This window comes from Nicotiana sylvestris, chromosome 12, assembly GCF_000393655.2.
Source record: "Nicotiana sylvestris chromosome 12, ASM39365v2, whole genome shotgun sequence".
Taxonomy (NCBI): domain Eukaryota; kingdom Viridiplantae; phylum Streptophyta; class Magnoliopsida; order Solanales; family Solanaceae; genus Nicotiana; species Nicotiana sylvestris.
In genome coordinates this window covers 12,242,148-12,314,236 of record NC_091068.1, presented here as the reverse complement: position 1 = coordinate 12,314,236, position 72,089 = coordinate 12,242,148, and the positions used below count along the sequence as shown (strand labels likewise).

The 72,089-nt window shown below is 37.4% G+C and overlaps 2 protein-coding genes and 1 pseudogene across 3 annotated transcripts; 1 reads left to right on the top strand and 2 right to left on the bottom strand.

The window, feature by feature from the left end:
- Nucleotides 1-37,566: 37,566 nt before the first annotated feature.
- LOC104240375 (probable carotenoid cleavage dioxygenase 4, chloroplastic) lies at nt 37,567-39,848 on the bottom strand (annotated as a pseudogene).
- On the bottom strand, nt 39,463-46,281 carry LOC104240372 (protein root UVB sensitive 1, chloroplastic). 2 transcript variants are annotated; one of them, XM_009795214.2, is made up of 7 exons: nt 45,492-46,281; nt 44,392-44,667; nt 44,020-44,076; nt 43,438-43,636; nt 42,311-42,423; nt 41,483-41,668; nt 39,463-40,306 (listed from the first exon to the last, which is right to left on the bottom strand). In XM_009795214.2, exons 1-7 carry the CDS (start codon nt 46,239-46,241, stop codon nt 40,016-40,018), a joined length of 1,872 nt encoding a protein of 623 aa, XP_009793516.1. In that variant the 5' UTR covers nt 46,242-46,281; the 3' UTR covers nt 39,463-40,015. The 2 variants fall into 2 exon arrangements, with proteins under 2 accessions (XP_009793516.1, XP_009793517.1); XM_009795215.2 differs by having other exon boundaries at nt 41,483-41,659.
- A 5,804-nt stretch (nt 46,282-52,085) lies between these two features.
- LOC138882683 (uncharacterized) lies at nt 52,086-67,336 on the top strand. Its single transcript, XM_070163297.1, has 12 exons — nt 52,086-52,403; nt 52,485-52,631; nt 52,721-52,819; nt 53,540-53,816; nt 53,908-53,936; nt 54,018-54,147; nt 54,350-54,460; nt 54,557-54,703; nt 58,119-58,188; nt 66,304-66,418; nt 66,537-67,045; nt 67,111-67,336. The coding sequence occupies exons 1-12, from the start codon at nt 52,086-52,088 to the stop codon at nt 67,334-67,336; spliced, it is 2,178 nt and encodes a 725-aa protein (XP_070019398.1).
- The last annotated feature ends 4,753 nt before the right edge of the window (nt 67,337-72,089 follow it).

Below are 72,089 nucleotides of genomic sequence, written 5' to 3'. Positions count from 1 at the left end.
AGGGAGTATTATCTTATAAATAACTTAACTGTATAAATATCTTTCACGTCGCGTCATGCATAGTACATATGTCATAGGTCAATCGTAATATATCCATATCCAATATATGCACTCTTATTCCCTCCCCACGAGATAAATCATGTTCTAATTGCTAAACCAAAACAAGACATCATAGCTAGAACGAAACTAAGATGATGGGAGATGATCATAATACTTTAGGAGTTAGAATTTAATTATAATGATTGATGATGAGAAGAAAGAAAGGGGAGATATATGGTGTGTTTGGTACGAAGGAAAAGAATTCGAGAAATATTTTATAATTTTGCTATGTTTCTAATCTGACTTCCCTAGAGCTCTCAGTGGCACAGCCGAGACAAAGACAAGTTCTCTGCCCTTGCGGGTGTGGAGCGGTAGAAGTTTTATTGAGAGTTCAAGAGAAGGTCACGGTGAGATGAGATGTTCATCATTAAGATATATGTCAAGTATAAGTGCAGTGATATATGTAACTAAGCAGAGGCGGACCTACCTTGCATGTAGAGAGGTCACGGGACCCGTTAGCCTCGGAAAAAACCTTGTATATATACGTTATATATATTCCTACATATATGTAGGACCCGTTAAATATTTTACTTGTGTCCCTAGAAACTAAAAGGTTGATAGAAGAAGTGGTTATGATGGGTGCTTCAATTCCCTTGTTTGTTGGATACTCTGGGTTCGAATCCCATCATTAGTTTTTTTTAGTTAATTGAATACAACGTACTTTCATACTTACTAAGAAATTGTTTTTGTTTCTTTATTCTTTTTCTTTTGAATTCAATTATAGTTTAGTTCTAACTTCTAATACATAATAGTCAACTTAATTTAAAAAAAAAATCAAATTCATCCTTTAATATTAAAAGTTTCAAATTGCAACTTATCACTCCATAGAAAAATACAAATCCTTACGCCACAACCTTTTTCATCAATCACTTTGACTCCGACTCGGCAGTGAAAACTAAGAGTTTAGGACTCTTCTTTAGCTTTTTTTACTATTAACATACCCTTAATCTTGATTTCTTAAAAGTTTGAACGCCCTTTTGATCACTAACTCTTTATTTTATTAAAAAAAAACTAGAAATTTTAAAGTGCGAAACATGCTTAATCAAACATTTTCCATTCCCATAACACCTATTTTGCGGAAAAAAAAATCTCTTTGTTTGGTGCTTTATTTTCTTTAGAACTTTTTTGTTTATACGTGGATGATAAGTCATTATAATCATTAAGTTTTCAAAGAGTTGCATGCCGAATTTTATCGCTAGTGATTAGCACACAGTGGTGCCTCCGTCGTGCTCAAATCCTGGGTCTGCCTCTGTAACTAATGCATCCTAATAGACCGGTACTTGAACCTCGTTCCTACATGACCTGATCAGTTCGATCATGCACACAATCCGTTTTCATTGTTTAAATCTTTAACACGAGAAAACCATTATTCAACTCTTTAACAATATGAAAAAACCAAAAGCTTTGCGCTCCCTCTCTATCTATCCAAGGGAGGGAAGGACAGTGGCGTTCAGTGTCCCTCCAGTCAAGAATTGAGGCCTCAATGATCATAAAAAAATATTTTCTCTAGGAATACGAGTTCCTTAAAAAATAAGAAAAATGACTTTCCTCGTGGGAAAATATGTTTAAGATGTAGTATTCCACTCCCCTTCTCCTCCTTACTCTATCAATTCGCAACACCTTGTTCTATATATCTCTACTTTCATCCCATAGTATTTGCCTAGATTACATATAAATGCTACCGGAATAATTATTTTACTTACGAAAAATTAGTCAAGAGACATTTTACTTCGTGCCAAACAAAGCCATAGAGAAAAAGGGCATGCAAAAATATTCAAGCTAAGGGTAGTTGTTGCAAGTGGAAGAAAATATGATATTTGATATCATTATACTTTAGTGCCTTACAAAATCTGTACCAGTTGTAATATGCTTGCATATAAGCACGCCTACAAAATTTTATTCTCCCTTAAGCATGATCCTCCACTACCAAAAAACTAAAGTGATGGATCCAAACTGAGAAGTGGAGATCCTCTTCCCATCTTATCATGCTTCCTCCAATCATTTGCTCTAGATTTTCTGCATCTTTTCTAGTTCTCTCTCCCTCTGGAGTAAAATTTTATGAGTAAAAATCTATTAAAATTATAACAAATAGCTGATATAAATTCATAATTTATAAAAAATAATGGGTTCAATACTAGGAACAATAAAAGTTGAACCCATAAAATTTAAATTTTGAATCCGCCTTTGTGGGGAAGAGAGGTGTAAAATAATCGTTAACTTCTCGGACAATCCTTTAGCTAGTGAAGACCTAACAAAATGTTGAACTCAAACACAATACCCGAAGTTTATAAGAATCGTATGAGCATTTATGTCGAGTAGGGCGGCTAACGGGCAGGTCAGATTGGATATGGGCGGGGTAAAAAATGGGTAATGCAAAAAAAGAAAAAGAAAAAAACAGATAAATTATCCAACCTGACCCATATTTAGTATGACAAAAAAATACGTTAACTGACAGATAATATGTATTTTCATATTGTCCATGGTTTTTTGAATATGACCACTTTTGTGAGAATTCTTAGTCTCACAAACTAGAGAAATCTCCAATTTGATGTTTTACAAATGTAAAAATTAAACCTATTAGTTATCTATTTTCTAAGTGGATAATATGGTTCTTATCCATAGTTAATCCGCTTTTAATAGTTTATTATCCAACCCATTTTTTAATGGATAATATGAGTGGATAATTATTTTCTTTAACCATTTTGTCACCACTAATGTCGAGCATAGCAAGGGCCTTGACTTCAACTTTTGTCACTTATCCTACAACAGAAACTCATCTGTCCAATTCTTTTTCTCTTCAACTTGGTCTAATAAGGGACTACAAATTGTTTCTATTAATGAAAACTGTACCTGGCATTAAAATTTGTTTGGCGGACTAGCTAATGTGTCTGAGAATATATATAAATAGAAATATATTCTTGATTAAGATTCTTAAACTATTAGTTTGTGTCAAGTAACTTTTTTTGAAAGTTGTTAAAGTGTGGGATAAATGAAACGGAAATAATATTTTATTACACTCCAAAATATAAAGTGGGGATAAATGAGCGGATCCCACGTTAGCCCCAAGACATTGAACTATGTAATGTACTTTATTTGCTGGATTAGGGGCGTTCCCTTTTTTGAAAGAAATGTGCGATCCGGACAAAATCGATGAAACGAAAGAAATCTAAGTGAATGGAAAGGGAGTTCATTCTCCGGATAACTCCATTTAAATTATTCTGATGGATTCTTTCCATCCTACTTCCTTTATGGCAATTCGGAAATCGACCTTGATGTGGGGCTATAAGTCTATAGTTTAGCACATTATGTGCCTTGCATTTTACATGTTCTAATGATAAATTACACTTTATTTGCGCGTTATGGAGTCTATTTTATGTGTAGGTGAATTGGAGATGAAAGTAGAGCAAAAGGAATACTTAAACGTTGAAAGTGTACTCGAGAACAGTGAAAAGGCGAGGCCAGGCAAAGGCCAGGCTGAGGCTGACGTTAGGCTGGCTGCAAGGATAAGGCCAGGCTGAAGCTGGCATTAGGCTGGCGACGCCAGGCCTAGGGCGAGGTCCAGTCCGAGATTTGAAGACTTAATTCATTTTCCGGCTTGACTAGGATTTGACCTACACATTTAGGTATTGTCCTAAACATATAAATAGACCTAAAAACGCCACTTTGAAGGAGTTTTGCGACCGAAGGCAAGGAAATCACGTGGACAACTTTTGGAGGAGAAAATCATAGAGTTCTTCAACCTTTTTTCTTTTCTTTGTAATTTGTTTATGCAAAATACTTGGAAAATTATTACTACGAACATGAGTGGCTAAGCACTCTACGTTCTATGGTTGTGGTTGATATGATTATTAACGTTTATTAATTACATCTTCGTTAATTCGGATTATCATCTTGTGGTTGTTTTTCTAATTCTGTGCATAATTGCTTAATTGTCTGGCCAACAGTTGAGTTCTATTTACTATTGATGATAGGCTATAATTACGTATATTAGTCGCTTATTAAACTCAAATTTACTGCACTTTAATTGAGTTTGAGCTTTAATCGCTAGTGTCTTGCACTAATTGTGTGTTTTATGCCTTGTAGGGGTGATTCCGAGCTATGTAGATATTATGGAATGAATTCAAGTGTTTTGGAGCTTTGAAGTCTGAGTAAAAGTCAAGGAATTAAGACGGGATCGTATTCGGGGATTAGCGGATCATAGAGCAATAAAACGAAGAATCGAGTAGGCATATTGCGCACTGTCTAGTACAATGCACATAACGTTTCACTCAGAATGTCATTTGGACTCCACAATATATGGTTGGAAAGCTAACTCAAAGGGCTACAACTTTCATTTTACGTTTTCCTAAATTTCAAACTGAATAGGGGAAAAAATGCGGTCGAAACCATGACCGCGAACCTGACGCGGACTGAGGCAGTACACTAGGAAAGTACCGCGCTCGTACCGCGCCTGGACCGCGGCCGCAGACGTTCAGTCCTGGAAACTTGTCCTTTTTTGCGTAGGAGAAGGTATAATTGTTTGAGCCTGACCCTACTTGGTATATATACATGGGAAAACGGTATTTTAAGGAGAGGAGACCAATTTTTGACACAAATTCGACCTAAGGAGGCAGAGACACAATAGGAGCAAGGCGGAGAATTCTTCTACAAGTTTTTCCTTCCTCTTCCTATTTTTCATTGTTGGTTATGACTTTTAGTATTGTAGTTTTACATACTATTATGAATAGCTAATTTGTTATCTAGGGTTTTGATGGAACCTTTTGTAGGATAAATTCTTGTTATGTTTTTATATAATTGAGCCATAGTATTTTCTCTATTTGTTCAACTACATTATTCTTGTGGTTGATTGAAGGGCCCTCAATTATCTTTGCCTATTTAGTATGTATTACTCGGGAGAGAGTGCATATTTAGGTAGTTGTTGAACAACATCAATCCCGACGTATGTGAGGAATCAATAACCAAGGGTTTAAATGTGAGATTAGGGATAACGAAACCTTGTGTGCGATCTAAGTGAGATGTAATTAAAGTCACCTAGCGTAACTAGGGAGAGTATGTCTAGTAAATTATCGTAATTACTTGGAAGAGAATTACAACACGCAGAGCGCTCATGATCGGTAGAGAATACTTAGGCGAAATTATAGAAGACATAGCGGGAAGGATTTTGATAATTGGGGAAATCATAACGCTGGACCTCCTTAATCTTTTCTCCAACCTGTAGTATCTTTAGTGTTAATTTATTATTTTAATTTGTTAGTTAGTTAGTTAAACACAAGAATCTTAATATCTATAAGTTAGGAATTGTTCAAGCTTGTATTCTTGGTGACAGTGAACAATTGTAGCTAAGCCTTAGTTCTCTGTGGGATTCGACTCCAGACTTGTAAACCGGATTATATTTGCAGCGACCGCTTATCTTTTTAGGACTAGAGTTGGGCGTGATCAAATTTTAGCGTCGTTGCCGGGGAACTAACGGTGTAGTTGTAGGTGTACATATTTCTAGGTTGCAAGTTTGAACTATTATTTTTGTTTTTCGTGTATTTGACTATTTATTTATCTTTAGTTTTTTTTAATTTTTGATCTGAGAGACATGGCATCATGGAATTATGAGAATTTTGATGTTGGTAATTCTGCTTTTAATCCTCCTTATGCATATTGTGAAGGAAACCACCCAGGGCAAAATTATCAAAATATTCCCGAGAGCGAGTTTTGTGCACCAACTCAATCTTATATGTGGAATGTGTGTGATATGTGTTGTGGTTAAGATGGTCACTTTCATGGTTATGGTTATAGTTCTTATCTTCCCCCAACCCCTTACTTTGATGGTTCTTCTTTTTCTTGTGAAGTTAATAGGAACAAAGAACCCAGGGATGATGAACGGAAATAGATCAAAGATATGTTAAAGTATTGCATGGAACTATATGATAAGAGACCACGACAGATACAAAGGTAAGAGGCAACTATTCACAACTTGGAGGCTCAAGCGAATAAATTAATTGAACCTTGTAAATCGCAACAAGTTGATATTGTGGATAGTGGCCAATATGAGCATGAATTGGCTGCAGAAATTGCCATTATACTGGAGGATTTAAAAAAATAGAAGGATGAGCTAGAGGAGAAGGCCAGAGTAGAACACCAACAATCAAGCGAACTGGATTTTGAGGATGCCGATGTCGTAGAAAAGATACTAGAGTCAACAAAGGATATTGATGCTACATATTTAGTTAACTCTATTGTCATTAGTGTTGATAATGTAGACAGTCCTAATGTTCATTGCGTGCACAGTCCGGGCGCGTAGCCGGAAAGCTATTATGTGAAAATCTGTGAAAATGTTGAAATTTTGACTTAAAATGCATTTGAGTTGACTTCGGTCAACATTTTGAGTAAACGGACCCGGACCCGTGATGTGATGATCCCGGAGGGTCCAGAAAAATATGGGACTTGGGCGTATGCCCGGAATAGAATTCCGAGGTCCCAAGCTCGAGAAATGGATTTTTAAAGAAAATTGTTTTCTGAAAATTTCTATGAATTTTGGAAATGAAATGCATTCAGAATTTGATGGTATCGGACCCATATTCTGGGTCCGGAGCCCGGTAAAGGTCTTATATGTGAAATAAGATAAGTCTGTGAAATTTGGTAAGAAACAGATATCATTTGACGTGATTCGGACCTTAAATGCAAAATTTGATGTTTTAAGTAGTTTTGAAATATTTCATTGATTTTGAGGTTTAAGTCATTGTTTAAGGGGTTATTTTGGCGATTCGATCGCAAGATAAGTTCATATGATCTTTTTGAGTTAATGCACCTGTTTGGGTTGGAGCCCCGAGGGATCTGGTGAGTTTCGGATGGGTTTCGAAAGGTTTACAACTCATAAAAAGTTGGAGGTTGTTCAGTTTCTGATGTTCTGGTATGTCCTTCTTCGCATTCGCGGGAGGACCCTCGCGAACGCGATGAGATTCAGGCTGAAGGAGATTTCCTTCTATGCGAATGCGAGACCCAGGTCACGAGTGCGAAGCTTTGGAAGTTTTCCCTTCGCGAACACGGGCCTGGTAACGCGAATGCAAAGGCTTATGGGCCTGGGCAGGGGGAGGGGTATTTTACCCTACGCGAACGCATCCACACGAACATGAACGCGAAGGCTCTGGGGCTGAATCCGCAAAGGCAAGCCTTGTGTCGCAAATGCGATGCTTTATTTGGCCTGACCCATCGTGAACGCAACAGGCCTGTCGCGAACACGATGAAGACCTGTCCAGTGATTTTAAACCAGAACCAAAACGAGATTTAGCCAAAATTTCATAACTTCTTCTTCCAAACTCCAAATTGGGTGATTTTCGAAAGGGGATTTCACCACCAATTCATAGGTATGTAATCTTAGACTCATTTTCTTCAATTTCCATAAACACCCATTAGATTTCTAGGCTTAAATCATGCTCTTAAGGGTAGAAAATTAGGGATTTGGGTAGAGTTAGGGCTTTTTGTATAATTGTGATTTCGACCTCGTTTTGGGGTTGAATTTTGAACTAATTATATATTTGGGCTCGTGGGTGAATGGGTGATCGGGTTTTTGTCCGAACTCATGTTTTGACCAAGCAGGCCCGGGGTTCAATTTTTGACTTTTTGGAAGAATGATGGGAAAGCTATAATTAAGCATTGGAATTGGAGTGTTTAGCGTTTATTGATGTTATTAAGGCAATTATGTCTAGATACAATTGATTTGGAGCCGAATTCAAAGAAAAAAAATGGTGTTTGAGGCTTGAGGTGACCGTGGAAGTTCGAGGTAAGTGTTTCGTTTAACCTTAGCTTGAAGGATTAGGAGTTGTGTCCTATTTGCTACTTGTTTCTTGTTGAGTACGACGTATAGGCATGGTGATGAATATCTATACGTTGGTGTCAAGCATGACCGTGACTCGTGAATTGTAATTTATTGTGTTCTTAAATAATACTACGGATGCTTAAGTTGATGACTCTCTGTATTGAGCAAGAATTGTGATTATTCTCGTAGAAATTACTTATGACTAAGTATTGGTGTTAGCTGAGGTAGTTAGATGTTGGATCAAGTTTGGTTATAGTTGTTTCTCCCTTACCGGGATGTTTTTACTTATACTGTCAATTCCTTTGCCGGGATAGTGTAGTCCTTTATTGATCCCTTGCCGTGACTCTTGATATGATTGTTGTTGATTGTATATGTGGATTGGGTTGCACGCCGCAACAATGATATATCTGGATCGGGTTGCACACCGCAACAATGATATATTTGGATCGGGTTGCACTCTGTAATAATATTATATTTGGATCGGGTTGCACGCCGCAACAATATTATATGTGGATCGGGTTGCACGCCGCAATAGTGATAAATGATATGGATCAGGTTGTGCACCGCAACAGTGTTGATATATATATTGGGATCGGTTTGCGCGCTGCAACAATTGCTGATACAAAGTGTTTATAGATTAGATACGAATTTCTTATTATTTTGCTGTGAAATCTAAGTTGTTATTATGCTATTACTCTTGATTTACTGTTGATTTTGGTATACCACGCAGCATGTACCCCCCTCCCATATTTTCTTATTTATTTCTGCTTTATTTTCCATTATATATTATATAACTGCACAGGTTATTTGGTAGTCTAGTCCTAGTCTCGTCACTACTTCGCCGAGGTTAGGCTAGGCACTTACCAGCACATGGGGTCGGATTGTGTTGATACTACACTCTGCACTATGTGCAGATCCCGGAGCAGCTCTTGGACTATAGCATTTGGATGGCTACCTTCAGTCCAGCTAGAGATCCCGAGGTAGTCCTACAGGAGTCCGCAGGCCCGGCGTTCTCTTCTATCTTATTATGTGCTCTGTTTTCACTTGTATCCGAGACAGACTGTATTTCCTTTTTCAGACATTTGTATATAGTACTCATATACAGTCTGTTATATTCTGACACTGGATTCCGGGTAGAGACGTATGTTGGCATTGTAGTATTGGCTTTGGTTATTTTATCAGTTTAAGTCTTCCGCTTGTTTATTTATCATTAATATTCAATGTTGATTACCTATTAATCTCAATTGTTAAAAAGGGGTAAAATGAAAGGGTTAATGATTCTTCATTTGCGCGGCTTGCCTAGCTTCTACGAGTAGGCGCCATCACGACTCCCGAGGGTGAGAAATCTGGGTCGTGACAAGTTAGTATCAGTGCTCTAGGTTACATAGGTCTCACAATTCACGGACAAGCTTAGTAAAGTCTGACGGATCGGTACGGAGACTTCTGTATTTATCCCCTAGAGGCTACAGAGTTAGGAAAAACTTCACATTTGTTCTTTCTTGTCGTGCGGTTTGGTTTCTCAATGCTAATTGAATTTCTACTCTATTCTTTCGCAGATGGCGAGAACACGCCCTTCCTCATCCACCGATCAGCAGCCCGAGCCCCCAGCAGCAGCTCCCACGAGGGGCAGAGGGCGAGGCCGAGGCCATGCTAGAGGCCGAGGCAGGGGCACTCAGCCCAAAACAGCAGCACCAGCGGCGGAGCCTCAGGTTGATTTTGATGATGAGGTTCCAGCCCAGCAGTTCCGGTGGGCCCAGCTCAGGTCCCATAGGGGTTTATTGCTACCCCGGTACTCTAGGATGCTCTGGTCCGTCTAGTGGGCCTTATGGAGAGTATCACCCAGGCAGGCTTGCTTCCTATGGCACCAGCCGTCTCTCAGGCTGGAGGAGGAGCCGAGACTCCTGCTACTCACACTCCGGAGAAGATGGCTCCCTAGTTTCAGACTCTAGCAGCTCAACCAATTGGAGCGGTTCAGCCGGGTGTGATAGCTCAGACTGGTGATAGAGCAGCTATGTTTGTCGATGCTTTGTGGAGATTGGATAGGTTCACCAAGCTCTTCACCACTACTTTTAGCGGCGCATCTTCTAAGGATCCCCAGGATAATCTAGATAGTTGTCACGAAGTTCTCAGGAACATGGGGATAGTTGAGACCAATGGGGTCGATTTTGCTACTTTTCGTTTGTCTAGATCTGCCAAGACTTGGTGGAGAGATTATTGCTTGGCTAGACCATCCGGATCACCAGCTTTGACTTGGGAGCAGTTTACTCAGCTATTTCTGGAGAAGTTTCTCCCCATCACTCAGAGAGAGGCCTATCGGAGGCAGTTTGAGCGTCTCCATCAGGGTTCTATGACTGTTACCCAGTATGAGACCAGATTCATTGACTTGGCTCGTCATGTTCTTATCATACTTCCCACCGAGATAGAGAGAGAGGGTGAGGAGGTTCATTGATGGAGTTATTCAACCGATTCATCTTCAGATGGATAGGGAGGCAGGGATTGAGATCTCTTTCCAGGAGGCGGCCAATGTGGCCAAGAGAGTTGAGATGGTTCTATCATAGGGAGGTGGTCATGGGTCGGACAAGAGGCCTCGTCATTCAGGCAGATTCAATGGTGCCTCGTCCGGAGGCAGGGATTCGTATGGTAGAGGCCATCCTCCTAGGACCTTTCAGTCAGCACTTCAGGTTTCTCACGGCACTTCAGGTGGTCATGGTTCTCACGTGCAGTATTCTGATCAAAAGTCCTACAGTGCACCACCAACTCCTATCAGTGCACCACCGCTCCAGAGTTTTCGGGGTGGTCATTCAGGTCATCACGGTCAGTCTCAGTTTCCTCAGTCATATCACTCAGGTGGATGTTTCGAGTGTGGTGAGTATGGTCATATCAGGAGGGCTTGTCCGAGATTGGTGGGTACTCAGTCGTAGCAACAGGGTTCCTGTGCTATGGTTCAGGCACCAGATGTTCCACAGTCCGCCCAACCAACTAGAGGTGGGGGTAGAGGTTCTAGAGGTGGAGGTATAGGTACTAGAGGTGGAGTTCAGACCGCTAGAGGTGGAGGCTAGCCAGATGTAGGCCATCCCAGAGATGTAGTCCAGGGTGGTGGGGCCCAGCCCCGATGTTATGCTTTTCCAGCGAGGCCTGAGGCTGAAGCTTCCGACGCAGTTATCACATGTATTGTTTTAGTTTGTGGCCAAGATGCTTCAGTTTTATTTGATCCAGGGTCTACATACTCCTATGTGTCATCTTATTTTGCACTGTATCTAGTCATGCCCAGTGATTCCTTGAGTGCCCATGTATATGTGTCCACACCGGTGGGTGATTCTATTGTGGTAGATTGAGTCCATCGCTCTTGTATAGTTGTGATTGGGGGTCTTGAGACTCGTGTAGATTTGTTGCTTCTGGACATGGTTGATTTCGATGTCATATTGGGGATGGACTGGTTATCACCTTACCATGCTATCTTGGACTGTCATGCCAAGACTGTAACCTTAGCCTTGCTGAGTTTACCTCGTTTAGAGTGGAGAGGCACTCCTGGTAATTCTACCCGTAGTGTCATCTCTTATGTGAAGGCTCAGCGTATGGTCGAGAAGGGGTGTTTGGCCTATTTGGCATATGTTCCTGATTCTAGTGCCGAGGTTCCTTCTATTAATTCTGTGACTGTTGTTCGTAAGTTCCCTGAGGTATTTCTTTAAGACCGGCCGGGTATGCCACCCGACATGGATATTGACTTCTGCATAGATTTGGCTTCGGTCACTCAGCCCATTTCCATTCAGCCATATCATATGGCCCCGCCTGAGTTGAAAGAGTTGAAGAAGCAGTTGCAAGACTTGCTTGAGAAGGGTTTATTAAACCCAGTGTTTCGCCTTGGGGTGCGTCGGTGTTGTTTGTTATGAAGAAGGATGGATCGATGCGAATGTGCATAGATTACCGGCAACTGAACAAGGTTACAATCAAGAATAAGTATCCATTGCCGAGGATTGATGATTTGTTTGATCAGCTTCAGGGTGCCAAGGTATTTTCGAAGATTGACTTGAGATCTGGCTACCATCAGTTGAGGATTAGGGCATCCAATGTCCCTAAGACAGCTTTCCACACTCGGTACGAGCATTATGAGTTTTTGGTGATGTCATTCGGGTTGACAAATGCCCTAGAAGCTTTTATGGATTTGATGAATCGGGTGTTCAGGCCTTACTTGGATTCGTTCGTGATAGTCTTTATTGATGATATCTTGATATACTCCCGTAACCGGGAGGAGTACGGGCAGCACCTTAGGGTGGTTCTTCAGACTGAGGTATAGTCAGTTGTATACTAAGTTTTTGAAGTGTGAGTTCTGGTTGAGTTCAGTTGCATTCCTGGGTCATATTGTATCAGTAGAGGGTATTCAGGCTAATCCGAAGAAGATTTAGGCAGTCAAGAACTGGCCTAGACCAGCATCAGCTACAGAGATTCGGAGTTTGTTGGATTGGCAGGTTACGATCGTCGGTTCGTGGAGGGGTTTTTATCTATCGCAACCCCGATGACCAGGTTGACCCAGAAGGGTGCCCAATTTAGATGGTCGGACGAGTGTGAGATGAGCTTTCAGAAGCTCATGACTGCTCTGACTACGGCAACGGTATTGGTTTTGCCTACAGGTTCAGGGCCTTATACAGTTTATTATGATGCATCTCGTATTGGGCTTGGTGCAGTGTTGATGCAGGATGGCAAGGCCATTGGCTATGCTTCGCGGCAGTTGAAGATTCATTAGAAGAACTATCCGGTTCATAACTTAGAGTTGGCAGCCATTTTTCACGCATTGAAGATTTGGAGGCATTATCTGTATGGTGTGGCATGTGAGGTGTTCAAGGATCACAAGAGTCTGCAGTATTTGTTCAAGAAAAGGATTTGAATTTGAGGCAGAGAAGGTGGTTGGAGCTGTTAAAAGATTATGATATCACCATCTTATATCATCCGGTAATGGGGTGGCCGATGCTTTTAGTAGGAAGTCAGCCAGTATGGGCAGTCTTGCTTATATTCCGGTCGTCAAGAGACCACTTGCTTTGGATGTTTAGGCTTTGGCCAATCAGTTCGTGAGGTTAGATGTTTCTGAGCCTAGTTGGGTGTTAGCTTGAACGGTCTCTCGTTTTTCTTTATTGGAGCGTATCCGTGATCGGCAGTATGATGATCCCCATTTGTGTGTCCTTAGAGACATGGTGCAGCACGGAGGTGCCAAGCAGGTTACCTTAGGTGATGATGGAGTTTTGAGATGGCAGGGTCAAGTTTGTGTACCTAATGTGGATGGTATTCGAGATTTGATTTTAGAGGAGGCCCATAGATCCCAGTACTCTATTCATCCGGGCGCCGCGAAGATGTATCAGGATTTGCGGCAGCATTATTGGTAGCGGAGAATGAAGAAGGATATCATTCCATATGTGGCTTTGTGTTTGAATTGTCAGCAGGTTAAGCATGAGCATCAGAGGCCTGGTGGTTTGTTCTAGAAGATTGAGATTCGTGAGTGGAAGTGGGAGTGGATCACTATGTACTTCATTGTTGGACTCCCACGTATTCAGAGGAAGTTCGACGCAGTATGGGTTATTGTTGATAGGCTGACCAAGTCAGCGCATTTTATTCCTGTGGCAGTCTCTTATTCTTCCGAGAGGTTAGCTGAGATCTATATCCGGAAGATTGTTTGTCTTCATGGTGTGCCCGAGTCTATTATTTCTGATCGAGTTACGCAGCAGTTTACCTTGCATTTCTGGAGAGCAGTTCAGCAAGAGTTGGGCACACGGGTTGAGTTGAGCACAATATTTCATCCTCAGACGGACGGGCAGTCCGAGCGGACTATTCAGATTTTGGAGGAGGATATGCTCTAAGCTTGTGTCATTGACTTTGGAGGCCCGTGGGATCAGTTTTTGCCTTTAGTAGAGTTTGCCTACAATAACAGCAACCAGTCGAGTATTCAGATGGCTCCTTATGAAGCTTTATATGGTAGGCGGTGTCGGTCTCCGGTTGGATGGTTTGAGCCGGGAGAGGCCCGACTGTTGGGTACAGATCTGGTTCAGGATGCCTTGGACAAGGTCAGGATTATTCAGTATAGGCTTCGTACAGCTCAGTCCAGGCAAAAGAGTTATGTCGACCACAAGGTTCAAGATTTGGCTTTCATGGTCGGTGAGCGGGTATTGCTTCGAGTGTCGCCTATGAAAGGCGTGATGAGATTTGGGAAGTAGGGCAAGCTTAGCCCTAGGTTCATTGGCCCGTTTGAGATTCTTGATCGAGTGGGAGAGGTGGCTTATAGACTTGCATTGTCGTCGAGCTTGTCAATCATGCATCCAGTGTTTCATGTGTCCATGCTTCGGAAGTATCACGGCGATCCATCCCACGTGTTGGATTTCAGCACAATCCAGTTGGACAAGGACTTGTCTTATGAGGAGGAGCCGGTAGCTATTCTACACCAGCAGGTTCGTCATTCAGATCGAAGAGTTTTCCTTCTGTTCGTGTTTAGTGGAGAGGTCAGCCTGCTGAAGCATCGACCTGGGAGTCCGAGTCTGATATGCGGAGCCATTATCCCCATTTTTTTCCCGACTCAGGTACTTCCTTCTTATGTCCGTTCGAGGAAAAACGGTTATTTTAGAGGTGGAGAATGTGATGAACCAAAAGATCATCACTTCTTTTTATAATGAATTTTTCATTCCAAGGCCTTAAAGACATCTTTCAGCATTACTTCGATTTGCGTGCATAGTACGGGCACGTAGCCGGAAAGCTATTATGTGAAAATCTATGAAAATGTTGAAATTTTGACTTAAAATGCATTTGAGTTGACTTTGGTCAATATTTTGGGTAAACAGACCCGAGCCCATGATTTGACGGTCTCGGAGGGTCCGTGGAAAAATATGGGACTTGGGCGTATGCCTGGAATCGAATTCCGTGGTCCCAAGCCCAAGAAATGAATTTTTAAAGAAAATTGTTTACTGAAAATTTCTACGAGTTTTGGAAATGAAATGCATTTAGAATTTGATGGTATCGGGCCCGTATTCTGGTTCCGGAGCCTGGTAAAGGTATTATATGTCAAAATAAGATAAGTCTGTGAAATTTGGTAAGAAACAAATGTCATTTGACGTGATTCAAACCTTAAATGCAAAATTTGATGTTTCAAGAAGTTTTGAAATATGTCATTGATTTTTAGGTTTAATTCATTGTTTAAGGGGTTATTTTGGCGATTTGATCATAAGAATAAGTTCATATGATGTTTTGAGTTAGTGTACCTGTTTGGGTTGGAGCCCCGAGGGCTCGGGTGAGTTTCGGATGGGTTTCGGAAGGTTTTGAACTCATAAAAAGTTGCAGGTTGTTTAGTTTCTGATGTTCTGTTATGTCCTTCTTCGCGTTCGCGGGAGGACCCTCGCGAACGCGATGAGTTAGTCAGGCTGAAGGATATTTCCTTCTATGCGAACACGAGACCCAGGTCGCGAACGCGAAGCTTTGGGGGTTTTCCCTTCGCGAATGCGGGCCTGGTAACGCGAACGCGAAGGCTTATGGGCCTGGGTAGGGGGAGGGGTATTTTACCCTATGCGAACGCATCTACACGAACGTGAACGCGAAGGCTCTAGGGGCTGAAGCTCCGCGAATGTGAGCCTTGTGTCGCGAACACGATGGTTTATTTGGCCTGACCCATCGCGAACGCGACAGGCCTGTCACGAATGCGATGAAGGCCTGTCTAGTGATTTTAAAATACGAGATTTAGCCAAAATTTCATAACTTCTTCTTCCAAACTCCAAATTGGGCAATTTTTGGAAGGGGATTTTACCACCAATTCATAGGTATGTATCTTAGACTCATTTTCTTCAATTTCCATTAACACCCATTAGATTTCTAGGCTTAAATCATGTTTCTTAAGGGTAGAAAATTAGGGATTTGGGTAGAGTCAGAGATTTTTGTATAATTGTGATTTAGACCTCGTTTTGGGGTCGACTTTTGGAACTAATTATATATTCGGGCTCGTGGGTGAATGGGTGATCGGATTTTGGTCCGAACTCGTGTTTTGACTAAGCGGGCCTGGGGTCAATTTTTGACTTTTTGGGAAGAATGATGGGAAAGCTATAATTAAGCATTGTAATTGGAGTGTTTAGCGTTTATTGATGTTACTAAGTCAATTATGTCTAGATACAATTGATTTGGAGAAGAATTCAAAAGGAAAAGCGGAGTTTGAGGCTTGAGTTGGCCGTGGAAGTTCGAGGTAAGTGTTTGGTCTAACCTTAGCTTGAGGGATTAGGAGTTGTGTCCTATTTGCTACTTGTTTCTTGTTGAGTACAACGTATAGGCATGGTGACGAGTATCTATACGTTGGTGTCGAGCATGACCGTGAGTCTTGAATTGTAATTTATTGTGTTCTTAAATAATACTACAGATGCTTAAGTTGATGACTCTCTGTATTGAGCAAGAATCGTGATTAGTCTCGTGGAAATTACTTATGACTGAGTATTGGTGTTAGCTGAGGTAGTTAGATGTGGTTATTGTTGTTTCTCCCTTGCCGGGATGTTGTTACTTATACTATCGATTCCCTTGTCGGGATAGTGTAGTCCTTTATTGATCCCTTGCTGGGACTCTTTCTATGATTGTTGTTGATTGTATATGTGGATTGGGTTGCACACCGCAACAATGATATATTTGGATCGGGTTGCATGCCGCAACAATGATATATTTAGATCGGGTTGCATGCCGCAACAATATTATATTTAGATCGGGTTGCACACCGCAACAATATTATATGTGGATCGGGTTGCACACTGCAATAGTGATAAATGATATGTATCGGGTTGCGCGCCGCTATAGTGTTGATATATATATATATATATATTGGGATCGGGTTACGCGCCGCAACAATTGCTGATACAAAGTGTTTATAGATTGGATACAAATTTCTTATTGTTTTCCGTTGAAATCTAAGTTGTTCTTATGTTGTTACTCTTAATTTACTATTGATTTTAGGATACCCCGTAGCATGTACCTCCCCTCCCATATTTACTTGTTTAATTTTGTTTTATTTTCCGTTGTATATTATATAACTGCACAGGTTATTTGGTAGTTTGGTCCTAGCCCCGTCACTACTTCACCGAGGTTAGGCTAGGCACTTACCAGCACATGGGGTCGGATTGTGCTGATACTACACTCTGCACTATGTGCAGATCTCGGAGCAGCTCTTGGACCATAGCATTTGGGTGGCTGCCTTCAGTCTAGCTAGAGATCCCGAGGTAGTCCTGCAGGCGTCCGTAGGCCCGGCGTTCTCTTCTATCTTATTATGTGCTTTGTTTTCACTTGTATCCGAGACAGACTGTATTTCCTTTTTCAGACACTTGTATGTAGTACTCATATACTGTCCGTGATATTCTGACATCGGATTTTGGGTAGATACGTATGTTGGCATTGTAGTACTGACTTTGGTTATTTTATCAGTTTAAGTCTTCCGCTTGTTTTATTTATCATTAATACTCAATGTTGATTAGCTGTTTATCTCAATTGTTAAAAAGGGTTAAAATGAAAGGGTTAGTGATTCTTCATTTGCGCGGCTTGCCTAGCTTCTACAAGTAGGCGCCATCACGACTCTCGAGGGTGGAAAATCCGGGTCGTGACAACTTTTCCCGACGATGGATATTCTAGAAAATTTTATTGAGGGATTTAAGTCTAAAGAAAAAAAAGATTTTGTTTGTAGGTAGTGTAATAATTCCCCCTTGGTTTTTCTTTGTGCCTCGGTTCTTTTTCAAGGGTTTTATTTGAACCGAGTGTAGTTACTTTTTTTTGGGAGTAGGAGCCATTGTGTTGTGTTTTGAATTGAAGCAATATCTCTTGACTTGGTTATGCCTTGAGAATAGTGAGTACTTTGGTTGTGATGCTTAGGCTCCGTTTTTGACTTTTGTAGAAGTACCTTAAATTGTATGATCTTAAATTTGCTTAACTGCTTTAACTAGAGTGTCTATGACTCCAATCCTGAGTGAGTTATGTACCATGTGTGTGTAAGATTTTGTGTTATTTAGTGCATTGCATTTGATGTCTAGAACTTGCTCCGTGTGTTTGCAAAGCGAAATAGTAGTTTTATTTAGTCTTGGAAGTGATATAGGCGTTTCTTTGTTGAGACAGATATGTATATTTTACCCGCCTAATTATTATGTATCGTAGTTAACCCCTTTGAGCCTGTAATCCTGTTTCTTTGGCAACCACATTACAAGCCTTACCCATTTGTTTGAATTAACTATCTATTTGAACCATTGTAACCTCTCATGAACACTTGAATTGTTTATGAACTTTGTAAAAGTTAAAGTGTGGGGTGGTTGATTTGTCTTTTGAGTGGAACTAATTAAATAAGGAGAAATGTTCCTATTTTGAAAACGTAAGAGCAACTTTAATTGAGAAAAAAAAATAGTTGGATTGTTGTGAAGAAGAAAAAAATATTCCTTGATAAGTGGTGACTTTTGATGTAAGTGTGCTTAAAGAAGAATGGGGTAATATACATTGATGTGAAGGTGGAGTTTTGGTTTGACATAAGTATGGGGTTTGAATGTTAGAGTATATGTATTAAAGTGCTTAGGGGGGTGTAGTCACTCTTATATCTAAATGTATCCTACCCGTCCCGCAGCCTACATTACAACCAAATAAAGTCCTACTTGATCCTAGACTGAATAAGCTCGAGTAGTAGAGTAGTACACTATGGGCAAGCCTATGGTGCATCTTTTGCGGCATATGAATGTTATTTTTGAGACTGAGTGAATTCTTTCTATCTTGAGTTCCTAAGTGTTCTTAAATTTTATTGTGTGGAACTCCTCTCTTTTGTTGTGTGAGGGCACTTAAGTTATGAAGGAAAGGTAATGTCAGTGACCTCTATGTTAGAGTAAGTGGGTGAGTTGTGAATAATGTGTGGTACTTGTGAGTCAAATCTTGAGGTGAAGATGTTACGCTTTTGTGCTTAGTCTATTTTAAATACTCTTGGTGTGATGAGTTTGGAGAACTGTTTAAAAGGTCGTGTCTATAAAAAAAGTGTAGTTTGATTGCTTGAGGACGAGCAATGATTTAAGTGTGGGGTGTTGATGATAGGCTATAATTACGTATTTTAGTCGCTTATTACACTCAAATTTACTGCACTTTAATTGAGTTTGAGCTTTAATCGCTAGTGTCTTGCACTAATTGTGTGTTTTATGCCTTGTAGGGGTGATTCCGAGCTATGTAGATGTTATGGAATAAATTCAAGTGTTTTGGAGCTTTGAAGTCTGAGTAAAAGTCCAAGGAATTAAGACGGGATCTTATTCGGGGATTAACGGAATATCTTCCTCTTCCTATTTTTCATTGTTGGTTATGACTTTTAGTATTGTAGTTTTACATACTATTATGAATAGCTAATTTTTTATCTAGGATTTTGATGGAACCTTTTGTAGGATAAATTCTTGTTATGTTTTTATATAATTGAGCCATAGTATTTTCTCTATTTGTTCAACTACATTATTCTTGTGGTTGATTGAAGGGCCCTCAATTAGCTTTGCCTATTTAGTATGTATTACTCGGGAGAGAGTGCATATTTAGGTAGTTGTTGAACAACATCACTCCCGACGTATGTGAGGAATCAATAACCAAGGGTTTAAATGTCACTCTTAAATATCTTGGACAAGTAATTGATTTTAGTTTGCTTAATTAATGATCAATCTAAGTCTCTGTGGGTTCGACATCTGACTTTCGAGTCACTTATTACTTGACAACTACGTATACTTGCGTGTGTCTTTGGTCCCAACAAATTTTTGGCGTCGTTGCCGGGGACTTAGTTATTGATTGTTTATCTAAGTTTAGCTTTTAGTTGATTTTTGTTCAAGTTTTTAATGTTCTTATTTAGTTAGTATTTTATTTTCTTATTTTGACATGACATTTTTGAATGAAAATTATTTGAATGATGATTATTCTTACTTTGATGATCCTTGTCCATATTGTGGAGGACCCACTGGTGGAAAAATTGTCATAATATTCCCGGGAGCGAGTCGTGTGCACAATCTCAATCCTTTGAGTGGAATATATATAATTTGTCTGGTGGTCAGGATGAATATTGGGATGGTTGTCCTAATTCTTTTCATCCTTCTCTGAGCCCTTATTATTATCTTGCTAACAGTGTTTGTGAGTTTGATAGGGGCAATAAAATGCAGGATATGGAACGTGATGCATATGTTAGGGGTATTCTGAGTAAAGTAGCAGAGCAACAGGATGACCTCAGAAAGGATATGAAAAGAATGAGGGCAACAATCACAAGAATGAAGGCCAATATAGAAGAATTGAATGAAGAGAGTGAATACCAGCAAGAGAAAAATTTCGAAAAACAGGAGATTATGAGTCAAACTTGGCTGGTGGAACAAGCTGAAAGATTGGAAATATATGAGACTCAACATGAGAAAACTACAAATGAGATAAAAGACTTAATAGAAGGAAGAGCTAAAGTGGGACAAGAGATCAAAAATTTGGCACTGCTATTCACGACTTGGGAACTCAATGAATGCAAAGGTTGATGCGTCTAACACCCAACAAAATAGTAATGAGTTGTGTGAAGTTGAAAGGGAGCTTATACGCAAAATTGAGGAGCTAAAAGTAGAGAGTCAATCATTCGAGCATATGTTTGTTGATGATGCCCATGTTGAGAAAAGTACACAAGATCCATGCGATGAAGTAGATAATGTTATATTTGAAGATTCTAGTGCATGTAAATATGGGGATATAAAAGAGTAATACAATTCTAGAGTTACAGTGTATTGGTCCTTATTCCATACATTTTTCAATTTTTTGTTTGGATGATGACATAAAAATCGAGTCATCTGAGCCTTTGGAGGAGCCAATGGATGAGGAACGGGGTGCTTACATTCTTGAATTCGTTGTGCCAAAAAGTAAAAATTACATTCTTCATCTAAAGGCTAAGAAGTGTAGAGAGAAAAATTTATTGCTTGGCCTAGTTTTCTTTGTAGGCCCACCGAAGGAGCATAGCCACAAACTGGATGCCCTATTGGGGGCTCAATTCATAAGTTCGAGATGGAGGCAAAACAGTGGTTCAAGTCATGCCACGACGTCAAATCAGGTGCTTGTTGGGAGGCAACCCATCTTTACTATTTTCTTCCATTTTTATTTTTTTTCTTATTATTTTTGTAGTATTGTTTTTGTTTTGTAGGATTATAAACATAGAAGGCAGGGTCATTGGAAGAGTGCAAAAGCGAGTTAGATGGTGAGAACTAAGCGTGGGGTGCCACACAAAGGACTATGCCTGAGGGAAGTCTGAGTACCCTATGAGCCGCTATTGCTTCGATCTTTGGCTTTTCAGGGAGTTTCTTGTCCACCCTCGTTATTGTTTTTCTTTAATTGTGCGTTGGGGGCATTGCACTCTTTTAAGTGTGGGGTGGGAGAATTCTCTAAATGATTAGTAGTACGATGTAGAAAAATGTTAACTTCTTATTTGTGATTTCGTAGTTGTGTAGTATCGAAGTATTTATGAAAAAAAACAAATCAAAAAAAAATCGGAAAAAAATAGAAAAATTGGACTCTTCTCGATGATGGATCTCCTAGACAGTTTTCTAAGGGATTTAAGTCTAAAGAAAAAGGACAAAAAGATTTTCTTTGTAGGTAGTGTAGTAATTCTCTCTTGGTTTTTCTTTGTGTCGTGGTTCTTTTCCAAGGATTTTGTTTGAACAGGGTGTAGATAGTTTTTTTTTAGGAGAGGAACCATGATGATGTGAATTGAATTGAAGCAATATCTTTTGACTTTGTTTTGCCCTGAGAATAGTGAATACTTTGGCTGTGATGTTTAGGCTCAATTTTTATTTTGACTCTTGTATAAGTACCTTAAATTGTATAATCTGAAATTTGCTTAACTGTTTTGACTAGAGTATCTTGATGAGTCCAATCCTGAGTGAGTTAGGTGCCATGTGTGCGTGAGGTTTGTATGTTATTCTGTGCATTGCATTTGATATCTAGAACTTGCCCCGTGTGTTTGCAAATTGAAATAGTAGTTTTGTTCAGTCTTGGAAGTGATATAGGTGTTTCTTTGTTGAGCCAAATATATATATATTTTACCCCCTAATTATTATGTATTGTAGTTAACCCCGTTGAGCCTGTAATCTTGTTTCTTTGGCAACCACATTATAAGCCTTACTTATTTGTTTGAATTAATCATCTATTTGAACATTTTTACCTCTCATGAGCACTTGAATTGTTATGAACTTTGTAAAAGTTAAAGTGTAGGGTAGTTGGTTTGCCTTTTGAGTGGAACTAATGAAATAAGGAGAAAGGTGCACTATTTTGGAAAAAGTAAGAGCCATTTGAACTGAAAAAGAAGAAAAGAAAAAAAATAGTTGTATTGTTGTGAAAGTATTTCGTGATAGTTGTAAGCACGTGATTTTTGCCCTATATGAGAATTACTCCCAAAAAATTCAAAAATAAAATGGTTTTTCTTTGGTGTGCAATTTTGTGATATTTTGTGATATTTTGAATAATTATTTGTATTTGTCTATGCATGTTTATTTGTTAAATTAATAAAAAAATACAAAAATATGTCGCATTTGCATGTAGGATTTAATTCTATAATTGTTACTAATTAAATTTGTTTACAAAAAAACGAAAATTACAAAAAATAGGCATCATTTGCATTTTTAGCATTTAATGTCCAAATATACAATTTTATGCTTAATTATTACTTAATTGTGCGTTAATTGTTATTGGGAGTTAATTTGCTCTTTTATAACTTAATTTAATTCTTAATAATAGTTTAAGTATTTTTATAATTTAGTTTTAGAAAAAATAAAAGAAGAAAAGAGAGCAAAAATATAAAGAAAGTCGGAATTGGGCCTCTTCTTTGATTTCAAGCCACAGGCCCAAAAAATGGCCCAATCTTCCCTACGACCCAGTCCATTTCGAACTGGGTCGACCCAGTCCATAACCCAAAAGACCCAAAACCCTTTTGTCTTATATTTTACAAAAAAAACAAAACAAAACAAAATGAAGAAAACCCTAAAAATTTGCTAAACCATCCGCCCCCCCTCCGATCTTCTTCTTCTTCCTCAAGCTTCCTCAAGCACCCATCAATGGTTGCCCCTCTATACTCCTCACCCTCACTGCACACACACAGTGCACGTAGCAGCCATTCATGGCTGCTACGACCCCGTTGCCTCCGTCTCCTTCAAACCAAGCGATGACCCCTTCGCCGAACACCTTCGTTATTTCTTCTTCTTCGTCCAACATTCATGGACGCCTCCTCCACCTCCCCAGCTGCTCAAGCTTTAATTTCTCCATGGAAGCATCATCACCAACGAGCTTCTGCCTCAGTCAAAAGCTCCGACGTCCAGCAGTAGCTGATGCTACTGCTTCATTGATGCAAGGTTGAGCATCCCCCTCCGTTCTCGTTGCTATTGCCCATGCAGCTGTTGCTGCTTTCTTCTCCAACAACTTCGCGGCGTCTACTGTACGATCGCTGCTGCTGCCCGCCATGGACGTTGCTTTCCGCTGCTGCGTCCGGCTACTATTATCACCGAACAAACCCCGTTTATTCAAGCTTTGTTCAAGTTGTCCGTGTTCGTTCGAGCTTTGGTCGAGGCTTGGACAGATTTATTTACAATCGAAGTTCTTCGTTGATTCATCTCCGGTTAGTTATTTTTGAGTTTTATTTTTGTCCATATTTTGTTTGATATTTTCCGGATCCAAAATCGTTAAATGATTTAATCCTTGTTTTGTTCGTTGTTCATCTTTGAAATAATTTTCTAGTGTGTTCATGTTGTTTGTTAAATTAATTTTCAGATTTCAAAATAGAAGTTTAATTAGTTGTTTTCATGTTTATTTCATGTTTGTATTATTGTTTAAGTAAGTATTTGTTAGTTTGATGTTTTGTTAGATTCAAATTGAAATTTAATTAACTATTTCTTCAATTTGTTTCATGTGTTTATGTATTGTTAGAAGTTGTTAATATTGTTAAGTTTAAGCTTAAGTTCATAATTGTTTATTCGTCGATCTTGTTATTTGTCTAAAAGAATTTAGTTGTGTTTAGAGAAATATGTTGGTTTAATCGTTTAAATCCATCATGTTTGTTGTTTAAAATAGATTTAATTCATGTTCATACTTTGTTTGATTGTTCTTGAATCCGAAATTTGTATAGCTTGATTTCTTGTTTACCATTTGTGATTATTTCTTGAATTTGTCTCATAAAGTTTAATATAGGAATTGTTGTTGTAATGTTGTTAGAGTAGTTGATTTTAAGTTCAATATGATTGAAGTTAGAAATCTAAATATACTTGTTTGTTGTAGTTGTTGAATCCGAAAATAGGATTGTTTGTTGCTAAAAATTTGTTCAATCAAATTTATGGATTTTAATTAATTGAAAGGTTTATGGGATGGGTTATAAGAAGAAGTCTTGAACACAAGACAATACAGAGAACAGAAATAGAGAGAGATACGAAAAAAATACACACACAGATAGAGAGAAAAAACGGACAGAGAATAGAAGAGAGAAAAATTCCGAAAAATATTTAAGCTTTCAAAATAAAAATAAAACTAAAAAAATCTACTGCTTTCTTTCTTTGTTTGAAATTAGTATTAATGGTTGTTGTTTCATTTAAAGCTTAAAGCTTTTGTTTTTGGGATTACTACTCCACCGGTCTGTTACTGGGTTGTTACTGTTGCTGGGCAGTTGTTGCTATTGTACTGTTATTATTGCTGCTGATTCTCATCATCATTTTCTTTTGCTTCCAATATCAGGTACATATCTGTAAATTCATGTCATGAAAAGCTTCAACATGGCAAGTAAATGAAGTTTGGAATTATAAGGATGTCTTCTACTCATTTAAATTTTATTAGTTTAAGTTTCAGTTTTGTTTTAATTGGTTAGTATAGTATTATACTTGACATGATAAACTGTTAACTAATTAACCTTCTGGAGTAGTAAATTCCACGATAATCTTATATGTTTTGAGGACTAGTGATGACATTTACTGTTTGAATTGATAGGGAACATTGCAGAAAATTGGCCATTAATTAAATCTTGTGATATTGTTAGCTAAGTAAAGAATAGTACGGAAATACCCAGAAATTACATTACTAGCTTATTTTGTCAAATATCCAATTTTGTTTAAGGCTAGATGATGTCGTCTTATTAAATCAATTGGTAGATTAATTCTCTTTATTAATAACAAATGGCGTAGTTAAATCAACTCATTTCTTTTAATGTATGAAATAATGTCGATGATTTTTTTTACAAAATATAGAGTTAGTGTTTGCAAATATTCGCATAGGCAGAGAATAAGAATTGGTTTATTTATCTCAAACTCAATCTTCGTAATCAAAAATCAACTAAATAATTATAACTTTGGACTAAAACAAATACATGAGAAGGACATGGGATTTATAAACAAATCGTGGCATTTTATGTAAAAGATATATAGAAGAAGAGTTCGCCTTAAATGAAACAATGAAGATTCTGCAGAAACTATTAATTTGTTTATCATTTTAAGTTCTTTCCCAATTTTATACACCATTCGATTTATGGACATCCAAATGTTGTATCCACAAAAAATGTTAGTTTTAGATACATATTGTCTGTTTTCTTCTTCACGCCATTAATTCTTTAAAATTTGAGATATATGATTCATATGTGTAAAATAAGGCTCGCGGTCAACACGTAATAACAATTTGTAGAGAACCTTATCAAGAATATTTTTGTGATTAGGGATACGTTCGCGTAACCTGATTATATTTCTAAAAGCAATTCGGATTATGCGTTCGCGCAACTTCGATCGAATATTTAATAAAAGGGATTCCTCGGAGAATATCATTATTAATTTCATAAAACCCCGAGATGTGAGGTTCACTACTTAATTATACAAAAAGGGCGAATGTTTTTTTATTTTATTTAAGCACAATTTCGAAAATAATTGTTTTAATAAATATATTATCTATATTATCGTGTACACGTGCGCGTGACACAACTCCGCATGTTTTTTTAAAATATAATTTATAACACGAATATACGTACGCGTGATTCGATTCAAAGAAGGGTCTTTAAATATAAATAGAAGCGGTAACAATAAAATCATGCAATAAAAATGTATTTTACAAATCAAAATAATCAAGCCGAATATAACAGTTGAGCGACCGTGCTAGAACCACGGAACTCGGGAATGCCTAACACCTTCTCCCGGGTTAACAGAATTCCTTATCCGGATTTCTGGTGCGCAGACTGTTAAATAGACAGAGTCATATTCTCCTCGATTCAGGGATTAAAACCGGTGACTTGGGACGCCTTAAAATTCCCAGGTGGCGACTCTGAAACAAACAAACAAATCCCGTTTTGACTGTCCTTTAATTGGAGAAAACTCCATTGCACCCTCGCGGGGGCGGAAAAAGGAGGTGCGACAATAGTGGTGACACTTGATGTAATTGTGCTCAAAGAAATATGGATTTAATATACATTGATATGAAGGTGGAGCTATGGTTTGACATAAGTATGGGGTTTGAATGTTAAAGTATATGCATTAAAGTGCTTAGGAAGGTGTAGCCACTCTTATATCCAAATGTATCCTACCCGACCCGCAGCCTACATTACAACCAATGAAAGTCCTACTTTATCATAGACTGAATGAGCTCGATTAGTCGAGTATTACACTATGGGCAAGCCTATGGTGCATCTTTTGTAGCATATGAATGTTATTTCTGAGAGTGAGTGAATTCTTTCTATCTTGAGTTCCTAATTGTTCTTAAATTTTATTGTGTGGAATACTCCCTTTTATTGTGTGAGGGCACGTGATTCATGAAGGAAAGATAATATCATTGACTTCTATGTTAGAGTAAGTGAGTGAATTGTGAAATAATGCATGGTACTTGTGAGTCAAATTTTGAGGTGAAGATGTTACACCCTTGTGCTTAGTCTATTTTAAAGATTCTTGGTATAATAAGTTAAGGGAATTGCTTAATAGGTTGTATCTATAAGTATAGTTTGATTGCTCGAGGACGAGCAATGTTTAAGTGTGGGGTATTGATGTGGGGCTATAAGTTCAAGTTTAGCACATTATGTGCCTCAATACCATAGGAATATAGGATTGATATATTATGGGGAGACGAGTAGTATTGTGGGAACATGCTATTCATATAAATGATCCGGTTAATTAGCAACCATAGATAATCTGGACTAATGAGTGTAGTTATTAAACTTAATAGGATTGATAAACAACCACAACCCTGGAATTTCCATCGCCTTTGAAGTAAAATCTTGTCATACAAAATCGCATTCTTGATAATTTAGTTGTCTTTTTGTTTAATTTCTGCAATAGTAGATTAATAGAAAAATATCATTCTTAAATATCTTGGACAAGTCATTGATTTTAGTTTGCTTAGTTAACGATCAATCTAAGTCTATGTGGGTTCGACATCTGACTTTCGAGTCACTTTATTATTTGATGACCACGTATACTTGCGTGTGTGTTTTGTCCCAACGGGCCTGATTCTATCTATTTTCGTTCCGTTTGAAGAAAGGAAGGATCCCAAAATTCCATAATCCCTTCCCGAACCAAACATATTTTTTTGGAACCGCCATTGAAAAATTAAAAAATTACTCTATTATAGCTGGATGTGAAAGCCTTCCATTTTCTATTTTTATTTGTAGAAAACTCGTGTGCTTGGGAGTAGGCATTTCGGATGTTGCTAGTGAAATAGCCCTTCTGGCTAGTTGTTAAGAGATATTGTAATATGAAACTAGAAAATAGGTAAAATATGTAGAGGGAACGAGAGAACTTTCTTATTTCATCAAGTGTTTCACAAGTATTTTTCCAGTATATACAATATCAGTTTTCATCATTTATTTATAGTATTACATAGATGATAAGCAACCTTCACTTCCAACCAAGAGGTTGTGAGTTCGAGTCTCCCCAAGAGCAAGGAGGGAGGTTTCTTGGAGGGAAGGATGTCGAGGGTCTATTGGAAACAGCCTCTCTACCCCAGGGTAGAGGTAAGGTCTGCGTACACACTACCCTCCCTATACCCCACTAAGTGGGATTATACTGGGTTGTTGTTATTATTGTTGTTGTTGTAGTAGTATTACATATAGGTATACAAAAGAATGCCTTAAACACGACATTATGCATTTGAGATCATGAAGGAAGATCATGGGGGAGGTTATAGAAGTATGGGCAGAGGCGGATCTAGGATTTAAACTCTATGAGTTCAATCTTTAAGGTTCTTACTACTGAACTCATTATATCCTTAAAGTTATGGGTTCATAGCTATGACTTATTGAGAATTTAGTAACTTTTTGCATATAAATTTGTACTCTACGTCGAAAGTTATGGCTGCAATTGAACCCAGTGTTATAGGGCTACATACGCTCTTGAGTATGGGAGTTAATTACAACCATAAGTATTGGAGTAGTGCGAGTTATAGACATAATGAAAAAGAATAGTGGTATTATTCATTTGGTGGTTATGGACATCCACCATAATTTAATATTTTATAACAAGAGTAACATACGAAATTAAATTGGGCATTTGCATCTATACCCGCTTTTCGGGTCACGTTTAACTTGTGCCCGCTTTGCAAAAATAAAAATTGCAAGTGTACCCACTTTTTCACGTAACTTCAGCATACGGGGCTGAAGTAGCAAAGGCAATCACGCAAAACTTCAGCATTCTAGTAGACGGGACTGAAGCAACAAGTGTGCTGAAGTTTTTGTTTGTAATTGTTGAACTTAAGCATAGTAGCTGAAGTTTTGTTCTCTATTTGCTGAAGTTTTTATTTGTAATTGCTGAAGTTTTTGTTTTTGTAATTGGCGAACTTCAGGTCTAGAGCTAAAGTTTTTGTTTTGTAATTGGCGAACTTCAGCTCTAGAGCTAAAGTTTTTGTTATTGTAACTGGCGTTCAGCTCTAGAGCTAAAGTTTTTGTTTTTGTAACTGGCGAACTTCAGCTCTAGAGCTGAAGTTTTTGTTTTGTAACTGGCGAACTTCAGCTCTAGAGCTGAAGTTTTTGTTTCTAACTGGCGAACTTCAGCTCTAGAGCTGAACTAAAAGGTTTCCAAATTTGGTATTTTGTCAAAATTTCCAAGAAATCTGCCTTATTTTTGGTTCTTTGATCATGCTCAGCATCGGCAAACAAATCTCTCACATTCTTTTTAGTTTCACCAATACATTTACTCATGTCAGTTGACGATCTAGAATTTGAATATCAGTCATTGTTTGAAATTGAATATCGTTTATGACTCAACGTGTCGTTTCTTCTCTTTCTGATAAAAGCTAGTATGACTCCGAGGAAATACCAAATTGATGAACTAAAAGGTTTCTATCTCCACATCCCATGTCAATTACTAGAACATTTTCACAATCAGCGACTTCAGAAAGGAGTGGCCTATCGGATTGAGTGCAGATATAACTTTGAGGAGTAGAAGGATGAGGAGAATGGGGGCTAAAGTTGTTTAAAAAGTGGGTAAAAGTTAAAACTTTTTAAAAAAAATAGGTACAGATTAAATGGGGATGACCAAATAGGGCACCCCGTATAATTTTTACAATTAAATTAAAGGATTATATTTTATGACTGCAATGCAGACATGAAGTTACTAGCTATTCTATAGGCCCTAGGGTTGGCCCAAAATAGCAAACATTATTTCGGTCTATGTTAGTCCAAATGAATTTTTACACAATTATTCTGTCAGATTTATTGTTATGTATTGGAAAACTACCAGTTATGTCCGTCTATAAATAGCTTATTATAAAAATTATTCAATTCATAAAATATCACTAATATTAGCCAAATGCAATCAATATTGGTCAATTAGCTATTTATAACAATAAAAAAGATCAAATATTTACTTTTTTTTGAGTTGATATTTTTAGAATAGATTGGGTACATCTTAAGCAGTTTGAATCTTAGTTTTGGAATGATTAGGTGGAGTTTTGAGGTGGTTTGCATTGAAAATTCGAAGTAGAAGATGAACATGGAAAAAGATGATATGTGTACGAGACTTTGTATCATTTATGCATCACATATGTATTATATGCGTATCAAATATGTATCACATGTATATCTATGTATACCTCATGTGAGATACATACGTAATACATGTTTGATACATGTGTCGCAGAAGAATGTTTTAAACTCGATTTTAACTACGAATTTTGATATCAAATCAGTTCAAATCACCTCCAATCTTGTTCAAATTTTGTATATTGCCTCATATATTTGTTTTCATCGAATTCCAACGATACTCATTGAAACAAAAACCTTTTTTGCCCTATTTTTTAATATTTTATATCTGTGTTGTTGTTGTTGTTTTTAATATTTTATATCATTAGTAATTAATTTTGACTCCAAACTAGTCTAACTCATCGTAAAACTTCGTTAAATTTTGTATATTGCCTCTTCTATATATTTTCAATAAATTGCAACAATACCCATTGAAAAAAAAATTGCTTATATTTTTTAATGGGAAAATGCATAAGTACCCCTCTGACCTATACCCGTATTTCCAACTACACACTTTTTTTTGCGAAAATCTTATTACCCCCTAAACTTATTTTAAATAGAATTATTTGCACCCTTAACGCTGACGTGGAAGAGTGTGTGTGTTTCACTCTCCCAAAGGAGAGTGGGAAGCAAGAAAAAATGATTTTCAGACTATTTTTTCTTACTTTCTTTTTCGTTTTCCTTTTCCTTTTCCTTTTTCTTATTCTTTTTTCTTTTACCTTTTTTCGTTTCTTCTCTAATTCCGGCGGATATTCATTCACCGGCGACTTTGTCTAACCATTTTTCTTCCATTTTTTCTTTCACACACAAATTAAACTCTCAAAAGATCTATTCATAAGCAAAGCAAAATACACTAAGATTTTTTTTTTGGGGGGGGGGAGGGGAATTCATCATCGAAAAACCTTCCCACACCGGGAAAAAAAATGTATTGAAATTTTAACTGGAAAAAGTTTTCTCAGCTTATATTCGTTTTTATTTCTTTTGCTCTTTCTCCCACACATAAATTACACTTTCAAGAAAAATTATATATATAAAAAACAAAACACACTTAGATCGGGGTAAAATTTTGTTGCGGAAAAAAAAATTCACCGGAAAAAATGGTATTTGTGAAATTCCGATGACCACCATTTTATGCCACCGGTGACCAAAACAAAAAGAAAGAGAATGAAATAACCAAAAAAATGAGAATAATAAGAAATAAGAAAAAAGAATAAGAAAAAGAAGAAAGAATAAAAAAAGTACTAAAAATACATGTGGGGGCGCGTGTAGCTTACCACTTGCCAAGAGTTTGGTTGTCAGTGTTAAGGATGCAAATAATTTCATTTAAAATAAGTTTAGGGGGGTAAGAGGATTCCCCCAAAGAAAAAGTGTGTAGTTAGAAATCCGGGTATAGCTCAGGGGGGGTACTTATGCATTTTTTCCTTTTTAATATTGTATATCATTGGTAATTCTTTTGACTATTTTTGGTAGTATAACTAAAATGGCTAGTTGTTTGTAAGTAGTATCTTTCTTTGGTCCATTACCATAAGATTCCATCATTTTTTCTAACCGATATATGTAATTATACGTCGATTATACATAATTATACACACACATCGATAATTATTAGTCCAAGAGGGTGGGCGGCTATTTAAATGAATTCTTCTAGTTAAAACTTGAGACGCGATTAAAAATTTAAACAATGGAATTTGTACAAAGTTATACTTAATTACCACTTTTATATAGTTTCTTCTTAATTATATGTCATATCTATATTTACGATTTGTATACAAATCTATAATAACAGAGGACCCCTTTCCCCTTGTCTGCCATCCAATTACTTTCCAACCCACATTTTTCTTCCACTTTTCAACTCAATTTCCTTTATCTTTTTAAGAATCGCCTCTTTTTCCTCCTAAATTAAACAGAATTTCTAGACAAGTTCTGAATAATAAAGCAATAATAGTCATTAAAAATCTTTAAAACATTAAATTTGATAATTGAATTTCATAAAATTATTATATATTTGAATTGAATATTGTTAAAAATGATTAGAAATATTAATTTTGAGTGGATTTGATGAAGATTAACCTCCAAAAAATATTTCCAATAATTAAAGTAGAAAATAAAATATGAGAAGAGGTTCGATGCAATAAAATAAGTACACATTCATAGAGAGAAAGAAAACAAAGACCGCTTGAAAATCATAAAAGGCAAACTTAGGTGGTATTCTCTCATATTTTACACACTTTAGAGTGATATTTGATTCATACTATAATTAGAACTGAAGCAACTTAATTTGTAGGAGTTTAGGGCAAAATTCGTGTCATATTATAATTAGTTTGAATATTACAATTATATCCACCTCTACCTTGCTCTTGATTAATATATTAGTAATATTTTTATCCTTCAATATTTATCAAATACCCTATTTTTTACCCCAAGTTGGAGTGCTTTCTCTCTCGGTAATATATTAGCAGCATATAAATATCTGCTGGTTAACACGAGATGCATGTCGGCCAATCCGAAATTAGTTTTTATGTTTTATTTGCGATAATATTTTCCTTTTCCCTATTGTTAGTAGGAGTAATTTTGCACCTGCTTACATTTGGAGGAATTGCTCATTGGCTGAATTATCACGGATTTTTGGGTAAAAGACCGAAAAGTAAAGTGAAAAAGAAAGCCCTAGTAGAGGTATGTGTAAAATCTGATTTTAATGGTGTTTTATAAAAACAAACTGGCAATACAGTCAAACATCTTCATAACAATCTCGTTTGTGTTGAAGTTTGGCAAAATGCCAAAGTCCCACATCGGTTGGGAGTTAAGTTTGGGGGGGATTTTCCCTCTATAAAAGAAAACAATTGGTATCAGAGCCAAGGTACTGTCTAAGTATGCTCTGTGGTTGCAGCATAGTCTGATCTTCCACATCAGAAAAGATTTATCTTGGTAACTGAGTCAAGGTTCTGTCTGAGTATGCTCTGTGGTTGCAGCTTAGTCTGATCTTCTACATCAGAAAGGAAATAATCTTGATTTGTGTCGTCAGCTATTAAATAATATTTGTGTCAAATATGGGAGACAATAAACAAGAAGAATCTACATCAAGTGTCAACATTTGTATCTTCTCTCTTTAGTATTATTTCACTTGTATTTTTAGAGTGGAATAAAATATTGGTTGTGTCCGAGGAGTAGGCAAAATTAGCCGAACCTCGTAAATTCTGGTGTTCCCTTTATTGTTGTTTTATTGTCTTATTTATTATTTGGTGGTTGTCATAATTTTTGGTATAGTAGTTGTGACTTATTCACACTATATACATTTGGCTTCCGCAACAGTTTGTTCCGAAATTTTTTGGTTGTTGTAGTGAAGTGCTTATAAAAGACATATTATAACATAATATAATATTCGGTTTCGAGAATAACGTGACTTTTACATTGAATGGCTATTATATAAGAATGTTGTTATTGAGAGGTCGTATTATAAAAAAGGCATCCTTTTTCTATAGTTTTTAGTAGTAACTGCTATCTTCATGAGCGAGGGAAGATCATCCTTTAATTTTGCTATTTTTTTAGGTTGCGATACATGAATTTTATAAAATTTCTCCTTAAATTTTTTTGCTGGCACTTTTATGTAATTAGGTTTATGATGCAAAGGAGGATTATTTCAGACAGCTACCAGATGATGTTTTGTCTACCATTCTCGCACATTTGACAATAACAGATGCTGTTAGGACGAGCATTTTATCTAGAAGGTGGAAATATCTCTTTGCCTCTATGCCTACATTAAGACTCTTGCAATCACAATCGTTGTCCTTACTATCAGCAAAAGTTCTTGACAGGAGTAAATAAGTTATTACAACTTTATTCAGGTCGTAAGGTGTCTGGTGTTACTATAACCTTTTGCTTTTGGAACAAGTTTTCTAGTGAATTTGACAAATGCATGCATTCTATTTCAAGATTAAGTGTTGAAATACTTCGTCTTTCTTCTGATCGAGGCGTTATTTACCCCTGCCACTACCCTTACCCCATCCGCGACCCCAACAAGGTGTTTAAATTTTCTCTTGAGCTCCTCTCTGAGTCTCAGGCATCCTCATTGAAACACTTGATTTTATGTTATTGCATTGTCCAGCCAAGTTTCAGAGTCCGTCTTACCTCTCTCAAGACCCTTACTTTGCATGATGTTATATTAGCAAGCGGACAACTTGAGGGTGTTTTGTCCTCTTGTTTAAATCTTAACCATTTAAAGCTACAATTGCAAACTTCTTTATAAGTTAGTCATATCTGGTACACTAACATCCATTGTTTTCTTTGATTGTGGTGAATTGGAAGAGATTGATCTTCGAGCTAAAAATCTTCGTTTGTTTGAGTGTATCTTCTGTAGCAAAGTAAGATTTTATTTTTCATCTGTTCCCATGTTGGAAAATGTAATGATTAGTGTTCATGGAGCTGATGTAATGCCATTCATATTTGGTGATTTTGCAAGAGATTTACTTGCTCAGGTCAAATCTTTAACCGTTAAAGCGATTTATGATCAGGTATTTGACGACATCTTCTCAAATTACTTTGGTCTTAGTCTTTTTAAAGACCCTAATAACTTGATGTGTTCTATATTTCAGATAAAATACTTCCCAACAGAGATACTAATATTCAGAAACCTTAGGAAACTAAACATGGTACTTGTGCTCACGGACGACTTTGACATAGTCAAAATTTCCCCTCTTAGGCGCCTGTCCTCTTCTCTGATATTTGAATGTTGTGGTGAGTTATCCATATTCTTCTTTCTTCTTTTTTTTTCCCTTCCCTTTTTTGGATATTGTTTGCTTTTCTATAATATGTTGGTATGTCCACATGAATTAATGAAGAAAGATAATATGATAATTATATGACCGTTCCGCTCTAGTCATGTTTACACCGATAAAAAATATTACCCTCTACCGATTATTTTTAGTTTAAGTGGTTGAGTGGGCGGCTATTTCGGTTAATTCTTCTAAAAAATATTACCCGATGAGGTTGGAGTTGTTGTAACTGAATGAAACACCTCCTATAGTTGATTTCCAAGAAACTTTTTTTGTGATCTATGACATAATGAACTACTTAGTATATTCCTCGGGGGTCATTTGATAGAGGGTAAAAGAATAGCACTGAATAGGGTGTAGTAGTAATGTTGAGATTAGTTATGTTCAGATTATTTCTTGGTTTGGTGTATTAAAGGTTTTGAAATGACAGTTCTATCTTTGTACATGCTTATCCATGTATTAAAACCAATGATATTGTTAATGCCATGATTTGTTATGTATAAGAATAATACTGAATTCCAGTTTGCTTAACTACATAAGTCATAGTTGTATTCAAATAGCAATATATTGATATTATTCTTGTTATGATCTCAGCAATCGAGGACAACAAGGGAAGCAAGAGGAAGTGGCATAATTAGGCCTCATTTATCTCCTACATATCACACTGAGCTAAAAGAAGTGAAATTTGGAGGATTTGTTGGAACAGAAGAAGAGATTGAATTTGTTGTTTATATTCTGAGAAGTGCAATGGTACTTGAACAAATGTTACTCGGCCCATGTTTTAAATGGTATTGTGGTAGTGGTATATGGGAGGAATTGTCGGGTTTTTCGCTTGATGAAAGAAAACGCAACTCAATCCAACAAGAACTACATGGGCAAGCTATCTCTAGTAATGCCGTGGTGATCATTCAATAGGTTCTAGTAATGGGTGGTATTCTAGTAATGTTTTGAAGGAAAACATTCTTGCACTGCAAATGCACATTTTCTCTCATTTTTTATTCTTCGTTTGAATAATATTAGTTTCTCCATTCTTCGTTCGTCGTTTGGCATGTCAAATATTATCTTGGTGCATTATAGTGTTGGTATATGTGGCTTTCTGTTGATATTAAGAACGAACAGTTCTGTATCTCCTCTTTCTTTCGTTAGCATTAACTGGGATCAGTGGCGGAGCCAGGATCTCCACGAAGGAAGTTCAAAAAAAAAATTGTAGCTAGTGGGAATTGAACCCATGACCTTATGTAAAGGTTAAACTCCCGTGACCACTAAACTACACTTTTGGATTGTGTTAATGGTGTTCAAAACTTAATATATAGAGATAAAAAAACAGATTTTGTCTTATATATACAGTGTAATTTTTCGGCGAAGGGTGTTCGGGTGAACACCTTGCGCCCCCCTAAATCCGCCCCTGACTGGGATTGATAGAATTGATGTTCTTGTCGCAATACAACAACAACAACATACACAGTATTATCTCACCCCATAGGGTCTAGGGAGGGTAGTCTGTACACAGACCTTACTCCTACCTTGTGAAAATAGAGAGGCTATTCTTGTCGCCATGTGCTAGTTTAATGAGTGACGTTAAGACGTTAACTGGTTGCAATGTGCTATTGTTATTGTTCTAGCTGTTATTAGAGTGACAGTAAGACTTGACGTTAAGAGTTGATAGAATTGTTGTTCTGGTTGCAATGTGCTAGTGTTAATATCTTGCTACTTCACAAGGTAACAACTCTCAATTCAGAACTTTAACAACTGAAAGATTTAACATGTTTTTCTTATATGGCCTTGGGCAATCCTGTGTTGAGCTAGCTTTTGGGATTGTATTAGGCCCAAGGTCCATTTATCTATTACCTCCCATTCAGTCCCAAATTTAGCTTTCTCTGCTTTCAACTGATATGTCTCCTTTTTGTTAGGATTTTGCCCTGAATTTTTAATCTATTAGCACTCTTTTTCTGGGAAAAAGACTCCTAAAAGGAGTAAATCTCTTTTATCTGTCTTACCCTTTTCTTGGAAGAGAAGTTTTGTACTTCTATATTGACATTTTCTTATCATAACAAGAACAACAATGATAACCTAGCTCCACAATGTAGTCTTTATAAGAATCTTTCTTTTTATAGTAGTGATAGATCATATGTAGGTCGATTGATCAATTCATAATAAATTATTATGCCTAATTTAGTATATTTTTCTTTTATATTCTGATTTATCGTTCATCGAGCTTTGCATTTTTAGCTTTCGCATGAACCATGTTATTTCAATCCCATCACTTTTCACTTTCTTCCTTTTCCGCTCTAATTTTATCAATCTCTGCTGTTGCTTTAGCTTTGTTTCCGGAATGAGCAACTCTTGAGCTTTGTTTTTCATAGCCTCCATTGTTTCTTCCTCAAGATTGATGCATTTTCAAGATCATCTTTCATTTTGCTGATTCCTTCCCTTCCTTGCTACAAAATTGTTCTCTTCAATTTTACCTTTTTTTTAGCAGCTTAGGGATCTCTCTTTTTCCTCAATATGTAGCGTATTGTATTGTATCGTATTGTTACTTTAAATATAATGTTTATTTTGATTATTATTTGAATTATTGTATCATATAGTTAAATCTGTTGTTATGTAATGACAAAGGACCCTTAATATATAACGACCGATTTGGTATGATTACGATATTATCTTGCTCCCCCCCCCCCTTTTTTTATAGTAATTTGGCACTTACTAGAACTCTATTTTACTGCAATATTGTAGTCTTATTTTTCAAATTGTTGTTGTGTGGCTTTATAAAACGACGAAAAATGATACTATATATTCAAACGTTATATTCATTCAAATAATACAATACAGTACAATACGAGATAATATATTAAGTAACAATATATAATAACCGTCCCAACAAGTTATTAATATCCATGTCTTACACTTCAAGATCATTTTTCTTCACAATTATCTACGAAAACTTGTAACACGTATACTTTCTATAGCATGTTAAGATCATTTTCCTTAACGAATATCCCATGAAAACCATAAGGAACGCGACGAGGCAATTTCACAACAGCGACAATTTCAAGATCAGGAGATTTGGCATCCATAACTAAGAAACTTGATTCTCCTGTGCTCTCATTATGCATATAACAAACCACATAGCCATCATCTTCATCAGCTGTTAAATTGTTGGTGTCCTTTGCTACAAAGAATGGCTCACTACAAAAACAATTTTGTCCAAATATTCTTGTGGCTACTATGCAATCACGACGATCAGTTTCTGGTATGGACACATCCAATTTTACCACACCTATTGCTTTTGGCAAAGGGTTTCCAGTAGCTGCATATATATACCTTAAACATAAGGGAAAATTTACAACTGTTATATATCATCCACACAAAAAAAGGTTAGTTTCTCATTTTTTAACGACATATAAATTACCTATGCATGAAGACCAGGTGCGCGAAGCTAAGTGAGCGGAAGGGGGTTCAGAACCCCTTCGTCAAAAAACACTATATTTATATAAGGTCAATTTTTTTCTTATATATATATATATATATATATATATATATATATATGATGTTTGAATCCTCTTAGCTTTGTTTTTTAAATCCCCTAAGTGAAAATCCTGCTCTGCTAGTGACGAAGACAACAAGGTTCAAATAGTTTAGTACTAACTTTCATACAGAGGTGAAACCACCTCAGAAAAACATAAATTACTGTGGTACGTACTTGTTCTTCTTGCCAACGTAAGCCGAGTTGATAACTCCTAGGTCAAGATTCCTCGTTGACACGGGATGTCTAGTTACCATCCCGGTGTTAAAGTTTATCTTTACTTTCTCAAATGAAGAATGTGTCATGTCCAATCTTTTCAAGAAGTGCTCTACCGATATTACATTTGGCGCAATCATCTATCGTATCACCGTCATCTTCTTCCCATGCATTAATTGCATGCACAATATTAAACCCTGGAACTTCAAACCACTTCATTTTCGACTCGTCCATGGCATAACGAGGAATCACCCCGAGGCGAGGCACTTTTCTCGGGTTAGAACTCATCGGCGAGCCCCCAGTGATGAGCGCAAAAAGGTTCATTTCAATTTGTATGTCAGGAAATATGGCATAATTTTTGGTAATAGCAAAGTCATGTACAAAAGATGGACGTGTCATAGAGAAAATTGGTACGTCACAACTTTTGGTCCCGTTAGGGTTAATTCTAAAATAGGTTAAAAATGGAGATATTGGACCGTAACAAAAAGCAAAAGCCTCCTTAGTTTCTGGATCAATTTTGGGATGTGCAGTCATATTTGAGGAAATATTTCCATAAAAATCATGGCGACCAATAGTTATAATATCACCATTTGATACTACTTTTATAGGATAAGGAAGATCAGATTCACAAAGAGCAAATAATTTGCCTCCAAATAAAGCTAAGCTAGTATTTGCAACTCTAATACCTTTTATGGGATCGGAATCGGAGTGTCCAATAATCGCGCGAACCAAAGACACAGCTCTATGACTCACAGATGCAGTGAGGCTATTAAAGCCAGAGAAGATATTAGGGTAAACTAGAAAACCTGCTTCATTTTCTTCCAAGTACTTGTCAGTTTTGACGTAACGACTACAATATGTAGCTTTACCTTGAGAAATTTTAATAGAGTGAAGCATTCCATCACCATCAAATAGATGAAAAGGTCCATGAGGAATAAATTGTGGATTAGGACCATTTTCTAATGAAAGCGCCGTTAAGACATGAAGGAAGGGACCCTTTTACAACCTCGCATTCTGTGGGAGAAAGTTCGTCCACAGGAGCATAGTTGTCAGAGAGAACATACTTTGGATCAACAAATATATGTAATTCAAGAACAAACTAACAAAATTCATTCGTAATGTTTTCTTTACAGCTATTACACTTATTTTCTGATCATATTTGTTGTTTAGTGCCACTTGATTCACGATAAAATTCATGGGCAATGAGGTGCATGTCTTAGTGTCTTGCCTTACACTGAAGCGACGCGAAGCGCCCTCCCTGAGCTTTTCTGAGCTTCAGGGCTTAAGCGCGCTTTAAATGTGCCTTTTGACAACACTGTTGCAGCATTATCTGATCAAGATCCAATGAATTTCATAGCAGCAACAAAACCATGCACTCAAAACCAAATCCAGATACTCACAAGAACCCACACCATTCAACCAGCGTACTGCATCATCCAATTCTTGAATGACATACCATTGCAAGCTCATTGTACAGTCATGAAATGGGTTTTACCAATCGTTTTCAAGCTCTTCCGCCTGTAGATGCAAATCCAAAGTGACACATCACCATGGTTTGGCAGCTCCACAGGGTATGAGGGATGACTTGAGCTGGCAACAACAGCTTGTTCAGAGAAACCACGACTTGTAATATAAGGTCAACCTTCTGCAACAGAAGATACAGCTGCATAACCCAAGCGAATTCGATTTGGCAAAGGCCTTGCAATGAGACTGTCAATCACCCAACCTGCTACTTCACCATCATTTTTAACATGATTAAACTCTCTCTCAACATACTCCAAAGATATCTGCAGCCTTCCCCCAGGCCTGCAGTCATTAGCTACACTGCTCGACTTGATTCCTGCATTTTTCTCCAACCAGTACAGGTAATTGACATGAAACAATGACTTCAACATATCTTGTGGCGATGAACTTTCTTTCAGCACAATCTGCTCCAACAGTGCAAAACAAATGTAAAAATGTTAGCTAAGCATGAGGTCAACCCCCCCCCCTTTTTTCCGTCACGGCCCAAATCTCACCAATGAAAAGGAAAGCAGAAGTTAGAGATAACGCCAGAAAATGAATGAGGAAAATTTCCGAGTGAGACAACCCTGCTAACGATCTACCCAAGCTCAACTCTCTCCCTCCCTCTCTGATATGTGTCACTCACTGGAGTATTCATAGTTTCCCGCTAAGTGAATGATTTTTATATGGGTCATTAAGTTTCTCCCTTACTCATACAGTTCAATATCTAAATGATATTTTTTCTACCAACGCTAACTCCAACAATACACACTTAAGAAGGCCAACCTTAGATCTCAATCATCAATTTTATGTGGTTCACCATACTGCTTGGTGATCGCCTTAAGGTGTTTTGGGAACTACACTGATGCAATTGCAGAATAATTGATGTACTAAGAAAGAAGAGCGTGTCAATTCTTGATCTGTTATCATGGTACTTCCTTACTTTGCTTGCCAATACTAGCTTAAAATTTTGAATTGCTTTTAACTCAACCGATGACCTCATAACTCACCACTGGTGATTGTGAGTTACAAAATGGATTCTGCAGAACCCTCCTATTTACTTTTCTCTTCGTAATTAATAAACAAAATTATTGGTCAAATGGCTGGGTTGCATCTGAAGCGGAGTTCCAATACATGAGACATACTCTCTTGAAAAAACATGAAAAGGGAAATATTATTCATTCCACCCAAAACCTAATAGGTGCTATGACTAAGTTTAACTTGCTTGAATCCCCAATATTCATAGTGAATGTCCTGGTGAGAGGGCCTGGGCCGGGGGGGGGGGGTGTTGTTTGAAAGGCCAAAATATGATCAACTGTTCCCGATAAAAGAAAGGTTCTTTAAGCAGAGCACTCAGAAATTTGAGCTCACTCTTTATTCACCATGTTTTAGGAAGTTGACACCACTTGCAGATGGTAGACCAAAAAAAAAAAACCTAGCCGGAATTTACAGGTCAGTCTAAACAAGTGATGTCTCAACAAGAGGAGCTCTAAAAGAACAGAGAGAGGTGTGTGTGGGGGGGGGGGGGGGAGCCTGTATGGATTGCAGCAAAATGTAAGAGGTAGGGTAATAACAAGCAAGCAATAGGAAGATTTACTTACACAAAATCTTCCTTCTTGCTCAGTCAAAATGTAACCTTCATTCTTGTACAGTTCAAACAGAGCAAGCACATCTTCTCGACTAGTAGCAACATCAGAAAGTTTAGAACCTAGCTGCAACCGCTGCACAATCCTAGCAGCTGCTTGCTTAGCATTGACAGAAAGCACTTCCGTTTGTGTCTGAGAAGACTACATTAATCAGAGAATATAGTCTATTTTCACAGTTTACAAGTCAAAACCAAATGATATCTTTAACCAGAAGATGGCATCAACAGAGAAACTTTTGTCCCATTCTAAACAAGGACCACAGGTAACAGTTAGGGCCATTCCTACTCACTAGGTCATCCTCGATACTCATTGTTACTCAAGATTATGCCTATCTCGTGAGTTGCTAGTTATTACATTTTTTCCTTTTGTGTTGGAATAGGTTAACTTTTCTTAATTCTTTTTACTTGTTTACAGTGTTCCTACTCTTATTTGATGTTAGTAGTTGAGCATGAACACAATGCATTTATCCTCTATATCTTGATAAAACAGTTGAGCTGACCATATATTGGCTTTTTGAGGATATATCCGTCTTTTCTATTAGCAACTTATAGAATGATATAAGAGTATCCCTGCCTCCCACGCACCACCCCAAAATAAACATGTTTTATTGCATAAACATAGATCAGAATCCCTGCAGTGTAACTTATATTCGAGGATACATGAAAATTTGTTTACATAGTAAACCATCAACACACAAGGAATAACTAAATACAGGTCCTGAAGTTTGCTCAGATGTGCGGGGAAAATGTCTTGTGAAACTAGTAAAAGTGAACGCAAACTCACTTCATGTGCTGCCTTTCGATTTAAAAGAGCAGCTGGGAAAACAGGCTCCTCATCATTGACCTCTTTAACTGAAGGAACCAGACCACTGAGCAGATACTCACTGAAGACTAAACCTGTCAAAAAATAGACACGCTAACATAAGATTAAACAAGGACAGATTAAGTGACAAGTCTCAACTACTTATTAGAACCTAGTAAGAATTCTATTAAATTAAAACAACAAAAGATTGGGCAGGATCAGCATACCTAGCTAAATCATCAAAGACCTGTAGATTTCAATTTTTTTTTCCATTCTTTCTTCCCTTTTTCTTGTGTATGTGTTGTTGTTGTTTTTTGTTTAGGGGGGGGGGGCGGGGGCGGGGGGGGGACTGCATATTTATTCATTCTCAACAATTCTTGAATTTTCCATCAACTGTTGACATATTGTTAAATGTGTTGTCCTTAAGCTTTTTAACCTCTAGCTTGTCTCCCCCTTAGCAAGTCTATACAAGAGCATGGAGTGCCAAAAAAAACACAAATAACTCAGCTTTATCTCTCTTTTTTTCCCTTCCGCTGGTTACTAGATTTATCTTCTTTTCTCCATTCTTTTGTATTGTCAGATTTCGATAAATTGGATAGGTTCTTTGACGTACTATAGCTATCAGAAGTATCCAAGTGCACATGCTTACATTGGACACTTTTCCAGTGGTTAATAAATAAAGTCAATATCTATAATCCGTAACCAAATTGTAATGCTAATGTGATCAACGCTGCAAAGTCATGTCAATGCATATGCACATGTTCCGTAACTAACCACCATAACATCTTCACCTTTACTTATCTTACACATCATTCAGGATAGAAACCTACAACTAGGTCTGAAATGTACTTTCCAGACACTAAAGTGATTGCATTATAGATCATGTCTTGAACACTCATTCTTTTTTTCGTTTTTTTTTTTTTTTTTGATCAAGATCTTGAACACTGACTCTCTCAGTAGAAACAAAAAGAATAGGGCACTCTAGTATAAAAGAATTGACTGATATCAGTTTAACCCACAAAAAAAAGCATAAAATACACGTCCTAGTGCTTTTAAAAATTGATTGATTTTATCTTAAGATATAATAAATAAAAAAGAGAAGTAAGTACTTGCTCGATAAGGATTTAAAGTCCTTAGTTGAATGGACTGATATGACTTCAGATTACAGAACATGTGGATCCAAGTTATCACTCCAAAAGAAGCAAGAGCAAGAGATGTAGAAGAGCGGGTGCAGTTAGCCAGTGCAATGCCAAGCATGATTCCAACTCCTTTGCTCACCATTCCTTGAGCTTCACCCTTTGCAATCACCTGACATTAGTAACTGATTCAGAATAGAAATGTTTTTCTTCCAGTAACTCCTCACAAAGCATATGCACAAATGTAGGTACAAGTGGTTCTTCTAGGGGAAAATTTTATTTTGTGTCTCATACAACTGACACTAGTTGTATGAGGCAACTTTTTTGTCTCACAGTTTTGTAGACCCAGATTTCTGTGGACCCAGAAGTGTAAGATTGGGGTCCACAAATTTGTGAGACAAAAAGGAGCCTCATACAACTAGTGTAAGTTGTATGAGACACAAAATAAAACTTCTCTTCTTCTAGGTAATCAAGAGACAGGTTGGAACATAAGAAATTTCATGCCCCAAACATATTTTGACAACCAAAGCCAGTATATAGAAGTAAAGAAATTACCTCAGCGAAATTCCTCTGAGCAGCAAAACCCGCATAGAAGCAGCTTCTTGTAGCAGCCTGTAAGCCAAAGGTTTTTGTTTATTGTTGTTTATTGTATGAACCTTAATCTCATTTTTTTTTCTATTGGGGCTAGGGGAGGGATTTTGTGTGTGTGTGTGTGGGGGGGGGGGGGGGGGATGATAAAATCCAATTGGTCCCTGGACTGAAAGATATAAATCACATAAATTAATGAAACGCCTAAGGGAATCTTGCAGTACATCTTTAAGACACAATACCAGCAATATATAGTTCATTTGCAGTAACAACATGCTGATCAGAACCTTGCCCCTTTTTAATCATGATTGGATACATACTTGGCTTAAAAAATATTACCTGGATTAATGAAGCGGCTGATCTCCCTGCTCCAGCAACAGCTCCGATAGGAACAAACAGATGTGGGAAGGCAGGGGTCAAAATCTCCAGCCCATAAGCAGCATTCTCCAAAAGGTCTGCAAACAGCCTCCAGCTCTTAGGATTGACATCAAAATGCCTGCCATAATTTGACAAAAGAATCTTGCTAAGATATCCAATGCCATCCTTAAGCACCCAATTGACAGCTGCAGCAGTAGGAATAGCTCCTTTCCCTAATCCAACGGCGTAAAGTAAGGCCTACACAGAACAAAGAATGAAAATCTATCAGCAGCTCTCCTATGAATTTCTTCCTAAGATGATTCAAGACAGCAAAGGTGAATAAGAAGAAAAGAAAAAACAGAAAAACATATATGTAATCTATTTGACTTTCGTCCGGACGGGGTGACGAAGTGGTTGACGAGATAGGGAGTAACAACTTGGAGATCCCATCCCATATTCGAATCCCAGCTGCAATACTCAATGCGAGTTTAGTCTCCTCCAACCTTGTGTGCCTAACCTTTGCTTGTATGCATACTCAGTAGATTAGTAGCAGTGCACATAAGCTGGTCCGAGCATAAGTGTTAAATAACAAAATCTATTGGACTTCCACTTTAGTCAACCACTAGACTCAACTCAGCTTCACCCCAATCCCAAACCACATAGCTTCAGGATAGATAAATCATATTTGTTGATTTCTTCTTTTTTAATGCAGTGGTGTCCAATACAGCTTGTGCACCTCGACATTCTACCAAGTACCTACTACCTTCATTCTCCACCAATATAGGTACTAGGTAATTCTACCCATCAAGATGCAAGTAGATGGGAAGACATTTGAATCACCGAAATCATATATATTGATTTCACTGAATCATTTTTCATGGTATTTGCAATAGCGAGACTAGTTTTACTCTAAACGACAATCTATCTACCTTTCTCTTTATCTCCAGTCCTAAGGCCGACTATGTCTTATGAACTCACATTTTGCATATGTAGTCAAACCACAAAAAAACATGTGTATCAAGTTGCATTGGTTGCAAAGGTTACAGTTGACAAGAAAATTAACGCAAGAGAAGGAATACTACCTGGGTAGCAAGAACACCACTAATTTGTGCAGCAACACCTTGAACCCCTCTCCAGATTGAATACTCCAAATAATCACTCGTCACACTCTCCGGAAACCCCTCAGGCAACAGCAAATTCATCGTTAATTCCTTGCATTGCATCCACAAATTTGAAACATAACCACTACCCGAAGAGAAGGAGTTAGGGTTAAATAACAAACGTGACCACATTGTCTTCGGAAGAATAAATTCATCCTTTGAATTATCCAGCTCAAGTTCAATCCGCCTTCCTCCTTTAATTTCATACACAATTTCTCTACAGTTTTCTTCGTTTTTTGTTTTTGCTTGTACGAACGAAGCTAATATTAAGCAGCACGTAATTGAAGAAGAAGCTGATACGAAGAACAATAGCAGTGGCTTACATGATAATATAGAATCAATAATAGAACTATCTTCGTTACGGGAAAATGGAAGGAGGAGGAGAGGAGATTTTTTGTTATTAAAATTGAAGAAATTGCTCCACCAATCACCGCCGCCTCCATTGTCACCGCCGCCGCCATCATTTCCATCAGCACCGCCGCCACTATGGTTGTTGCTGCAAGCTGAAGGGCGGCGAAGAGACAGGTTGTGGATTTTAAGGGGAGTAAAGCGAGGAGAGTGGTTTGCTGTGGTGGTAGAGAAGAGCGTGCCGGCGGTGGTTTGCGGAGGAAGAAGGGAAAACGGCGCTGAAGTTAAACGGGGAAGGGAGAGAACGTGGCCGGCGTAGCTCATGACTAGAATGTGATTCGTGAAGGGTTGTTAGGTCGCGCTTTTTTTTTTTGGAATTCGTTTTGGAGCGTTTTTTTATTTCTTTTTTTTTTTCGGAAAAAGGTTTCAAATTTTACCGCAATTACACTCTCGGAAAAGGTCCAAAAATATCCTTGAACTATTTGAAATAGCTCAAAAATATCCTCCGTTTATTTTTGGTGCCAAAAATATCCCTGCCGTCTATGTTTTGGCCCAAAAATGCCCCTAAACCGTTAGTTTTGCTATTGAAGCTGACATGGCAGTCCAACTGGGTTAGAATTGCTTCCGTGGTCGTCCACCTAAGCAATCCATATATGAAAATTATTTTTTCGGAAATTTTATTTTTCTAGAATTTTTTAATAAAATACAAAATCAACATTTATTCTGAAAAAAAGTAAAAAAAAATCGAAAAAAAATATTTATTTCAGAATTTTGTAATTAAAATACAAAATCAACACTTATTCCGGAAAAAAAAGTAAAAAATTTACGAAAAAATTATTCTTGATTCGGGTTTATGAATTGATTAAAAACTCCATTGTTCTCTTTTGTGAATTTATGATTATAGATATCGAGAATTCGTATAACCGACCCCAACTTATTTAGGATTAAGAAACCAGTGTCTTTGTTGTTGTACAAATAAAGTTTTAATTTTTTTCTTGTAAATGTTGTGTGTTAATTATTTTTTGGGAGCTAAAGAATGGGGTTGAAATTATACAGGGATAATGTTCCAAGACATAACTACGCTATTACTGGATTCAAAAGCATTCAAAGACATAACTCTGAAATTCACAAATTAATCATAAATTCACATAAGAGAACAATGGAGTTTTTTTTAATCAAATCATAAACCCAATCAAGAATAATTTTTCATAAAATTTTTACTTTTTTCTGAATAAGTGTTGAATTTGTATTTTAATTTAAAAAATTCGAAATAAATATTTTTTTTCAAAATATTTTACTTTTTTCAGAATAAATGTCGATTTTATATTTTATTAAAAAAATTGGAAAAATAAAATTTTCGAAAAAATAATTTTCACATATGGATTGCTTAGGTGGACGACCATGTAAGCAATTCTAACCTAGTTGGACTGTCATGTTAGCTTCAATGGCAAAACTAACAGTTTAGGGACATTTTTGGGCCAAAACATAGACAACAGGGATATTTTTGGCACCAAAAACAAACGGAGGATATTTTTGAGCTATTTTGAATAGTTCAAGGATATTTTTGGACCTTTTCCGTTACACTTTTGATCCATTTATATTTTTGTCATAAGCAAAATAATCTTGTACTTGTTACATTTGAAAAATGAATTCTGTATGATCTAAAATTTAAACTTTATATTTAATTCAACTTTTAAAACTTATAGTGTTGAATCTGATACTCCTATGTTATGAAAATAGCACGGGTTAGTCAGTTTTCGAATTGGTAATTGATAAATAGCCACTATTTTGCTGTAAAGCGGAAAGTTCCAGCATAATATACTAGAGATTGATGCATATGTATATGAACTTACAACATATTATGCTGGAACACCAACACACGGAAAGTTCCAGTAACTGAAGATTGGAGCACATGTGTATGAACTTCTAGTATATTATGCTTGAATATTTTCCGGATTTTGAACAGTATTTTCGTTCAGATTTATCTTTACATGAAAAGTGACTAAATTTTGATTACTTTTGAAATTGTGACTATTTTTCAATTACCACTTGTAAATTTGACTAGTTTTGAATTTCACCCTCCTAATGTTGCATCTGCGCCTATCTCTGTGTCGAGTTCCTCTAGAGAAAAATCTTAATTTACCTCTCATTTTTTTATTATGGTTTAAAAATAACGTCAAGCTGGACCTCTATTTGGAATCAAGAACATAAGTAAAACTGCCTTTGAAAATGAGAACAATATTAGGCCGAAAATTTAACGAAGAGCAAAATTATCAATTTCAAATATTACATGAACAAATGAGAAGGAAGACATTTGAGCAACGATAAAGTTATCTTTATATAATTTATAGGTTAATAATTCGAGTTATGAAAGCACCCATTAATTCGAGTCACTGGGAATATTATTTTTTCTTTGGGGTTTGTTTAGGGATGGCAATGGGGCGGTACGGGGTGGGTTTGGCAAAACCCACAAAAATTTTAACCCGTCCCGCTTTGTCCCGCATAGTTATTTTTTCAATTTTCAACCCACTTGGACCCGCCCCGCCCTGCCTCACTTAAATTTTTTTTTTTTAAAAACAAATTAATTTGACATTTTATTTTTTTATAAAATGGAGAGTTTAATAGTTATTTTACGAAACATATTCTATCAACTATCTGCTGAAGTGACAAGATCTCTATCTCCGACTAATACAAACTTCGTTATGAATAATTAGGTTTCTCCATTTTTGCTAATTAGTTTAGCATCACTAAATTAAACCAAAATATTTAGTTTTATTATTCTCTTTATTAGTAGTTTGAAGCATGTTATCAAAAATATATTTAATAAAGAAGGCATGTATCTTGCTGGAAAGCAAACAACTATAAATTAAATGACAAAGTTCTATTTTTCCCCTCACGGATGTGTCGTACTTCTTGAAATGCATGATTCAAATATGATTAATTAAAAAACTCAAGACGCAATTAAACACGCCCGCCTCGCCCCACATATATTTTATGCCGGCAATAAAATTGAACTATGTATATGGTTATTCTATAAGGTTTATGTATGTATAATTTTATGTGCATAATATATTATTATAGCAAAGAAAAAATTTACAAATAATTAAATTTTCTTCTCCGTGATTCTAAAAATTAGGCACAAATGACTGTGAGATAGAGATTTTGACACTTTGGGACCCACATTCCACTTATTATTCCCTCATATTGTTGGTGCTAGTGTAGAAGAATGTAAAATTATAGTTAAAATGATTAGTTTGCTTCAAAAAAAATAAAATTCAAAGTTGCCCCGCATTAAACCCGCAATCCGCCACGCCCCACCTGCTTTAAAAAAAATTAAAATTATTTTAACCCGCCCCGCCCTGCTCCTCACCCGCATAAGAGTAAATCCGTCACGTCCCGTCCCGCATCCTCCCCGCCCCATTGCCATCTCTAAGTTTGTTTTTCTTTTTTGGGGGGAGGGAGATGAGGTGGGTAATTGTCGCACACTAATAAGTTTACTACCATAGATTAATTACACAAACAAGTAACAACCAATGAGTGTGACTTGTTTCATTGATAGAAAATCTTAATTATCAACTGGTAGGTTGGCTGTTCGACCCATTGAAATGGAAGATAAAAGGCAAAAATGCTCTAACTACAAGCAATCGCCTATAATTATTAGTATAGTTAATAGCTTGATTGAAAAATATTTGATGTATAATCTGTTACCAGTGTTTTAAAAGGCGTTTTCGGGACGAGCACTGGGCGAGGCGTACCAAAAATGCCTTGGGGCGATGGTGTGGGGCGAAAGTCTCAAAAGGCGTATGCCCAGCAATTCGGGGCGTACGCCCGGGCGTTCGGGGTGCATTTTTTTAGTGAGGCATAAGCCCCAAATATTTTTCCAAATTAAAACAAAATTTGTTAAATAAGTCATTCATATAATACCCAAATTATCAAAATTCAGTTTGGTAATTACTCAAAAGTTTTAAAAAGGAACTGAAATGCATTAAATTTAAAAGTTAAGACCCTTTTTATTGATTGAAGCCCCAATTCATGATCTTTCCTAATTCTTTATCTTATCCGCTAGTCTGCTAATATCTCTCAAAAGCAATGAATATTCATTTTTTTTACAAATACAAAGAGAACTTCATTCTCCTTCATAGCAGCAAATTCAAAGTTCAAATTGTAGGTTAGTCATCTTTTTGTTCCTTCATCTAATTCTTTTCGACTCAAGTTACTTGAGCTTCTAAGTAACATATAATAGATTGTTTTGACTAGCTTTTTGTGGGAATGAAGCGTATATATATATATATATATATATATATATATATATCACATATTTATAGTTTTCTTTATTTTTTTATGCAATTTTACCAGTTTATAAATATTTACTATAATTATATTATTTTATAAAATATTAAAATTTAAATACTTATGGGGCTTACGCCTCGCTGAGGCATATGTAAAAGTAAAAATGGCATGTGGTAGCCACTAAGTAAGGTGGTCTTTATTTTTTATCCACTAATTATAATGCTCAGCAAAAATAGCCACTACTAATAGGAAAAAGACAGTTCTACCCTTTCTTCAATTCTTATATTCCTAAACCCTTGTTTTATTCATTAAGAAGAGGGAAAATTTGAGAGCGAAAATTTCAGGGCAAGTTTCGCATGCTCCTCATCTGTATCGTCCTCGCATGCAAACAGCTGCACTTAATCTTTCTCCTTCTTCATCTTCTATGTCATCTTCTCTGCATCAAACGATCGAACTGGTAATTTTTTTTTTTTATGCATTTTGTTTTTGTGTAATCGCAATCAATGTTGTGTCAAGTATGTGTGAAATTTCAAAAACAATGATTATAAGTTGATTCAGTGTCGAATAAGTAGCGTATTTTTGTGAGGTTGTTATTCAGAAATTTTTGTTATTGAAATGTGTTTGTGGTTCAATCAATATATTTGATTATATAAGGACATTTCATAAAAATAGTCGTACGAATTCATAAGGTAACTGTGTTTATGAATTTTTAGTTAACTGTGTTCATAAAAGTTAAGGACCAAGCGATATTAACTTTTGAACCTGAAACTCAAAGTTAAGGACTGAGTATCCTTAACTTTTGAACTTGAAACTTGAAGTTAAGGACCAAGTGTCCTTAACTTTGGAACTTGAAAGTTGAAGTTCAGAACCAAGTGTCCTTAACTTTTCAACTTGAAACTATAAGTTAAGGACTGTCTGTTCTTGCCTTTTTAACTTATAACTCTAAGTTAAGGGCCAAGTGTCCTTAAATTTTGAACTTGTAAGTCAAAGTTCAGGACCAAGTGTCCTTACCTTTTGAACTTGGAACTTGAAGTTCAGGACCAAGTGTCCTTATATTTTCAACATGAAACTATAAGTTAAGCATTGTCTGTCCTTAACTTTTTAACTTGAAACTTGAAGTTAAGAACCAAGTGTCCTTAACTTTTGAACTTGAAATTTGAAGTTCAAGACCTATTGTCCTTAACTTTTCAACTTGAAACTTTAAGTTAAGGACTCATGTCCTTAACTTTTTTACTTGAAACTTGAAGTTAAGGATCAAGTGCCTCGAACTTTTCAAGTTGTAACTATAAGTCCTAATCTTTATGTTCTTTTTCCTTCTTTGTAGTGTGATAATGGAAGGAGATCGTGTGTTCGAGTTTGATGTTTGGCGTAATTTTATGATCTATTGGAAAGGAGATTTACAGTATAAGGAAATAATCAAAACTTTTTTGTCAAACAGGCAGTGGAACAAGTTGAGGGATGGTATTTTCGGAAATTTTTTTCGATTACAAAGTGTGAAGTTATGTGGTAAACTTATTCAATGTGTATTGCTTTCAAAAATTGTACATAATGACCCTGATTCGATGACATTCAAGGTTTTTGACCGTGAAATTAAGTTTACACGTGAAGCATTTCATATAATTACTGGTTTGAAGTGTTATTCTTCACTGGGCATCAAAGGTTTGCATGAAAAAGAGAATACGCTTTCGAAAGTCGATTTCCCCTGAAAGGATAGAGTTGAGTTAGGTGATTTGTTTAATTTTATTACTAGTCACCCACATGGTACAACTGCAACATTTGTAGGCAGCGATGATGATGCTGTGAAGTTGACAACAATTTATTTTGTTAAATTTGTTTTGTCCGAGGAAACGGAAGAATAGGAATGTGTCCAAGCAGATAATGAAAATTGTAGACGATGATGAACTCTGCTCTTCTTTCAACTGGGGCTCTCTTTCTTATGAAACGTTATTAAAATTATTGAACAGTTGTTTGAAGCCCAATGAGAATGAGAAAGACAAAGATAAAGACAAGGATAGCTACACTATACTTGGCTTTCCTTTTGCTTTTTGTGTTTGGATTATGGAAGTATTGCCTATTTTCCAGGAAAAACAATTTGTGAAATTCCAAGAATGTGATTTTCCTCGGATGTTATGTTATTTGAAAATGAAATCTCCACAGTATAATTCTCTGTGTAAAAAATACTTCCATAATGAAAATGTAAGTTAATCTAATTACTAGCTATTTTTTGGTTTATTTGTTTTAATTCTGAAAACTTATGTTTTTTTTGTTATATAATAGTTGTATAAGTTGATCGAGGTGTCACCATTTATTCCTATTGAAGAAGATACAGAGCCTATTAGTGTGGAAGAGCCAATTTCTCAAGATCAAAGTTCAATGTCGTCTTCCACACAATTTGATGAAACCATGCATAAGGAAATTGTTAAAGTAGGTTTTCTGCCTTTGAATAACATTAGTTTTTTATTTGATTATTTTTTGCTTAAGAGACTTTTTTGTTTTTATGGTTTTTGATTCAGAGATTATCAGAGAGTTTTAAAAAGGATATGCATGCTGAAGTTACTAGAATAAATCAGAAAATAGTTGTATCAAGAAAAAAGATTAAGAATGAAATCAAGGTAATATCATTAATTTCAGTTAGTCTAAGTTTAGGACTTTGTGTCCTTAACTTTTGAACTTGTAACTCAAAGTTAAGGACTACATGTCCTTAACTTTTTGAACTTGTAAGTCTAAGTTCAGGACCATATGTCCTAAACTTTTGAACTTGAAACTTGATGTTCAGGACCATTGTCATTAACTTTTGAATTTGAAACTTGAAGTTAATGATCTATTGTCCTTAATTTTTGATCTTGTAACTATAAGTTAAGGACTGTCTGCCCTTAACTTTTGAACTTAAAACTTAAAGTTTAGGACCAAGTGTCCTTAACTTTTGAACTTAAAACTCTAAGTTAAGGACTGCCTGTCCTTAACTTTTGAACTTAAAACTTGAAGTTTAGGACCAAGTGTCCATAACTTTTGAACTTAAAACTTGAAGTTTAGGACCAAATGTCCTTAACTTTTGAACCTGTAAGTCTAAGTTCAGGACCATCTGTCCTGAACTTTTGAACTTGAAACTTGAAATCCAGGACCAAGTGTCCTTAACTTTTCAATTTGAAACTTGAAGTTCAGGACCAAGTGTCATTAACTTTTTAACTTGGAATTCAAAGTTAAGGATTGTATGTCCTTAACTTTTGAACTTGTTACTCTAAGTTAAGGACTGTCTGTCCTTAAATTCTTTACATGTAACTTGATGATTAGGACTATCTGTCCTTAACTTTCTAACTTAGTATCTTTCACAGGATTTAAAGAAAAGTCTAGGATCAAAGCTTGATACTTTGTTGAAGATTTATGTGAAACCTGATGAAAGGAACATAGAGAGAGAATCTAGTATTCCAATTACTAAAGATGGAGTTGATGATCATTGTCATGGTACAGAGCCTATTGTTACAATTAACAAAGATACAGGTGGTGTTGAACGTGATGATATGGATGTGCATGCAGAAGTTCAGTATGAAAGCGATTTTAGAGATGCACATCTAGATGATGAAACTGATAACGTCATTGAAATTGGGAAAGGTTAGATATAGATTTTGAATTTTGTTTCATTGAAATTTATATTCAATAGCATAAAACATATAAACTTTTTTATGATTACAAATATTTGTAGAATCTATTGATGGAGTGGAAGTTCAAGATGTAGTAGAATGTCAAGACCAGGAAAATCCAAAATAGACAGGAGTAACAGAAAAAATTTGTAAATATGGATTGCAATCTCAGGAGGATTTAGAAAGTCTGTTGGGAATAAGTGTTAGTGAGATTGTATGCAAATGCTTTGAAGAAACATATGATCTGTCTACACCTCTCTCATATAAAGAGAAATTTGGAGTTCAAAATTGTGTCAATCAAGGTTAGATGAAATTTTCATGATAAGTTGAATGTTAATTTTAGTGAACTATTAGAATGGGTATTAATTACAAATGTTACAGAATCTTTTGAAGCTGCAAGGGAAGAAGCTGGAGTGGAGTATTAAGAGAAAAGTGGAGTATAATCTCAAGAGCTAGAAAATACCGAAGAAACAAGCATAAGTGAGATTGTTTCCAAATGCATAGATGGAACATGTGATCTCTCTACACCTCGCTCTCTTACCGACAATATTGGAAGCCAAGAAAATGCTAGTGAAGATAATGATTTAACTGGGATGATCTTGACAATTGCAAACGGTTAGATAGTGTTTTTTTAAAAATTTATACATGTTTGTTTTAATCAAAGATTAGTAACAAGTACTAATTGTGTTAGCTCTTGTAAATATTTTGCAGAATCTTGTGAACTTGCAACTGAAGAACATAGAGAACAGTTGCAAGATAAAGAAAATGTGCAGTTGGAAGATAAAGAAAATGATGCAACCAATATGTCAGCTCAATTGTCTATTGAAAAAACACAAGAAGGCAGTGTGAACAAGACAGGTATTTGATTGTATCCTAAATATTATATTTATAATTGAAAATGTCAGTACATTTCAAAAATAATATTCTTAGTTTTTGTCTCTTCATTTGACGACTTGCAGCAAACTAATATATTGTGACAACCCGTCCGGTCATCCCTTACTAACTGCTTTTCCCAAGTTTATTCTCTACTATTTTTGATTTGTCGGGATGTTCGGTTTCGAGTTTCGGAGAGTTTTGGGACACTTAATCCCTAAATAAGAGCTTAAGTGTTAGAAAGTTGACCGTAGTCGGAACAATGTGAAGACGGCCTTGGAATGGAAATCCGATGGTTCCGTTAGCTCTGTTGGGTGATTTCGGGTTGAGGAGAGTGTTCGAATTGTATTTTGGAGGTCCGTAGCTAATTTAGGCTTGAAATGGTGAAAGTTGCATTTTTGAAGTTTCCGATCCGATAGTGAGAGTTTGATCCGAGGGTCGGAATGGAATTTCAGAAGTTGAAGTAGTCCCGTAGTGTTGAATGTGACGTGTGTGCAAAGTTTCAATTCATTCAGACGAGGTTTGCTAGACTTTTTTATCGAAAGCGTATTTTGAGAATTTTGGAGTTCTTAGGCTTAAACCCATGGTTAATTCGAGGTTTTGTGTTGTTTTAGGTGTTTTAAGGATTGATACAAGTTTGGATAGTGGTTTGTAACTTGTTGGTGCCTTTGGTTGAGGTCCCGGAGGCCTCGGGATGAATTCGGATGGTTGACAAAAAGATTTTGGAGTTAGTGGTTCTATCATAACCACACCTACGGTTTGGGTTCTGCAGGTGCGGCACCGCAGAAGCGGCTCAGAGGTCCCAGAAGCGGTTTGAGGCAAAAAGAGAATCGACTGCAGATGCGATCAAGTAACCGCAGAAGTGGCACCGCATCTGCGGTAAGGTAGTCGCAGATGCAGAAAGTCTTTCTTTAATGAAATGTCGCAGGTGCGACCTTGGCTCCGTAGAAGCGGGACCGCAGATGCGATCTCAGGGCCGCAAATGCGGAAATCGGTGGGCAGAACATAAAAATTCTTACCTTCGCGAAATTTATCCATTTTTCATCTTTTTCAAAACGGGAAGAAGCTTGGGGAGCACTTTTCAAGAGGGATTTTCAGAGGAGTTCATTGGGGTAAGGTCTTTGGTCCCTAAACTCACTATTGGAGTGATTTTTATCAATTTAAGCATGAAAAATTAAGGAAAATCAGTGGTAATTGGGGGGTCAGGGCTTGTCTAATTGGAGACCTTTTAGTGATGATTTGAGGGATAATTTGAGGTCCGATTTTGGTACTTTTGATATGACTGAACTCATGAGAGTGCGAGGGTTTTGGAAATGCAAATTTTACCCGATTCAGAGATATGGGCCCGAGCGTCATTTTGGTTATTTTACCTAATTTCACGTATTAGCTTAGAATTTAATTGTAGAATCAGTTACTTGAAGTGTTATTTACATTATAAAATTGAATTTGATAGATTTGGGCCATTTGGAGTCGAGTACTCGTGGCAAGAGCGTGGTTTCAGATTGATTTTGAGCCAGTTCGAGGTAAGTGGCTTGTCTAACCTTGTGTGGGGGACCTTCCCCTTAGGATTGGTATATTTGGAAATTGAAATGCCTTGTATGTGAGGTGACGAGTGTGTACTTGTGCTAATTATTGGAAATCTGGTTTTCTTTAAGTAACTACTAGTATATTTCCTTTCTTGTTTATATTACTTGCACTTTAAGCCTGTTGTTAGCTTAGGAAAGCATGCCTAAGTGATTTAATTACTTTATTTGCTCAAACTGTTTTACCTGAATTCTGTGCAACATGCTAGACTAGAATTACTTGTTTACCTTAATATGAAACTGACATTTGCTAAATATATTTCTATGTTGCTGCTGTGTATTTACATTTGGGACTATGGATGTGGGATTCCGATAGATCCCCTTGTCTATTTATTTGGGACTACGGATGTGGGATTCCGGTAGATCCCCTGCACAGTTATATGGAACTACGGGACTGCACCCGGTAGATTTTACCAGTATTGGGTATTTACATTTGGGGACTACGAAACGGGATTTCGGTAGATCCCTGGCACATTATGAGTTGGACTACGGGACGACACTCGAGAGATCCACTAGACATTTATATTTGGGGGCTACAGGACAGTATCCTGGTAGATCACCGGTTGCTATCTCTTTGTTGAGCTATGTTCCCTCGGTGATTATTTTGCCTCTGTTCTAGTTGTTGTTGCTTTTTTTATTCTATGTTATTTCTTACCGTTGCACTTAATTATACTGTTTTGTTCTACACTGTTATACTTTGTATTTTATTTAACCTCAGTAGGGCCCTAACCTTCCTCGTCACTACCCGACCGAGGTTAGGCTTGGCACTTACTGAGTACCGTTGTGGTGTACTCATGCCCCTTCTACGCATGTTTTTCATGTGCAGATCTAGGTACTTTCACTCAGTATTATCATCCTTGAGGCGAGGCGCTTCTGTAGAGACTTCGAGGTATATCTGCCGCGTCTGCAGACCGAGGAGTCCCTTTCTATCTTTCTATAATAGTATAGCCCTTCTGTACTTCCCTTTTGTTAGACATTTCTGGAGTTAGAGCTTCTTATGTATCTCTTAGCTTGTGATTCATGGGTTTCCGGGTTTTGGGAGAGACATATATTAGATTTGAGAGTTATAATTTGTATGCCGAGCGACACTTTTAAACGTTGTTTTATTATATTATTTCTGTTTTAAATTGTATTCTTCGGCAAATTGGTTTATCTTCCGGGTTTTAGACTTACCTAGTCGTAGAGACTAGGTGCCGTCACGATAGTTCACGAAGGGCGGACTGGGGTCGTGACAAGTTGGTATCAGAGCTCTAGGTTCATAGGAGTCATGGATCACAAGCCGGTTTATTAGAGTCTTGCTGATCGATATGGAGACGTCTGTACTTATCTACGAGAGGCTATGTAACTGTTTGGAAAATTCTACTTCATTTGATTTCCTTGTCGTGCGATATTTTGACATCACAATTCTTAACTTCTATCTTCTATTCTCTCACAGATGGTGAAGAGACGTGCTACCCGAGATAATCAAGCACTTGCGCCCCCTACTGCAGCCGTTAGAGGCTGGGATTGGGGTAGAGGCTGAGGACGTGCACGTGGTGCATCTAGAGCACCTGCGCGAGTTGCCGCCGAAGTACCACCAGCAGTTCCAGCCGAAGTCCAGCCACCTGACACGCCTACTGCCACTACTACTCCAACTCTTCAGGAGACTTTGGCACAATTCATGTGCATGTACACCACTCTGGCTCAGGCAGGGTTACTTCCCCTTGCTGCAACCACATCTCAGGCAGGGGGAGGAGCACAAACTCCCGCCGCCCGCACTCCTAAGCAGCGAGTGCATGTTGAGTAGGTCCCTAAGATTATTCCTGTACCGCCTGCAGTGCCAGTTCAGCCCGAGGACAGGGCAACGACTTCCGAAGAGGAGCAGTTGAGGCTTGAGAGGTTCAAAAGGTACAAGCCTCCTATATTCAGCGGTCTAGCATTGGAGGATGCTCTAGGATTTCTGGATGAGAGTTACCGCATTCTCCGTACCATGGGTATATCAGGATCGAGCGGGGTTTCCTTCACTACTTTCCAGCTTAGAGGAGCCGCCTATGAGTGGTGGTGCACCTATGAGTTAGACAGTCCGAATGAGGCTGCTTCACTGACTTGGACTCAGTTTTCATATCTGTTCCTGAGAGAGTATGTTCCTCAGAGCCTCAGGGACGCATGACGTGCAGAGTTTAAGTATTTGCACTAGGGTACTATGACTGTCTCAAAGTATGCTGTCTGTTACACCATTTTGGCTAGGCATGCACCAGCTTTGGTTTCTACTGTTTGCGGGAGGGTTCACTAGTTTATTGAGGGCCTTATTCCCAACATCAGGTCTAGAATGGCTCGTGAGTTAGAGATGGATATTTCTTATCAGCAGGTGGTGAGCATTGCTAGGAGGATTGAGGGTATGCATGCTAGGGAGAGAGAAGAGAGGGAGGCCAAGAGGTCTCGAGAGTCGGGCCATTTCTCTGGTGCTCGTGCCCCAACAACAGGTCGTCATGGTAGGGGTTATATAAGTCGCTCTGTTCATTCAGCTCTTCCAGCAGCCAGTGGTATTCCAGCTCCTCCTGGACCTTAGGAGCCTTATTATGCACCTCCGGTATCTAGCGCGCCTTCCGCACGGGGTGCTTTCAAAGGTCAGTCCAGCAGACCTGGCCCGATCCAGTCACAGCCACCACGTCCTCCTAGAGCATGTTTTGAGTGTGGTGATACACGTCATATGGTGATAGATTGCCCCAGACTTGGGAAGGGTGCACCTCTACAGACTTCTCAGCCACAGCGTGCCCCACAGAGTTCTCAGGCTATGGTTACAGCTCTAGTTGCTACCCCACCTGCTCAGCCAGCTAGAGGTATAGGTCACCCTAGAGGGGGAGGCCAGGATAGATACTATGCCCTTCATGTCCGTACCGAGGTTGTTGCCTCCGATTCTGTCAACACAGGTATTATACTGGGTCACAGAGATGCATCAGTTCTATTCAATCCAAGCTTCACATATTTTTATGTGTTTTCTTATTTTGCTCTGTATTTGGGTGTATCTCGGGATTCTTTGAGTTCCCCTGTTTATATTTCTACTCATGTGGGAGATTCTCTTGTTGTGGACCGTGTTTATCGGTCGTGTTTGGTTGCTCTTAGTGGTTTTGGAACCAGAGTCGATCTATTGTTGCTCAGCATGGTAGATTTTGACATTATCTTGGGCATGGACTGGTTTTCGCCCATTATGCTATTCTTGATTGTCACGCCAAAACTGTGACACTGGATATGCCAGGTGTACCGCGTGTTGAGTGGAGGGGTACTTTAGATCATACTCCCAGTAGAGTTATTTCTTTTCTTAAAACTCAGCGTATGGTTGAGAAGGGGTGTGACGCGTATTTAGCTTATGTGAGAGATGTCAGTATTGATACCCCTTCAATTGATTCAGTCCTAGTAGTACGGGATTTTCCCGATGTGTTTCCAACTGATCATCCAAGCATGCCGCCTGATAGAGATATTGATTTTGGCATTGATCTATTGCTGGGAACTCAGCCCATTTCTATTCCTCCATATCATATGGCTCCTCCTGAGTTGAAGGAGCTGAAGGATTAGTTACAGGAATTGCTTGATAAGGGTTTTATTCGGCCCAGTGTATCACCTTGGGGTGCTCCTATCTTGTTTATGAAGAAAAATGATGGTTCTATGCGTATGTGTATTGATTATCGCCAGTTGAACAAGGTTACAGTGAAGAACCGTTATCCTTTGCCTCGCATTGATGATCTGTTTGACCAGCTTAAAGGTTCACGGGTGTTTTCTAAGATTGATTTGCGCTTAGGTTACCATCAGTTGAAGATTCGGGAGCCAGATACCCCGAAGACTGCTTTCAGGACTCGGTATGGTCATTACGAGTTCCTTGTTATGTCATTTAGGCTGACCAATTCCCCAGCAACCTTTATGCATTTGATGTATAGTGTGTACCGACAGTATCTTGACTCGTTCATCATTGTCTTTATTGATGATATTCTGGTGTATTCCCAGAGTCGGGAAGATCATGAGCAGCACCCGAGGAATGTGCTTCAGACTCTGAGAGAGAAGAAGTTATATGCTAAGTTCTTGAAATGTGAGTTTTGGTTGGGTTCAGTGGCATTCTTAGACCACGTGGTATCGAGTGAGGGTATTCAGGTGGATCCGAAGAAGATAGAGGCCATGTAGAGTTGGCCCAGACCATCCTCAACTACCGAGATCCGTAGTTTCCTTGGCTTGGCGGGTTACTACCGTCGTTTTGTGAAGGGGTTTTCATCGATTGCAGCCCCTATGACCAGGTTGACCCAGAAGTGTGCTCCGTTTCAGTAGACGGAGGAGTGTGAGGCGAGCTTCCAGAAGCTCAGGACAACTTTGACTATAGCCCCAGTTTTGATATTGCCTACAGGTTTGGGCCTTATATGGTCTATTGTGATGCCTCGAGGGTTGGCCTCGGAGCAGTGTTGATGCAGGACGGTAGGGTGATTTCCTACGCGTCCAGACAGTTGAAAATACATGAGAAGAACTACCCTGTTCACAACCTTGAGTTAGCTGTCGTTGTTCACGCCTTGAAGATTTGGTGCCATTACTTATATGGTGTGCCTTGTGAGATTTATACTGACCATCAGAGCTTTCAACACCTGTTCAAGCAAAAGGATTTAAATTTGGACCAGAGGAGGTGGTTAGAGTTGCTGAAGGACTATGATATCACTATTTTGTATCACCTAGGCAAGGACAATGTGGTGGCCGATACTTTGAGTCATCGAACAGAGAGTTTGGGGAGTTTGGCTTATTTACCAGCATCGGAGAGGCCTATGGCGATGGATGTTCAGGCCTTAGCCAGCCAGTTTGTGAGATTGGATCTTTCGGAGCCCAATCGGGTTCTAACTTGCGTGGTTTCTATGTCTTCCTTATTTGATCGTATCAGGGAGCGACAGTATGATGACCCTCATTTGTTTGTCTTCAAGGACAAGGTTCATCACGGTGATGCCAGAGATGTGACTATTGGTGATGATGGGGTATTGAGGATGCAGGGTCGGATTTGTGTACCCAATGTTAATGGGATTCAGGAGTTGATTTTAGAGGAGGCTCATAGCTCGCGGTATTTCATTCATCCAGGTGCCGCGAAGAGGTATCAGGATTTGAGGTAGCACTATTGGTTGAGGCGGATGAAGAAGGATATAGTTGGATTTGTAGCTCGATGCCTCAACTGTCAGCATATGAAGTATGAGCACCAGAGACCGGGTGGGTTACTTCAACAGATAGAGATTCCGGAGTGGAAGTGGGAGCGGATCACCATGGACTTTGTAGTTGAGATCCCACGGACTTTGAGAAAGTTTGATGCTATTTGGGTGATTGTGGATCGGCTGACCAAGTCTGCTCACTTTATTCTTGTGTGTACTACTTATTTCTCGGAGCGGTTGGCGAAGATTTATATCCGGGAGATTGTTTGTCTACATGTTATTCCAGTGTCCATCATTTTAGATAGAGGTACTTAGTTCACATCACGGTTCTGGAGGGCCGTTTAGCATGAGTTAGGTACTCGGGTGGAGTTGAGTGCAGCATTTCACCCTCAGACGGACGGACAGTCCGAGCGCACTATTCAAATTCTTGAAGATATGCTCCATGCGTGTGTGATTGAGTTTAGAGGGTTTTGGGATCAGTTCTTGCCATTGGCGGAGTTTGTTTACAATAACAGCTATTAGTTCAGCATTCAGATGGCACCGTATGAGGCTTTATATGGGAGACGGTGTAGATCCCCAGTCGATTGGTTTGAGCCGGGTGAGGCTAGATTATTGGTCACAGACTTAGTTCAGGATGCTTTGGAGAAGGTTAAGGTGATTCAGGATAGACTTCGCACAACCCAGTCCAGACAGAAGAGTTACGCGGACCGGAAGGTTCGTGATGTTTCCTATATGGTTGGAGAGCGGGTTCTGCTTCAGGTTTCGTCTATGAAGGGCGTCATGAGATTCGGGAAGAAAGGATAGTTGAGTCCGAGATTTATTGGCCCTTTTGAGAAATTGAGGTGTGTTGGGGAGGTTGCTTATGAGCTTGCCTTACCTCCCAGCTTTGCCGAAGTTCATCCAGTATTCCATGTTTCGATGCTCCATAGGTATCACTATGATCCGTCGCACGTGTTGGATTTCAGTTCAGTCCAGTTGGACAAGGATCTGTCTTATGTTGAAGAGCAAGTGGCAATATTAGATAGGTAGGTTAGAAAGCTGAGGTCAAAGAACATTGCATCAGTAAAGGTTCAGTGGTGGGGCCAGTCGGTCGAGGAGGCGACCTGGGAGACCGAGCAGGATATGCGCAGTTGTTACCCTTATCTTTTCACTACTTCAGGTATGTCTTTATGCTCGTTCGAGGACGAACTAATGTTTAAGTGTAGGAGGATGTGATGACCCGACCGATCGTCTTAAGAATTAACGCCCCGATCCCCTATTAACTACTTTCCCTAAGTTTATTTCTGCTATTTTTGATTTGCCGGGATGTTCAGTTTCGAGTTTCGGAGAGTTTTGGGACACTTAGTCTCTATATGAGAGCTTAAGTGTTGGAAAGTCGACCGTAGTCGGAACAATGTGATGGAGGCCTCGAAATGGAAATCTGATGGTTCTGTTAGTTTCGTTGGGTGATTTCGGGTGTAGGAGCGTGTCCAGATTGGGTTCTGGAGGTCCGTAGCTAATTTAGGCTTGAAATGCCGAAAGTTGCATTTTTGAAGTTTCCGGTCCGATAGTGAGAGTTTGATTCGAGGGTCGGAATGGAATTCCGGAAGTTGGAGTAGCTCCGTAGTGTTAAATGTGATGTGTGTGTAAAATGTCAGGTCATTCAGACGAGGTTTGATAGACTTTTTGATCGAAAGCGTATTTTGAGAATTTTGGAGTTCTTAGGCTTAAATCCATGGTTAATTCGAGGTTTTGATGTTGTTTTAGGTGTTTTAAGAATTGGTACAAATCTAGATAGTGGTTTGTGACTTGTTGGTGCCTTTGGTTGAGGTCCCGGAGGCCTCGGGATGAATTCGGATGGTTGACGAAGAGATTTTGGAGTTAGAGTTGAAGCTTCAGCTGCTGGTTCTGTCATAACTGCACCTGCGGTTTGGGTTCCGCAGGTGCGGCGCTGCAGAAGCGACTCAGAGGTCGCAGAAGCGGTTTGAGGAAAAAAGGGAGTCGACCGCAGATGCTGTCAGGCGATCGCAGAAGCGGCACCACATCTGCGGTAAGGTAGTCGTAGATGCGGAAAGTCCTTCTTTAATGAAATGACGCAGGTGTGACCTTGGCTCTGCAGATGCGGTCCCAGGGCCGTAAATACGGAAATCGCTGGGCAGAACATATAAATTCTTACCTTCACGAAATTTAGCCATTTTTCATCTTTTTCAAAACGGGAAGAAGCTTGGGGAGCACTTTTCAAGAGGGATTTTCAGAGGAGTTCATTGGGGTAAGGTCTTTGGTCCCTAAACTCGTTATTGGAGTGATTTTTATCAATTTAAGCATGAAAAATTAAGGAAAATCAATGGTAATTGGGGGGTTAGGGCTTTTCTAATTGGAGACTTTTGAGGAACAAATTGAGGTCCGATTTTGATACTTTTGATATGACTGAACTCGTGAGAGTGTGAGGGTTCTGGAAATGCATATTTTACCCAGTTCAGAGACGTGGGACCGAGGGGCATTTTGGTCATTTTACCTAATTTCACGTATTAGCTTAGAATTTAATTGTAGAATCAGTTACTTGAAGTGTTATTTACATTATGAAATTGAATTGAATAGATTTGAGCCATTTGGAGTCGAGTACTCGTGGTAAGAGCGTGATTTCGGATTGATTTTGAGCCGGTTCGAGGTAAGTGGCTTGTCTAACCTTGTGGGGGGACCTTCCCCTTAGGATTGGTATATTTGGTAATTGAAATGCCTTGTACGTTAGGTGACGAGTACGTACTTGTGCTAATTTTTGGAAATCCGATTTTCTTTAAGTAACTACTAGTATGTTTCCTTTCCTGTTTATATTACTTGCACTTTAAGCATATTGTTAGCTTAGGAAAGCATGCCTAAATGATTTAATTGTTTTATTTTCTCAAACTGTTTTACCTGAATTATGTGTTGCATGCTAGACTAGAATTTCATGTTTACCTTAATATGAAACTGACATTTGCTAAATATATTTCTATGTTGTTGCTGTGTATCTATATTTGGGACTAGGGATGTGGGATTTCGGTAGATTCCCCTTGTTTGTTTATTTGGGACTACGGATGTGGGATTCCGATAGATCCCCCTACACAATTATATGGATCTATGGGACTGCACCCGGTAGATTCCCCCAGTACCTGGGTATTTACATTTGGGGACTATGGAACGGGATTCTGGTAGATCCCCGGCGCATTATGAGTTGGACTACGGGACGACACCCGGGAGGTCCACTAGACATTTACATTTGGGGGCTACAGGACGGTATCCTGGTAGATCCCCAGTTGCTATCTCTGTGTTGAGCTATGTTCCCTCGGTGATTATTTTGTCTCTGTTCTAGTTGTTGTTGCCTTTTCTATTCTATGTTATTTCTTACCGTTGCACTTAATGATACTGTTTTGTTCTACACTGTTATACTTTGTATTTTATTTAACCTCAGTAGGGCCCTGACCTTCCTCGTCACTACCCGATCGAGGTTAGGCTTGGCACTTACTGAGTACCGTTGTGGTGTACTCATTCCCCTTTTGCACATGTTTTTCATGTGCAGATCCAGGTACTTTCACTCAGTATTATCATCCTTAAGGCGAGGCGCTTCTGTAGAGACTTCGAGGTATATCTGCCGCGTCTGCAGGCCGAGGAGTCCCTTTCTATCTTTCTATAATAATATAGACCTTCAATACTTCCCTTTTGTTAGACATTTCTGGAGTTAGAGCTTCTTATGTATCTCTTAGCTTGTGATTCATGGGTTTTCGGGTTTTGGGAGAGACATATATTAGATTTGAGAGTTATATTTTGTATGCCGAGCGGCACTTTTAACGTTGTTTTATTATATTATTTCTGTTTTAAATTGTATTCTTTGTCAAATTGGTTTATCTTTCCAGTTTTAGGCTTACCTAATCCTAGAGACTAGATGCCGTCACGACAGTTCACAGAGGGCAAACTGGGGTCGTGACATATATATATATATATTGTTGTCTACAGAGGAAAACAATGATGAAACTCTTAACCAATATACGAGGAAAAGAAAGAGAGATAGTATTGGTTATGATGGTATGTCATTTTCTATTGTTACTCCTACTCCTCCAAGTACACAAATGAGCATTGATGGGGGTTTGTCTATGGAGGTTAAATGAAATGTTGAAGAAAAGCTTGGTCGATGTAAAAGGCACAAGAAGCTTAGTTGACAGTTGAAATCTCCTTTTGATCAGGAAAGAAAAACAGGAACATCGATGGCGCACAATGAAAATACTCCCAGGAGTTCGGGCTGGATAAAATCAACATATACTCGTAGATGTATTTTTCATTATGCCAAAGATGATGCAAAATTATTGAAGAAATTCATTTTGTGGTTGGGCAAGGAGAAAAGGAAAGGTCGCAAAAAACAGTAAGTCTCTTAATGTATTTCATTATTTGTTAATTGCTTAAATTCGTTTCCTTAACTTGTAATTTTAAATTTTAGGATTAAGTGTAATGATATTGAAATTGCTAAAGTTAAGTGTTCTTAACTTTTGAATTTGAAAATCAAAGTTAAGGAGCAAGTGTCCTTAACTTTTCAACTTGGAAATCAAAGTTTATGACCAAGTGTCCTAAACTTTTGAACTTGTAAGTCAAAGTTCATGACCATGTGTCCTTAACTTTTGAAGTTGGAACTATAAGTTAAGGATTGCCTGTCCTTAACTTTTATACTTGTCAGTCTAAGTTAAGGACAAAGTGTCCTGAACTTTTGAACTTGTACGTCTAAGTTTTAGACCATGTGTCCTAAACTTTTGAACTTGAAACTCAAACTTCAGGACCAAGTGTCCTTAACTTTTCAACTTGAAAGGCTAAGTTCAGGACTAACTTCTAACTTTGATATTTTCAAAATTTTCAGGGAACAAACTGATATATATGCTGATGATAATAGTGTGAGAAAGAATCCATACAAATTGAATCATCAAAAAATCAATAGCAAAATGTTCTTCCTTGATCTTTCAGATAGTAGCTTTGTACTTGATGATAAGATTTGATAATTCACAAGGCATTTATTTTCTTTATTCTTAATTTATTATTTTTTAATTATTTTATGACTGATGGATTTGTTTTATTTTTTGCCTTTTTATGAAGCATATTGACATTGCCCTATATTATCTGAGAAAGAAGGAATGCTACCACCCTCGCGACCATCCTTTTCGTTGCACAACTACATATATTCTTTTTGATAACTATATGGTGCCTGTGTATAAGGATTTCAATGAAGATTCTACAAATGAGTTTTGGTGTGGTAATAATCAATTGTTTCTGACACCATATGTGTGGGGGGACAGTCGTAGATGTGGAATTGCTTGGACAGAGGTTGACAAAATCTTTTTTCCATGTCGGCTTCCTTCAGAAAATGATAATGCTGTGACACATTTTCTTTTGGGGGTATTGGACTTGAATGAGAAAAAGATTGATGTGTACGATTCCATATATAGTGAGCCATATGAGGCAGAAATGAATCACATTGAAATGTATGCACGCATGATCCCCCACTTGCTAAAGTTCTCACAGTTTGACAAATATCACAAGTCTTTTGGAAATGCCTTCAACAAATTTGATATTCAGCGGCAAAGATCACCACACCAAACTGGATCGTACATGCTTTATATGTACTTTAGATTTATTTTTTAATTCACTCCATATCTTACATCTTTCTTAGGACTGATTGTGGTGCATTCCTGATCAAGTATGTGGAGTTGTTGATGATTGGAAAGGATGTGGAGAAATTCCAACCTGAAGACATAAAAGAATTTAGAAAAGAACTTGTTGCAAATCTTTGGGCATATGGTGAGTGGAAAAGAAATTCTGGTTATGATACACCACCAGAAAATGTTGGCAATGACTATGATAGTGAAAATGAAATTTGTTGTCCGAAGGAATTGTAGTTCGGTTGTAAAGAAAGTTAGTGGTGGTTGATCTTTTGTATAAAATTGTTGTAAACAATCCATATGAATTCTGAAATATTCTATAAATTCCTCAAAAGGCACTGATATTTTGTTTGCATATCATAATTTTTGTCACAACTATGCAAAATTACAATTTCAGAAGTAATATGAAGGCATCATGTTATTAATTTCTTTGTTTCTGTCAAGTATTGATTTGTCCATTGAGCTTGTTGGTATTAGTTCATGACCAAGTGTAATTGAACTTCCAATTCAAAGTTATGAACCAAGTGTCCTTAACTTTTGAACTTGTAAGTCAAAGTTCAGGACCATGTGTCCTTAACTTTTGAACTTTGAACTCAAAGTTACGGACTGCTTGTCGTTAACTTTTGAACATGTAATTCAAACTTAAGGACTGTTTGTCGTTAACTTTTGAACCTTCAAGTCAAACTTAAGGACTCTTGTCCTTAACTTTTGAACTTGAAACTCAAAGTTAATGACCAAGTGGTCCTTAATTTTGAACCTATAATTTTGTCCTTAACTTTTGAACCTGTAATTCAAACTTAAGGACTGTCTGTCCTTAACTTTTGAACTTGAAACTCAAAGTTAAGGACGGATTCCTGTCCTTAACTTTTGAACTTGAAACTCAAAGTTAAGGACGGACAGTCCTTAACTTTTGAAGTTTGAATTCAAAGTTAAGGATTACATGTCCTTAACTTTTGAACCTGTAATTCAAACTTAAGGACGACCTATCCTTAACTTTTGAACTTGCAAGTCAAACTTAAGGACTCATGTCCTTAAAATTTGAACTTTGAACCAAAAGTTAAGGACTATTTGTCCTTAACTTTTGAACTTTGAACTCAAAGTTAAGAACTACCTGTCCTGAACTTTTGAACCTGTAATTCAAACTTAAGGACTATATGTCCTTAACTTTTGAACCTGCAAGTCAAACTTAAGGACTTCTGTCCTTAACTTTTAAACTTTGAACTCAAAGAAACAAATATAACAAAAGTAGAAAGAAATTTTGAAAATTTAGACATCTGCTCAAATTAGAATAATATAAATGAATCCAATTTATAGAAAAAACTTAAAAGAGTCGATAAACATAAGTGGATATATCTACTATTCTCTATGCTTTCTTGAAAATGGATGGACTACCGGAGAATATATATAAGTTGTTCTATTATGACCAATTCTTCTGCAACGACCACATTTGAATGTTATTTTTGATGACTCGGTAGCTAGAATATGCCTTTTCTTCTGCCTTCTACCTTCTACCTGGTGGCACTTTGAAATCTGGAGGTTTAACAATTTGTGACTTAACACTCTCTGGTACAATCTAAGAATCAGTACGTCCTACAGGATGTATTTGTCTTTCTTATGTTTTCAGCCAAGATTCCTTTAAGTACCAGTGCGAGCAAAAGTTGGACTTCTTGATGTTTCTCTTCTCGATAGCTGCAATTGCATGTATGCATGGTAATTCATCAAATTGAAACTGAAAACAATCACATGTTCTTTTGTTTAAGTCCACCAAGAAAGTTATTCCTTCTTCTTCAACTCTAGAACGCCATGAATCAACAGGGAAGATCTTCAATGTTGAAAATTATAAGTTAGTACATTATGTTAATTATATTAAAATCATAAGCTAAACATAGAACATAATAGTTACATTCAAAGTAAATGTTAAATCTATCTTTTTCTTTAATTCCTCCTCTACCCAACAAGAAACATCATAAAAAGTTCCTTCTCCTTCATTTCTTCTTTCATAAAACCAACGTTGTAGCTTCACTTGAATGAAATCCATCATTCTTAATATAGGCAGCTCTTTTGCTTCTAATAGGATAGAATTCATTGACTCAACTATGTTTGTTGTGAGCATGTCATATCTTCGTCGTGGACTACAAGAACGTGCCCACCTTTCCGGTGGTTCTTCTATCAAGTAGTCATAAGTCTTCTTATCTACTTTTGCTATATCTGACATATATAGATAAAATTCTTTGCGCCTGTATACTCTTGCAGCACTTTGGAAAAGTATTATGACCTCACTTTTCACTTTCTTTTGCTTTAGGTTCTGCTCCAAATGATAGATACAAATCCCATGATGGCTTTCAGGATATACCTTTGCAATGCCATATGCAATAGTTTGATGCCTATATAATAAAAAAATTAAATTCTCATAGCTTCCAATTGCATTGCGAAGCTGACTAAAGTACCACTCATAAAAATTGTTATTTTCATATTCTGTTATTCCAAAGGCTAGTGGAAAAATTTAGTTATTTGCATCCTTTGAAACTGAAATCATTAAAACATCACAAAATTTTGACTTCAAAAAAGTTGCATCAACAACAATCACTGGTCTACAATGATTCTAACCAGATATTGATGATCCATATGCATAAAACATATAAAGAAACCTGAAAATACAGTAAAAAACAAGGTTAACAGAAGTTAAGGACAAGTAGTCCTGAACTTCAGATTACAATGCCAAAAGTTAAGGACAAGTAGTCCTGTAGTTAGACTTACAAGGTCAAAAGTTAAGAACATCCAGTCCTTAACTTAGAGTTACAAGTTATAAAGTTAAGGACATGCAGTCCTTAACTTTGAGTTCAAAGTTCAAAAGTTAAGGACGGGCAGTCCTTAACTTTGACTTACAAGTTCAAAGTTAAGGACAGTCAGTCCTGAACTTCTGGTTACAAGCTCAAAAATTAAATGGTTATAGACAGCATGTCCTAAATTTTATAAAACAGACTAACGAACTTTTTTTTATTGTTTACCTATTGTTGTCGTCTATCTTTATGTTAGTATATGTTCCCGTATTTTTATTTCTCATCATATACAAGTATGAAGACAATAATTCATAATTCTCTTCGGGAGTTCCTCTTATTAAAGCGGAAGCAAGTTGAATAGCACGCCACACATTGTGATACCTAATATCTAGTCCATGCAATTTTTGCATCTCTGCCATGACAAAAGCTGGTGTAACTTCAAACTTTGGGTCTCGAAGATTGTCGTAATGTAACCACTAATCAACTTTGAAGTTGCATGCCTTTGATCAGCTTTCATAGTGTTAACAAAGCAGTCATTATTTTTCTCAATCTTTACTATCTTGAACAGTGTTTAATCTTTAATTCTGAAAGCACACATACACCACCCACACCTATCATCACTGCATTTCAACGAATATCTTATTGCGCTTGATCTAACAACTTTGAATTCATAATGTCCTTTAATTGTTATATTCGAAAAACAGTTAATTATACTCTTCTTTTTGTCAAATACTGATTCCACTTTTATTTCATCCAACGAAGCATTTTCTCTTAATATCGTAGTTGGGGATTCTTTTTGTTTCAAATTTGATCTTCGTCTAGTTAGTTGAGTAGAGGTTTTTTCAGCAACTTCTTCGATTACTGGTGCACTCTCTAAGACTTGAATGCCCAAAGCTTGTTCATTGTCAATATATATAATGTTTTGTCCTTCTACTTGAATAGAATCAAATATTTGAAGCACCTCTTCAGTTATTGGTTGAGCTTCTACCATATCTATTTCCATTATCTGTTGGCATTTGTTTTGATTGTCATGTTGAGTTTCTCTGTTGACATATGTTTGAAGCACCTCTTCAGTTATTGGTTGAGCTTCAACCATATCTATTTCCACTATCTGTTGGCATTTATTTTGATTGTCATGTTGAGTTTCTCTGTTGACATGTTCAAAGTTGCTTATTGATCCAAAAACTCTTTCCGAAATATCAACAATGAAACGACAGCCCTTGAAGAGTGAATGAGTTTTTAGTAACTCTATACATGTGTGATGATCTAAATCTTTGGATACAAGCATTCCCTTGCTTGTTCCAAGGTTGATATCAAACCATATCACTGCTTCAAACTTGTCTCTATCCAATTCAATAACTTCAAAGATCTGTTTAATGAAATCTTGAAACCGAATTGCCTCATGTACTAGAAAAAACTTTATTTGATGATCAAGATACTTATAGTCTTTAGTCTATCTACCATTAAAAGAAACTATAATGCATATTGTTTCCATCCTGCAAGTCAAGAAAAACTCAGGACATATTTTATAGAGCAATCCTTGTATAATTAAGAACAGGTACTGTAAGTTCAAGACCAAGTAAAGGACCAAGTGACCTTAACTTTTGAACTTGGAATTCAAAGTTAAGGACTGCATGTCCTTAACTTTTGAACCTGTAATTCAAACTTAAAAACTGCATGTCCTTAACTTTTGAACCTGTAATTCAAACTTAAGGACTTCCTGTCCTTAACTTTTGAACCTGCAAGTCAAACTTAAGGACTCGTGTCCTTAACTTTTGAACTTGAAACTCAAAGTTAAGGACCAAGTGTCCTTAACTTTTGAACTTGAAACTTGAAGTTAAGGACTCCATGTCCTTAACTTTTTAACTTGGAACTCTAAGTTAAGGACCAAGAGTCCTTAACTATTCAACATGCAAGCCAAAGTTCAGGACGAAGTGTCCTTAACTATTGAACTTGAAACTTGAAGTTAAGGGCTACCTGTCCTTAACTTTTCACCTTGAAGTGTCCTGAACTTTTCAACTTGAAACTCAAACTTCAGGACCAAGTGTCCTTAACTTTTTCAAAACAATTTACAAAACTATGACAGTATGTCCTTAATATACAAAAGAACAACAACAAGACATTGTGTCCTTAACTTTTTCAATTCAATTTGCAAAATCAGGACACTATGTCCTTAATATTATGTGCTTAATTTTTATAGAATTATCACA

Excerpts from the sequence above, each read along its gene's own strand:
- LOC138882683 (XM_070163297.1), top strand. The coding sequence starts at position 52,086 with ATGAAAATTGTAGACGATGATGAACTCTGCTCTTCTTTCAACTGGGGC. Across the intron at positions 52,632-52,720 it reads TGCATAAGGAAATTGTTAAA|AGATTATCAGAGAGTTTTAA; the intron begins GTAGGTTTTCTG and ends TTTTTGATTCAG. Across the intron at positions 66,419-66,536 it reads ATCTTTCAGATAGTAGCTTT|CATATTGACATTGCCCTATA; the intron begins GTACTTGATGAT and ends CTTTTTATGAAG.
- LOC104240372 (XM_009795214.2), bottom strand. The coding sequence starts at position 46,241 with ATGAGCTACGCCGGCCACGTTCTCTCCCTTCCCCGTTTAACTTCAGCG. Across the intron at positions 44,668-45,491 it reads GTGGTGTTCTTGCTACCCAG|GCCTTACTTTACGCCGTTGG; the intron begins GTAGTATTCCTT and ends TGTTCTGTGTAG. Across the intron at positions 42,424-43,437 it reads TTTAAATCCTTATCGAGCAA|GTTTAGTCTTCAGTGAGTAT; the intron begins GTACTTACTTCT and ends ATTTTTTGACAG.